General features: G+C 37.1%; 2 long non-coding RNA genes across 2 annotated transcripts; one reads left to right on the top strand and one right to left on the bottom strand.

Annotated features, from left to right (window-relative positions):
• Positions 1–14406: 14406 nt before the first annotated feature.
• On the bottom strand, positions 14407–26685 carry LOC119523788. The gene is made up of 2 exons (XR_005214666.1): positions 26610–26685; positions 14407–14768 (listed from the first exon to the last, which is right to left on the bottom strand). It is a non-coding gene; the product is annotated as an uncharacterized LOC119523788 (long non-coding RNA).
• Positions 26686–41549: 14864 nt separating this feature from the next.
• LOC119523378 lies at positions 41550–70973 on the top strand. Its single transcript, XR_005214610.1, has 3 exons — positions 41550–41599; positions 70476–70640; positions 70735–70973. It is a non-coding gene; the product is annotated as an uncharacterized LOC119523378 (long non-coding RNA).
• Positions 70974–72089: the final 1116 nt, after the last annotated feature.

Genomic DNA, 72089 nt, shown 5'->3' with positions numbered 1-72089 from the left:
AGCACCTGTTGTGCATATGTTAGCCCACTCAAGTTCTCCTGCATGATTTCCATTCTCTAGCTCATATTTGCTGTCCTCTTGACACTCTTTTATTACATTTTAGATAATGGCATGTGATCTAACTTTCCATTGACTGACATCTTTAATTTCTTTAAACCTACTAACATTGCTACTTTGTATGCAGACCCTGATCTCAGGGTCTGAAATCCTAAAATCCTTGATGACACTTTGTATACTGTTAAGCTTTTGTTTCTGGGGAGTTGGTCCCATTTTGTGTGCATTTTGTGATTTGTGAGAATGAGCTGCTGTTCCTTGCAGCTTGCTCTGTACAAATACTTGGAGGCCTGGAATGAACTTAGGATGTTCCAGGGAATATATATATATGACTTTGCTTCTGTCATTTGCCTGCAGGCACTTGGAATTGCTGTGACTTAAACTCTCATACTCGAGGTAGTTCAGAAAACAGAAGGAGGGTGGATTTGGTCCACAAGTTCTGGTGAGGACAGTGTTCACTTTTGATTCCTTAGGAGAAAATTATTTTCCTCTCCACAGCACCGGAATTGAAAGGAGGCACATTTACTTGTTCCCATTTGCAACTCAAGCTTATCTCTCAGTCTTCCCTTTACTGAGTGAGTAACACTTTGGGCTTATAGATTTTGTGGCAGGCTGCTGTTAGATGCTTTGTCTTGAGAAGACTCTAAATTTAATATTCTGTTTCCATCCCCACATATTTCCATTTAAATAAAAGCACACCCCTGTTATTTGGTAGACATTCTCTCAGCAAAGCTGGATTAATTGTTGGCTTACCTCTTGGGATTTCTGCTTTATTTATTTTTTTTCTTTTCTTCCCTTAGAATTTTTTACTTTCTTGTTTAGCTTGGCTATGCATTCAATAACGTTTTCTCTCTAAATCCAGTGCATTTCATTTGTTTATTTTTAGTGGGGTGGTGGTTCAAAGTACCACATCCAACATATGTAATTTAGCAAAGGAAATTTACTGACTATTTAATCTTGCATCAAAAAACCAACATATTGATGCCACATATTTCACTGGATTGATTCTTTATTACTAATAAAAACAGGAATTAGACTAAATGTTTATGATAAACAAATGGAACCAGTATTTTTCATTTGAGCACAAAAGTCAGAAACTTCCACAAAGATCATGGAGATTTTTTTCACCATCAAATGCATGTTATGTATGATATTATGATTTCCATATATCAGATGCTAAAATACATATCAGACTGGATAGTTCTTCCACATATTAAGTTACAGATTTTGAATTTCATAGATCTTCCAATCTCCATCAGTGTGGTTTCTGCTTTACAGAAGATCCTGAGGGTTCTCTTGAGACAGCCCTGGTGCCTGGAATCAGAGGGACATTTGGCACCAAATATCTCTCCCAAGCTCTCACAGAAAATTCAGCCAAAGTTCCTCTGTGTCTTTCTGTTTTATATGTGTGCTGTCAACTAACAATTCCTTTAAATGAAGGGTTTTGCAGTCTAGAATAAAGCTTTGCAAAATAGTACAAGGTCAATTTTTCTCTTGCCTAAGGTGTATATAAAATTGTCACTTTGTTTGTAAGCAGCCAACCACTGAGATTTACAAAAACAACCTCCTAGCAGAAGTTGATCTTATTCTAAATGCAGTCATTTTTTTCTCCATGGAAAAACACAAAACAAGAGAATCATTTGACATTGCTATAAGATAGCTAGAGATTTAGATAGATAGATAGATAGATAGATAGATAGATAATAGATAGATAATAGATAGACGTGCAGTTAGATGGATAGAGATATCTGTCTATATCTACATCTATATACTTAATGTGGGGATAGAGTTACTGGATCAACTACTGCATTAATTGATTAGTTGGAATGATTTTATTTATACAGGCTTAATATGATGAAAAACTCTATGTAGGAAATAGAATTGTGGCACTCAATAAATATGAATTGATGATGGTGTTCTCACGTCCTCTTAACACGTGCAATTGTATTTGCATAATTAATCACATCACTAGACAGAATGGGAAATGCATTAACCACTGATGGCTGCAATTTTTTCATATATCAATACTGATGGAGCTATCATCTTAACAGCCAAATGTAATTCCCTCATTTGAGAGTATATAACATTACTCTATAACAGTAATTTGTACATTTAATTAGGTGCTAATAAGTTAAGATTAGCTCCTTGTAGATCCCTAACAATTTTTATACTCAAATTATAATACTTTTTAATAATATGCTAAGTATATAGAAATGAAAATTAATACATCATGCATTTATCTTAGAAATGTTAAGATGTTGGAATTCTTATATAAAAACATATAATACATCACAAAGAAATTGAAATATATTGTAGCTTGTCACATAACAGGATTCAAAAATATTTATAGTGATCAACTACTATCAGTCTAGTTAAAATATTGCATTTTCATTAACTTTGTTATTCATGATGTAATATATAATTTTGTTTATATTATTGTTGCTTTGTCACAATATTTAATGTAGTTTTTAATCTTAACTTATGCCTTAGGTAAGTTTGGGGAGAGTGCTGACTTTTCCTTAATACATGAGATTTTGATAGCATTATTTTCTCTGTTTGAATCATAGTTTAACTCCAAAAGCAGATGATGCAATATAATGGGGTAAATTTTGGAGTTAGAACTTGGAAATGTCTCTTTATTAAGTTTAATTTTAAAGAGAATTATGACTATATCTGTCAATTAAAACCAAGGACAGATTTGAATTTTGTAAAATGTTCTCTCTTTGCAATATAATGATTGCCCTAGGAGGTTATTTGTCAGATGGTCCATGGTAATTTTTATTTTAATCAGAGTAGAACATTAGCCCAATTAAAAATTGAAATAATGACATAAAAAGCTTTAAAACATAGGAATTCTGTTTCTTTCAAGGTGGAGTAACAGGGACCAAATTTACCCTCTACTTGGAAAAACTAAAAAAAAAAAAGGCAGGCAAAGTACATAAAACAAGGGTTTTCATGACAGTAGACATTAGGTAACAAAGGACAGTGATCCCTGATGGATGGAAAACAAATGAAGTGAGGCTTAAAATGGTTGCATCTCAGTTATCTTGAGGATTTTCAGGTCAGAGTACAGGAATTGGAAGTATCTGGCAATTTTCCTGAGTTAAGGAGGTGGAATTGGGGGTTCTGGGGAGACTAAGGTGGCTAGAATTAGGGCAGAGTACCAGAGAGAAGAGAGCAGCACACAGAAAGAAACCTGACTATCTGAAGAGGTTCTTCCTTGGGTATTCAGCAGGATATTGATGATTTGATGTGTGTGAGGAAGTTAAACAAGGCTGGAGAAAGAACAATCTGAAAGGACTGGAGAGGGTGTAAGAGTCTCTCACACAGGGCTGGGAAAAGTGGCACTTTTCTACCTACACTGGGAAACCTCATCATTCAGAGTCCATTGGGTAGAGCACTAAAAGGTTCTTGTCACAGTAGTAATGCCTTGTATGAAGTGGACCAATTCCTGTAAAGACACAAACTACTAAAACTCATACAAGGAGAAAGAGATAACCTGAATGTCCCAATATGTATTCAATAAGTGGAATCAATAATCAGCAAAAGCTCCAGGTACAGAGAGTTTTACTGGTGAATTCTATCAGTCATTTAAAGAAGAAAATACACCAGTCAGCACAATTTATTTCAAGATATAAAAGCTAAGATAATACTTGGTAACTTATTCTACGAGGTCAGGAGTATTATAATCTTAAAATCTGATAAATACATCACAAGAAAGAAAAGCTAGAGACCAATATTTTTCGGGACATAGATGCAAAATTCCTCAAGAATGTATTAGCAAATAGAATTCAACAATGTATAAAATGACTTTTTTTTTTTTTTACCCCATGACCAAGTGGGATTTATTCCAGATATATAAGGCTGCTTCAACATTCAAAAATCAATCAGTGTAATCCAACACATCAACAGGGTCAAAGAGAAAAGTCATATGCTCATATCAATTGATGCAGAAAAATCATGTGACAGAATCCAATAATATTCATGATAAATCCCACTTTGTTGGGGAACTTCTTCAACTTGATAACAAACATATTAAAAAATCTGTATATACAAATACTAAAAGTTGAGAGAATGAACCCTTTCCAATTGAGATAGAAAACAGGGCAATGATATCCTCTGTACCACTCCTATTCAACATTACACAGGAAGTCCTAACCAATGCAAGGAAGCAAGAAAAATAATAAAAGTTAAACAGTTTGGGAAAGAAGACACAAAGCTGTGTTTCTTTATTCACAGATGACATGGTTGCCCATGTAGAAAGACTCAAACCCTAATAAGCAAATAACGCAAGGGCTCAGAATACAGGATTAATTCACTAAAGTCAATTTTTCCTACATATGATCAGTCAGTGAGAAATTGGAATCTGTACCATGTGTACCATTTACAATCGTGTACACCAAAAGAAATGTGTAGGCAGTAATATAACAAAATATATATTGAGCTTATATGTTGAAAACTGTAAAACACTGAGGCATGAAATCAAAGATCTAAATAAATGGGGAGATATTCCTTCTTCATGGATTGGAAGATTCAATATTGTTAAAGACATCAGTTCAAAACATCTTGAGCTATAGATTCAATGCAATACAAAGTCCCACTAAGATGTTGTGTAGCTATTAACAAATTAATCTCAAATTTACATGAAAGGCTAATGATCTAAAATGAAAACCGAAGAAGAAGAACTCACACTGCCAGGTATTGCAACTTGCAGTAAATTTATGGCACGCCAGTAAATATGGTATTGGTGAAAAAGCAGACACTTAGATCAATGAAACAGAATGGAGATCTCATATAGCCTCAGAAATAGTCAATGGTCTGTGTGCCAGTTTGGATATGCTATGTCCCCCACAAAATCCATGTTCTTAAATGTAATCTTGTCAGGGCAGCCTTATTAGTCTTTTAATTAGGGTGGGACTTTTGATTAGGTTGTTTCCATGGAGATGTGACCCACCCAACTATAGGTGAGATCTTTGATTATATTATTTCCATGGAGGTGTGACCTTGCCCATTCAGGGTGGGTCTTAATTAGATCACTGGCGTCCTTAAAAGAGAAGCTGAGAGTGACATTTTGAGAGAGAGAGGCTGAGAGAGATATTCTAGAGAGAAGCTAAGAGCCGACACAGATTCAGATGGTTGGAGACACTGGGAGATGCAGACAGAAGGATGCTTGGGGATGCTAAGCTAAGAGATGAAGCGCAGAGTTTGCCCTGGAGAAGCTAAGAGAGGACCCCTAGATACTTAGAGAGAAATGCCCTAGGAGAACAATCAGAGGGCTGAGATAAGCTAAGAGAGACAGAAGCCCAGAGACATTTTGGAGAAAGCCATTTTGACACACAACCTGGGAAAAAAAGGACCAACAGACATGAGCCACGTGCCTTCCCAGCTACAGAGGTGTTCTGGATGCCATCAGCCTTTCTTCAGTAAGGGTATCCTCTTGTTAATGCCTTTATTTGGACACTTATGGCCGTGGAACTGTAAATTTTTAACCTAATAAATCCCCTTTATAAAAGCCAATCCATTTCTGGTATTTTGCATAATGGTGGTTTTAACAAACCAGAACTGTCTGTTTAAAAATACACAAAGACAAATCAATTGAGAAGAGACAGACAATTTAACAAATGGTGTGGGAAAATTTGGACATTCATATGCAAAAAACCTAAAATAAATAAATAAATCTTGAAACAGTCCTTTCACTTTACTACAAAAAATTAACTTAGAATTGATACTAGACCTGAAGAATAACACCCAGGAGAGAATGTACATGGCATTGAGTTTGATGATGAGTTTTTAGATACAATGCCAAAAACATGATCCTTGAAAGGAGAAAAAATATAACTTGAGTTTTAGGATAATTAAAATCCGCTCTGTGGAAGACATTTTTGTTAAGAAAATGAAAAGATAAGCAAAGATTGCAAGAAAATATTATAGCCGGCTTGGAAGACATTGGAAGTTACTTACAAAGCTAAATTGGTCTTGCCAACAATTATGCTCCTAGGTATTCACCCAACTGATTTGAATACTTATGTCCTCACAAAATCCTGCACATGAATTCAGGTTATGAATAACTGCCAACAACTGAAAGCATCCAAGATATTCAATTGCTGAGTGGATAAATTGTGGTAATTCATAAAATGGAAGACTATTCAGAGATAAAAAGAAATGAGCTATCAAGTCATGCAAAGATGTGTAGTAATCCTAAATATATACAATTAAGTGAAAGATGCCAGTTTGAAAAGGCTACATAATCTATGGTTCTATTTATATGACATACTGGAAAAATTATAGAAATGGAAAAAAATCAATGGTTGCCAGAGGTTTGGAGTTGGGGTTTAGGTTGGTAATAGGTGAAGCCCATGTTCCATACAATATTGTAATGGTGAATATTAATATATGAACTAGACATGTGTCAAGACTCATAGAACTTTACAGAAAATGGAATATACTTTGATGTGGACAAGTTTTCAAAACTCATTTAGGAAATCATGGGATGTCAATGTGCAATGCCATTTATTACCAAAGGATCTTTGTGAATTACAAATGTTTGAAACAATCCAACGGAATTGGTGGGGAAAATGGTGGTGACATAAGTATCTTTGAAAGTAACAGGACTCTAGAGTAAGGGTGAAGGAACTTGTAAAAAAGCACTGTTGTTTGGGTTAGCGATAGGGTATGGGTTGACAATTATGGAACTGCTATACATGTATAATGGAATTAAACAATTGTGGAAGACAGTGGGAGCCAGGTGTATCAGTGTTGGAGAGAATAGTTAGAAAAAAGTAAGGGGAAAAGGATAAAATAATCCATATAGTAATGGATTAGATTTGACAACATCAGTCTGAACTCATGTGGGTTTTTTGTTTGTTTGTTTTGCTTTTGGCATGTTTCATATCTCATTTACTTTTTTTTTTTATTAGAGAAGTTGTAGGTTTACAGAAAAATGATGAATAAAATACAGGGTTCCCATATACTACCCTATTATTAACACCTTGCATTAGTGTTTACCTTTGTTAAAATTTATGAAAGAACATTTTTATAATTGTACCATTAACTATAGTCCATCATTTACAATAGGGTTCACATTTGTGTTTTTAAAATTTTTATTCTAGTAACATATTTACAACCTAAAATTTCCCCTGAACTCATATTTAACTTAATATAAGTACACATGGATATGTGTGTGTATTCTAACTTATATGTATATGTATATACATGTGTGTATATATACATATATGCATATGTATATATATGTAGATATGAGGTCTGTTCATTTTTTTCCAGTCTATTTTCTCTCTGTTGTACAGATTGGCTAATTTCTATTTTTCTATTTTCAAATTCACTGATTCCTTATCCTGTCCTCTCCTTTCTGGTCCTGAACCTGTCCAGTGAGGTTTTTGTTGTTGTTGTTTGTTTAAAATATTTTTCAGTTCTAAAATTTTTATTTTTTCTTTATATCTTCTATTTCTTTACAGAAACATTCTATTTTTCATTAGTTTCTAGTGTGTTTTTTATAGGTCACTGAAACATTTTTTATGATGGATGCTTTAAAATCCTTGACATATTTTTAACCTGTGTTTCTTCTCAGTGTTGGTGTCTGATGATTGTCCTTTGTCATTTGAAGTTTTCTTGGTTCTTTGTATGATGAGTAATTTTTTTTTGTTTCCTTGGCATTTGACATTTTATGTTTGGAGCCTCTGGATACTATTTCATTCTTCTGTTTTAGCAGACGTCTGCCACCATGCCAGTGGTGGGAAAGTCAAGATCCCCCTGTTGACACCTGTTTCCAACCCATCACAAGTTTAGAAGAGACATTCTAATAATAATATTCAGTTTAGTTACTCAGAATATTTTGAGTACTGTAAGTAAATACAGCAGAGGATTAAGAACATCTTCCTGGACTTTTTTGTTCCATTATGTATTTGTTATATATTATGAAAATTATCTGACTTACATCAATATTAAGCAGAATCTATTAGCATGTTCTACTTTGTGTGATCTTTGGTAAGATAAATATTTGATTGCTTGAGTAATTCTTTCATCCTTGATCTGAATCTACACTCTGAAAATATTGACTGAAGATAAAATAAGGTGTACGATAATTTTCTCAGTGTTGGTGATGACGAATGAGGAAAGTAATAGTAATACTCTGTTTTCCAGGTGTCTAACTTTCTACAAATGTTTCCTAACCTAACCAGCCAAGAACCAAAAAAATAATGAAAATGACCTCTGAGTAACAAATAACTGTCCTAAAGCTGCTTTGCGTTACCTTTAGTGTGTGGCTACTATGTGGACATCAGTCATACCAGAATATTGAATATGGAAGTGTTTAAAATGAAAAAAGACTGATAATGGGTATTGCCAATTTGCCCTAGACAGAAGACAAGACATTTTAAAAGCAATAGTCTGAGGTCATTTAATATACGTACATGGAGCTCTCTCTGTATTTTAATATCATCTGAGTTCATCCAGTGTTATATGCAGTACAATACAAATGTTAACTCCTTGTTTGGTACTGCACTGCTTAGAAATTATTATCACTACCCTTTTGATTTTCACTACATCTTACTCAGAAATTTTTGCTTCCATTTAGAAATATGTTGAAATTATTTCAAACTTATAGGTGAGTTGCAAAAATATACCCAGGTTTATGAACTTTTAACATTTTGCCAAATTTAATATATCATTCTGTCTGTCTATATTTATATTTTTATATCTATCTATATTTCTAACTTCTAAACATTTGAGAGTAGATTGCATATAGCATGGTCCTTCTCCACTTAATACTCTCATATATATTTCCTAAGAGAAAAGATATTTGCTTATGTAACCCAATTAATAGCAATTATCAATTTCAAAAACCTTAACATAGATATAAAGCATACAGTCTATATTCCAATTTGTTGCAATTTCCCTAATAATGTCTATTTGGGCATTTTCTCCTCCATTATTAGATCCAGTCCATTATAATGTCTCTTTTGTCACTTATATACGTGTAGAATGAAAAATGTTAAAGTCGATTTAGTTTCAGAAAGCCATTTGAAAAATCTAAGTTTTGATTCTTCCATGTGTAAAGGAAGGAAATAATTTATACTTTACCGAATTGTTGTCAAGAATAATGAGATAATGTCTATAAAGTGACTGGTATATTGATGGCGAGTTATTTTCACAATAGGTTTGTGCTCCCCTATTTCCTCCCCTTAGCAGGGTTATGGGATGGGAAGAGCCTTTTACCATCACAAAGTCTGAGGTGAAGCAGTGTCAAATTTGATGTCAGTCAAGAGAGAGAACAAAACAAGAATCAGCCATGTGCTTTGAAGGAAAGCAAGTTTTAAATCAAAATTAAAAAAAAAAAAAATGACTAATCTAAGCTATCCAACAAAAAAATAAATGGAGCCAAGATATAGATAGTAACTTGTTTGTATTCACTATGGTTATTTAAGTAATCAGGAGACAAGTCAAGTAAAATAAGCATAAGTGTTAAATAGAACACACTGGGTCACTAACAGAAAAGTCTGAAGTCAAGTTCAGACTTCAGGATGATCAAGGCTCCACCTCTATTTGCCTGAATTTTCCTAGGTTTCTGTCTTCCTCTCTGGGCCTCAGATCTGCACACTCTGTAACCTGCACATGATTCTGCAAGAATCAAACAAGAGAATTTTGGATTTGATCTGATGGGACCATTTAGGCAATGTCCCCTGACCCCAACAAATCAATCACAGTGGCAGAATGGTTGCCACATTTTGATTGGGTTAGTTGGCTGTAAAGGGGTGTGGAGTTGAGAAGATTATTTCACATCTCTAAGACTCTGTTTCCTTGTCTCATCTTTGATGTGGGCTTTTATAAATAATACCGAAGATTATATATGGAAAGTTTTAGCCGACTACCCAAGCCATATCAAGTTTTATTAAGGGGAAATAGAATTATCATGATCAGACAAGCCTATAGAAAAAAAGTGGCAGGTATGATCCATAGAAATGGAATAATCTGTGTTTTCAGGAGAATTAGTAGAGGGGCAAAGAAGTAGTAACAAAATCGAATCTGTCATGGCAGAAGGTTAGTAGAGAAAAACATATTTCTATCATGATTTTGAGGACCACAGAATGATGAGGAATAAGATATAATTTTGGACTAAAAGAGACAAACAAAAGTTTTATTGAAAATTGGTAGTCTCTGATATTATAAAAATGGCATATTTTCAAAAAAGCAATATTATAGCAAAATTGTTCATCGGCTCACAATTTCTCGGTCTAGCCTAAGTTTGAATCCTTGCTCCACTGCCTTGTAGTATTTGAATAGTGTATTTCTTCCCCTTCCTGTGGTTGTACTTCTTAAAAAATGATAATAGCACTTTCTGGGGTTTGTAATGATGAAATAAATTAATATTGGTAAAGAACTTAGATCAATTCCTGATGCACATTAAGCTCTCTATAAATTCTCTACTATGGCTTATTGAGTGCCTGTGTTTACTGTAAAAATATTGTCTAATTGGCACCCTCAGAAAAGTGTGAGACTAATAATATTATCTAACTTCAGAGCAGTTGTGTCCAAAGACATACAGTGAGTAAGGAATAAACCAGCATACACATGAAAGATTGACTAATTATTAAAACACAGAGTCCTTTCCAGGGTTGTAAATCTCTCTGGCAATGCAGGATATGACTCCTGGGGATGAATCTGGACCCAGCATTGTGGGATTGAGAATATCTTCTTGACCAAAAGGGGGATGCAAAATGAAACAAAATAAAGTTTCAGTAGCTGAGAGATTCCAGATGGAGTCGAGAGGTCACTCTGGTGGACGTTCTTATGCACTATATAGAAAACCCTTTTTAGGTTTTAATGTATTGGAATAGCTAGAAGTAAATACCTGAAACTATCAAACTCCAACCTAGTAGCCTTGACTCTTGAAGACAATTATATAATAATGTAGATTACAAGGGGTGACAGTGTGATTGTGAAAGCCTTAAGGATCACACTCCCTTTATCCAGTGATGGATGAAGATGGATGAGTAGAAAAATGGGGACAAAAACTAAAAGAAAAATAGGGTGGGATAGGGAGATGATTTGGGTGTTCTTTTTTACATTTCTTTTTTATTATTTTTCTTTCTGATGTAAGGAAAATGTTGAAAAATAGATTAGTGTGATGAAAGCACAACTACATGATGGTGCTGTGAACAGTTGATTGTACACCATGGATGACTGTATGGTATGTGAATATCTCTCAGTAAAACAGAATTTAAAAAAAAACAAAAACAAAAAAGAGAGTCTTTACACCATCCATGTGGGCAATAGTCAGACGCAGACGGGAATTAGGAGGTAGAAGCTACAAAATACTGTATAAAGGAAGAGATAGCATTCCATGGCATCTGCATTGTGGGTTGATGGACTATCATAGAGCAATTTAATTGAATTTTTTCATTGATAAGGGAAAAGCTGGCATGATTGGGGATGTGAGTCCACATCACTCCTTGACTCGATTCCTAATTCGCAGTCCCATGCTTTGCTTGCCTGAACCCATTGCTGGGGAAGTCACAGACACAGACTCATGTCCATCCCCTCTTCTGTGCATGGCTGTTTCCATCTGTTTGCATTCCACAGCCCCAGGGGAATGTTAGGTCTAATGAGAAAGCCCCGCCAGACCTTAAGCTCAGAAACCAGGAAGCAGCAGCTCCAGATGCTTATCAGGGCAGGAAACTTTCATTGGCAGGGCAAGTGCCCTCAGGGTGGATAAAAACAATACTCAAGCAGTATAGATTTCTCTCTTCTCCATTGCAAATTGGGGCATGCAGAGCTGCCATCTAAAACCTAACCTGAGCAGTTTTGCTCCCCAGGGGAATGGGTGTGATGGGGCGGGCATCTTCCCCTGCTCTTCTGGACCCTTTGTGCTGTGTAGGTAATAAAGTGGTCATTTGCTGGGTGTTTCTGTGATGCCGGAGGCTGTGCTCCCACCACGCATTGTAGAGCAACTTGTTACACACCCATGACAGATCCAATAAAGCAACACATTATTATTGATCAGGCTTGTGACAGAGACCCTGATGTCACGCACACACAGCAGCCCATGCTAGAGCAGATGCTAGCATGACGTTTGCTAACACACTCTTACTCTCACCAGCAGCTGGCCATTGAGCCTAAATAAATGAAGTCTATGAATGACGGTGTGCATTCTTTTATGACACGGGAGGAGGGAGAGAGAAAAGCAGTGAGTGATTCTGAGGCCCCCAAAAGCTCTGACTCATTATCCCAACCCCAGAAATAGAAGACAGGGTTGCTGGCGGGTATAGTGCCCTGTAATGTCTAGTGCTTTCCCATCCATAACCTGAAATCTGGTTATTCATCTCAGTTTCACTTTGTCTTCAAATGTCAGGAGCAGACACTTTCTTTCCTTACACATTATAAGATTAGTTCATAAATAACTACAAAGTGTACAGTTATTATAAGAATCTGTTACAGTATCCCAGAGTGTTCTTTATATAAATCCCATACTTTATAAGGCTATTAACTTTTATTTTCTTATAATGGTATGCTTTACAATGTCCTTTCACTTGCATTATTGCCTCATTTGGAACTTGTTCTTTTTATTAATAAAAAAGCAAATGAGGGAGATAAAGCAGGTTTTATGAGGTTAGGAGGTTAACTGGTTTTCATGCACACAACAGAACTGGGAGTTTTACCACAGATTCCTCATTAAAAATTCAAATGGATGGATATTCATTTAGGTTGGTCCTGGGTGTTTCTGCAAAATTGCACTATGAGGAAAAAGCCAACAATACTACATATAGTATACATAACAGACATATTCCGAAGAAAAGCTTCATTAGCTAAATGACTAGATGGAAATTTTTTCCAAGAATAGAACAAGAAAGCAACATGAGTCCTCTTCATGACAGCTCTTCTTTCCATTATTTCTGGAAATTAGGATTGTGTTTACATGAATAAAAAGATGAAATTCAAAGAGAGTAGTTTAAAATCATTCTCAATGACATCCACAAAACGATGTATTCTATGATGTTGAAGTATTATGATAAATAAAAGTAATTTTCTTTGCAAACTTTACTTCAAAGCAATTTAAAGAAGAGATATTGAACATTAAGACATGAAAGCATAATTATGCTGCAAACATATGAGTGCAAATGCATACATATATATATGTGTATATAATAAAATTTAAATCTAAGTGAAACCAATTCTCTGTTTCTAGATCTTAAAAAGTTAAGTAGTTTAGGCTAGTGAGTAATTGAAGAAGCCAAAGAAATATTGTCTGACTGTTCTTATAAAATAACCAAAAAGTCTCGTTTAGATCTATTTTAAGGTTGTATGACCTTAACTTTCTAAGATGCATGATGTTAGTGAAAATAAATAACTGTCAAAACCTCTATCAAATAACTAGAATATACTTTAATGTAAAAACTGAAAACAATGTTTCAGTCTTATTTACTATTATTAAACACAATGGAAATGTTTGCTTTCTTGGTTACATTTTTCTGCTTACAATAACTTTTAAAAATTAAGGAGTTTTTAAGGAAGAGATTAAAAATGGAAAGTAATTTTCAACCTTCAAAAACAAATCCCTGAAGTTATCTGTTTTAAAATAAGGGAAAAATGTACCTATTGCAACTATGGACTATAGTTAAAAGTAATATTTTAATACTCTTTCCTCAATAGTAACAAAAGTACCACATCAATACCATAGGTCAATAATAAGGAGGGGTTAAGGAGTATGGGAGGATTTGGGTTTTCTTTTATATTTTTATTTCTTTTCTGGAGTAATTAAAATGATTTAATTTTATCTTGGGAAAGTACGCACAACTATGTGATACACTGTGAGCCAGTGACTGTAGACTTCAGATAGTTTGTATGATGTGTGAATATATCTCAGTAAAATTGCATTAAAAAAACCAAATCTCCAAAGTTCTCTGTTGTATAATGTAGTCTTTCACCAATCCATGTGCATATGTGGTGTACAAAACAGCCAACACTCAAGATTTATTTCGATTACATGCTGGCTCTCTCACCTTGATCTTGTTACTTTTTATGTTGAACAGGTAAGGATCCTAAGTATGAAACTTGACATTCAGTTCAATTCAATTCTTTGGAGTTAAACTGTCCCTGACCTGATTATGTCCTTCAGCTTTTCGGGTCCTTCCTAGAAAATAAAACGAACGTACCCATATCCCCTAAACCCTGGAAATCATAAAACACAACCCTATTTTAAAATCTCAGATGCACATACTACTAGAAACTCCTGTTTCATTGACACAGACTTTTTTTCCTTCTGCTGGGGGATGTTCAGTGCTGAGAAGGTTCATTGAGAAAGGAGGGAAAAGGCTTCTTCCCTTTTGCCTGCCTCTTCTCTTTTTTTTTTTTTTTTTTTTTTTTTTTGCCAATTTTGAACTCTGATCCCTCTGGCTGGAAGGGAGGGGAGGAAAAAGCCAACAGAGCAGGAACTTTCCAACAGGGTTTGTCTATGAGATGCCCTCACATCAGCTGTTCCTGGGCTGGGCAGGTGTCTGGAGCTGGGGTCTGCTCTCGGGCGGCACTTTTGTGGTTCTTTAGGGATGATAACATCACTCCACGCCTCTGGTCTTTCCATAGAAGCCTGGAATGCATCCATTGCAGCCTCTTCCTCCAGAGAGACTTTTCTTGCTGGGATCATTCTGTCCTTTCAGTCACGTGCAGGTTCTGAGCTGTCTGACTACATTTCTTTCCTGCAGGATCTGCAAGAAAAATTGGATTCAGTGCCCTCTTGGAACACAAGACAATCGATACATCCTTTTCCTTCCCATCTGAGAAGCTGGTCAGCTGCCCTTTAGGTGTCTTAAGAATGAGTCAAATTCTAGTCCACTTGAGTTCTCCAAACTCCAGGGACTGTAGATGATGCCCTCTGAGCTACGCCAAGGCATTTTCTGCCCCTAAACTACAGGTGAGGGGTGACACCACTTCTTATTAAGACTCAACTTGATGCCTTTTCAGTCTGGGAGTCAGCGATCCATCGGGATATTTTGGCTGGGATAAAAGAGAGTCTCAGATTGATGTGAAGACATTGAGTGCAGAGTTTTTGTAGGGTCTATCAAAATGATGCATCAGAGAAAATTTTGCTCAAAAAATAGGCAAGGATAAACAGGATTAGAGACCCTACTGTTGTGGTAAAGAGCTGTTTCAAACTTTATTTCACAGATGGCATCGGACAACAACAGCTTCCTCGGACTCAAGCAGGAAGGTTTCAGAATGAAATTTCTCTTAACTCGCTACTCCTCTCTTATTCCCTCACGGTCTATGAACTGCCGGAGCTTTCGTTAAAGTCGGTGAGTTCCAAAAGACGTGTTTCTCTTTTATAGTAATAATTCTGTTGGTTCAAATAACATCAGTCTTTGGTATAGCTTCTTAATAGCAGTGCATTCATTAGAATTTGGCTTATTCCATTTTCATTTTGCAGTTTCCATTTAGAAATACCCCCAACTAAACTCTCTGCATTAGATTGTGAATTCCTGGAACTCACTGAGCATATTTTCCCTTAAAAATACTCCTAGCCTTGTGATTTCCTATAGAATGCTTACTACTGGGGATGATGATTCTACTTCTGTACATTTTTTTTTAGTTAAAGTAAACCAAACCAAACCAAAAGATAATCTCAGCTTTCTGTGCTTTACCATTTGAAGCTCACAGATATGACTCTGATAAGATGATATGGACATATTAATTATTTCATTTTTTTCCCATTGAGTTAGCAAATTGGATGCATTTGCTCATTAACAATTGTGTCTATGCCACTTGTCTGTATTTTAATATAAAGTCTTACAAAGTAATTGTCACAGTTTTCTGCAAATGGAAAGGAATCTGGGTCTCTAAAAAAAATTCTCAGAAGAAAAATCCACTGGATAAACATTATATTCTATTGCATTGATACAACCGTAATAATATCCATAGCACAGTTTGCAACAGAAGTCAATATAATTCTATTATAGTCATAAACATTTCAAAGATGTCCTTCTTGTGGTAAAGATGCAATATTGTAATAGCAATGCTTTTTATAACTGGAATAGATGGAAAGTAGTGTGTTGGCATAGAATAGTTTTTTTTTGGTGGGAATTGTCACAGAAACATTCCTTAAGGCTATTTGTCTGGATTAAGTACCCAGTTATCTCTTTCAAACTGACACTTCTATTTATATAAAATTATCTTTTACATCCAAGGATACCACTCATGTGTTTGTTCTTTTGATGTAAATGATCGCTACGTATCACAAAGCTGTTGTTGCTGTCCAATGCCATCTGTGAAATAAAGTTTGAAACTTAGCTCTTTACCACAATAGGGTCACTAATCCTGTTTACCTTTGCCTGTTTTTTGAGACAAATTTTCTCTGATGAATCATTTTGATAGACCCTACAAAAACTCTGCACTTGATGTCTTAACATCAATCTTAGACCCTCTTTATCCTGCTGAAATATCCCCATGGATCACTGGCTCCCAGTCTGAAGTGGGGCTAAGCTGGGACTTTTGAGATTTAGTCTCTCATTTTTTTTTCTAACTTGTGTCTCCCTATTCTAACTTCCACAAACTTCCAGGGAACATCCCTTACTTCTTACTTCCAGTCCAAATTGACTAAGAGTTTCCCACCCATCAGTGCCAGGTGGGGTTATAGCAACTGTCTCTGGGAGACAATTCTGATACCAGTGATGCCCTTTCTTCCACTGCATTTTCTGAGCCAGGGTATCTGAGTTTTGGCAACAGCATCCAACTTAATACTCTGTTTCCCTCACTGAATTTAGAGAATAGTCCTCATTTCCCAGCTTACTTGGCTGGAATCCTGAAGTCCTAATTCCGGCAAGAAGTGTGGATTTCCTCGCAAATCTTCACCCAACAACTCAAGATTTATGTCTCTCCATTCGTGGTTTGCATATGAGCCACCGGGGTGTTTGGTAAACACGTAGATACATGATCAGTATTTGAGATCCTGGTCCATCAAGTCTGGACTGGGGCCAAGGAATTGTATTTTTACAATTTTTCTGGGTGATTCCAATGGAGCAAGTTGATCAACGAAACCTTGAGAATGACTGCTAGGCTTGTATGCCGCCATGTTCCACTGACTCCATAACTTTAAATGTCAACACTGACAAAAATATAGTCAAAATGCATTCACTATATTTTACTGACCTGTTGGATGACTCATACCTTGGGCAGTAGCAATACAGTTCTCATAAGCATCTCCAGTTTGTGGACCTTTTCTCACTTAAATATTGATGAAATGAAACATTTTGATTTGTCCACGCACTACACTTTTTGCATCTTTATGTTTCCATCAGTTAGGCTGACAGTGATCCCTGCTACCTAATCCGTGGATTGAGGGCGGATAGCACCAAGGATGTGCTTCCCAGGAAACACTAATATGTTTCATGAAGATCTGCAACCCACCAGCTCAACTGTACCCCAGGGGTGCCTTACCACTCTAATCTGAGCATCGAGGGGATGCTGTCTTCACAACATCCTTTCAGATATTTTGCTTTCTGGGACAAGATGCTTTCAATGTGCATAAAATATAATGAAGTGATATGACAGCGGTGACTTCAGTGATCTCAAAAGACTATGCCCTTCTGGGGCAAATGCTAATGAGTGAAGCAGAATTAGAAAACATGTAATCCCTCACGTGTCTTACAGGTGAAATGAGCCAACTTCACTGATGAATCCAAAGTTGCATGCACTTTGAATGGTAGGGTGAGGGCAATGATTTCCAGGTCAGCAGGTATACTGTCAACTAGGTGGCCTCACACCTGCATCAAGGTGTGGCTAGACTGATATTGAACTCAAGGTCTGTAGGGTAGTGGAAGTGTCTAATCTTCCCCATGGCCAATGCCCTTGAGCTGCAACCTTCATGCAACTTATATTTTTGAAGAGCTTCTGCAGCAAGGTATATCAGTCATATTTTTCAACTGGTGGCAGAACAGAAGGACCAACCATTCACTTCCAAGAGCACAGCCAAGTGCTTCAGTACAGAAACAAATTTGTTGACCATGGATGAGGCAGTGTTTTGCATGCAAAGATACATATTATACTTGATTATATCCATAGAAATATTTATTCCAGCACACATATCCCCAAATCAAACACAAAGTAAATTAAAAATCTCAGGCCGAAACACTTCTGTCAGTTCTGATAGTCATATCTAAAACCCTAAGTGAAACCAGAATCAACCCTTTTTCCTCAACAGTTATAAATTGTTGGTTTTATATGTGCTACATTTGTGATATTTGCAATTTCACCAGAATACTAACAATGTCTTTTCCAGGGTAGCACAGATACATATATATATATATATATATATATATATACACACACTCTTGACTATGCATCTTATTAAATTCTGTATCATTGCAAAGTACAGAGAGAAAGAAGGTTATGAATTCTATGAATTTATTACATTAAGACTAATTAGGCCTGATGGATGTTGAAGTTCACATTTTCTTTTAAATAAAGGGACTGATTAGCCACAAACATTAGTAATTTCTTTATTACCCATCTGAAGAATAATTGGTGACAAAAATACAATATAAAGATGTGTTTGTTTTGATTGAAATTGGGGCTGTTCCATTTTAACAAAACACTTTGATATATCATACCTGGCATATCTCTTGAGAGTCTCAAAAGCCAAATAAAAGGACTTCAGTAAAATCAAATTGCCCCACAGCCCAAAATCCAAGCAGACAGCATCCTTAAATGACATCTAAACCTCTAAATTTCTGAAAACATATCTTTCAGATCTGTAATATAAAACAACTACATCCTTTAAGGAAACCCAATCGTATTTCTGCTAATAACTACTTCTCTGCTTTGGCTACCTTGAGGGAAAATCTCTTGAAAATCACGCAGTGAAAAAAAATCTTCTGAATGACTTTACTGAACCAAAATAGAGTTTTGAATAATTTATTTCCCTATAGTCTTTATTTTGCTTTGTATAGTTTTCCTACATCTACTTTTAATAGCAATGTGATTAGGTTAACTATTTCTAATGGTCACCTTACCTTCCATTCAATTATTGAATGGTTTGTAAGAACATAAGTCATATTATCCTAGCAAACCTGAAATTCTATTTCTTTCTGTTTTTGAGATTTATGTTAGTTCCCAACCATCTCTTAAATCCATAATATCATTTCATACAAAAGGTTTCTTTTTTGAAACATGGCAGATAAATAATCTCTATCCCACTTCTCTAATTTATATCTAAATAATTCTTCTATATTAGCAAATAATTTTGATTTAAACAGCTGTTTCATAATCTCCACATGATGATGGTTCACTTAATCAACAATATTAATGTGCTAAAGGAATGGTAATGAGAAGCATGACTGTGTAATTTTGTAGAATCATTTGGACTTTTCTCTCAAATTACCTCCCTTAATTTGAGTTTTATTTTCTTCACTCAGAAGTAGCAATAAGAATATATCATGTGTAGAGATCGTGTCAGAATTAGAAATAATAGAAATGCAGCATTTGGCCTATAATAGGCACTAAAAGGGAGTAATAAATATTTCATAAATTATAACAACAACATAGATTAAGGAGAATAAAATTACATTTGAGTTCCTAAAAGTGCATGTGTAAAGACAACTATCTGTAAAATCAAAGAACAATGGAATCAGTGGCCAAAACAATCATGATTTTACTCTAAAGGGGGAATTTTAAACTTTGGGGGAAACACTTTTCTAGATTATTTCAAATCAGAGAGACACATTGAATGGCTGTGAGACCTTCCATGCAAGGAGGAACTTTCACTAAATTATTATTATATGGATTGATATTCCAACTGTTCTAGTTTGCTAATGCTGCTGGAATGCAAAACACCAGAGATGGATTGGCTTTTCTAAAAGGGGTTTATTTGGTTACACAGTTACAGTCTTAAGGCCATAAAGTGTCCAAGGTAACACATCAGCAATCAGGTACCTTCTCTGGAGGATGCCCAATGGTGTCTGGAAAACCTCTGTTAGCTGGGAAGGCACATGGCTGGCATCTGCTACAAAGTTCTGGTTTCAAAATGGCTTTCTCCCAGGACATTCCTCTCTAGGCTGCAGTTCCTCAAAACTGTCACTCTTAGTTGCCCTTGGGGTATTTGTCCTCTCTTAGCTTCTCCAGAGCAAGAGTCTGCTTTCAAAGGCCATCTCCAAAATGTCTCTGTAAGCTGAAGCTCCTCTCTCAGTTCCAGTGCATTCTTCAAAGAGTCCCTCTTGGCTGTAGCAAGCTTGCTCCCTCTGTCTGCTCTTATATAGTACTCCAGTAATTTAACTCAGACCCATCCTGAATGGGCAGGCCAACACCTCCATGGAAATTATCCAATCAGAGTCATGACCCACAGCTGGGTGGGGCACATCTCCACAGAAACACTCAAAGAATTACAATTTAATCAACACTGATAACATCTGCCCACACAAGATTACATCAAAGATAATGGCATTTGGGGGGACATAATACATTCAAACTGGCACAGTAACTTAAATGAAAACATCCATCTCTGTTCTCTCAATGTGCATCTCTAGTGGATACAATACTCCATTTTAAATCACTGAGGACTTTCATAATATGGATTATATTAGTTTGCCTGAGCTGCTATAGCAAATACCAAACAATGGGTTGGTTTAAACAAGAAGAATTTATTGGTTCATGATTTCAGAAGTCAGAAATTCAACATCAACATACCTTCAAGGATTGCTTTTTCCCGCAGATAGTGGTGTTCTGGCACTGACTGGCTGGCAATCCTCGGGGTTCCTTGACTTTCCCATTCCTTGGTGATGCCTCTCCTTTCTTCTGTTCTTCTGTCTCTATTTGCTGACTCCCTGCTTCTGGCTCTTCAGAAATCCCCCAGTATTGTGGATTAACCCACCCTCTTTCAGTTGGGCCACATCTTAATTAAAAATAGATCTTCAAGAAGTCCAATGGGTTTACAACCACAGGAATGAGGATTAAGATTAAGAACATATCTAAATTGGCATACTTATTTCAGTCTACTACATGGATTGATTTTTGGTTTGCTTATTCCTCATTTTCCATCTTGCCAAAGGGATTCAGTTGCTTGAGGCACTGTCATCTGGCAGGTTTGAGGATTCAAAGGGGGTTCACAAAGACTCTGTTCATTATTGATACTGACTTTTACTGATATCAGGGGGATTTCCAGGGTTGCATGACTCAGCTGGTCATCAGGCCCCAGGGTTAGTGTCTTCTCTGACACCCAAGTCAGGTTTCCCACTTAGTACCTTATCCTCTGCTGTACAAATTTCACTTCTGCTCCCTCTCCAGGGGGACTCTTAGAAAACTGAATCTGGATGTCTTTGTTGTTGGGGTTACTGAGATGAGACATTACATTATGATATCCTCATCTTCACTTGGTCAGAACCTTGGAGAAATCCTGGTTTGCTCCACTCTTATGGTAGGAAAAAGGAAAAAAGGATTCCTTTGTTCTTTTCTGCTATGTTCAGTCTTTGGCTCCACAAATTCAGGCTAATCTTCCCAATTCTCCCTAAACTTACTTACTTTCCTCTTGATCTCATCAAGCCTGCCATCTTCCCATCCTCCCATGCACTGGATTTCCTCTTCAGACTGGCAATGTTCTCTGAATACAAATCCCCATTTAAGGTCAGTGTTCTCTTGAAAATTGCCCCTATAAGCCTGCAGTTATAATATATTTCAGATTCTTTACATGTTATTGCACTCCTCCTGCTAAAACAATTTTTAAAGATGAACATTGTAAATATTGGGAGATAATGCAGTATTATTTAACAAAAATAATTTAAAAAACTGTGCCTAAGGTTAAAATATAGGAGTTTGAAAGTTCTATCAGACTATTTGAATAGTTAATATTAATTATTTATTTTATCAAGCTTACTTAAAGCAAATAATCTTTAAAAGCATTAATTAGCATCAACCTTAAAAGTGTATAAGTAATTGGCATCAAAGTATGATAAATTAAGAATTTTAAAAGTGATCACAAAAAACATGTAAAGTAAGACTACTTGTCCTGAATTCCACCATAAAATCCACAGTTTTATGGGCCAGCTGCCCTCCACATAGACCACCCCAATGTGGAGGATCTGCTCCCCAATTTCTGTATCTGGGAGAGGGGCTTGGATTTGATTATTAGGGCTTTATAGGAAAAGATGCTAATATTCAAATTAGTTGCTTTCTACATTTTATAAAGTAAAAAATTTAGCTATTACTTTCCCATCTCCCCATTAAGTTGGCCAATTTTTAGACCAATGAACTCACTCAAACGTATATTGAAGTGGATTGATAAATGTTGTGACAGCTTAGATGGTGTTGGCAGGGTAAAATTGTAGAGGAATAGGTTTTCCAAGAGCCAGATGATGTCCACCTGTCATAAATTTGCAGAGAGCCCCTCACAGTGACATTTGACATTTGATGGCAATGTCTTTTAAATAATATGTTCTTGAACTTAAGATGGCACAAAGGATCCAAAGAGGACATTACAAGTCCATGCAATGGAGATGACTTCTTAACTCTCATTGTGTTTAAGGCTTGGAGAATTTCCAAAAACCTTAGGGCTCATGTGACAGAAATGCACCCCTGTAGGAAGCCTTGGGTTGGAGTGAATCTTAAAGCAAAAAGCATATCTCCTTTGATGGAACAATATATGGGTGCTTTACACGTATGCCCATATATATATGCCACAAAGTGTAAAATTATTGTAAGAGTCCCAAACATGCTGGGGAAAATTTAGTTTAGGATCCAAATTTGTCAAGTGTAAGTGACTGTCCTAGGATAAGGGATTGTTATAGGTTAGATGATTAGAATTACAGAGGCAAGATTCTCTACTTTTCCTCTATTTTTCCTACAGTAGAGGAGAGTAAAGAAACCAAAATTCAAAGAGGTTAAGAACCCCAAATGACCTCTGTGTGTGTGTGTGTGTATGTGTGTGTGCATGTGGTTTGGGAATTCTTTTGAAATATATGGCCCTTAACTCACTTTGATTTTAGAAGAGTTAATCCAAACAATATATGAGAATGCATTTTGACAATATTTGAATATTTTATACCCATATCATTTATCCAAAATAAAACTCAAATATTTGGAACTTATATATATATTTTTTTACTGTAACTCACATCTGCTCTTTCTGGTGGGGCATTATGGTAGGATTTTTATTTTCCACCCTGACTTGACTTGCAGGAATTGTGTGGAAATTCTTGTTATAATTTAGCAGAGGTTTTCCATTATTAATGATTTTGATAGTGCTATGTGTTTTACCCATTGTCTCCTGTGATGGTTAGTTTCATGTGTCATCTTGCCAGGGGATGGTGCCCAGGTGTCTGGTCAAGCAAGCACTGGCCTAACCATTACTGCAAGGACATTTGTGGCTGGTTAATAAGTCAGAAGGCTGGTTTATCAAATCATTAGTCAATTGATTGCATTTGTGGCTGATTACATCTACTGTCAACAAAGGGAGTATCTTCCACAATGAGAGAATCCAAACAGTTGGATTTAATCCAATCAGCTGAGGACTTTTAAGGGAGAAGAGAGAGAACTCTCACTTCTTCAGCCAGCCAGCCTCTCCCGGGGAGTTCATCAAGGACCTTTTATCAGAGTTGCCAGCTTCCTGCCTGCCTGTTCCGGTTTGCTAATACCGCCATTTCGCAAAATACCAGAAATGGATTGGCTTTTATAAAGGGGGTTTATTTGGTTACAAAGTTACAGTCTGAAGGCCATAAAGTGTCCAAGGTAAGGCATCAACAGTAGGGTACCTTCACTGGAGGCATCTGGAAAACCTCTGTTAGCTGGGAAGGCACGTGGCTGGCATCTGCTTGCTCCCAGGTTGCATTTCAAAATGGCGTTCTCCAAAATGTCAGTGTCAGCTTTCAATGGCCATCTTCAAAATGTCTCTCTAAGCTACAGCAATGAGCTCCTTCTGTCTGAGCACTTATAGGGCTCCAGTGATTCAATTTAGACCCACACTGAATGGACGGGGCCATGCCTCCATGGAAATAATCCAATAAGAGTTATCACCTACAGTTGGGAGGGTCACATCTCCATAGAAACAACCAATCAAAGGATTCCAACCTAATCAACACTAATACATCTGCCCCCACAAGAGTGCACTAAAGGACATGGTTTTTTCCGGGGGACATAATATAGCCAAACCAGCACACTGCCCTATGGAATTTGGACCCGTGCATCCCCACAGTTGCGTGAGACACTTTTATAAAATCTCATTTTTACAGATATCTCCTGTTAGTTCTGTTTCCCTAGAGAACCCTGACTAATATGCCCCCTGCCCCATGTTTTTCAGTGGAAAGGTTTAAATAGTGGTCCAGGTGAAAAAGCCCTGAAGACTTTAGAGAGGTTAAAATATATGCCAAATTAAGGATCATGTAAATGTCAGAGTTGGAACCTGAACCTAGTCCTATTTCCTCAACAGGGATACAAATTCCTACATCTTGGGAAACAACTCTTCCACTTAAGAATGAAAGCTAATATTTGGATGATATTAGAAATATTATTTTACAGTCAAAGTCCCAAGATATATTTGATACAGATAATTACTGTCCCTCTGGTACCCATTCACTGGGAAAACGCATGCAATGCTTGCATTATTATAAAAGAAAGAACAATAATATTTCAATGATTTTGGTAAATAGCAAACCAGTATTTGAATTTTGTATTTTTAAAAATTTAACCATTTCAATAATTAAGTTAATCATTTGCTGTTATTTTTTATTGTGACATATATACACATAAATATATGTATATATCACAAAATTTCCATTTTAACAATTTTAAAGTGTACATTTCAGTGCTGCCATCACCACTATTCATTACTGAGGTATTTTTAAGACCCCAAACAAAGACCCTGTACACATTAAACAATAATTTTCCATACATCCTCCCCCTGCCCCTGTTAATGTGTAATCTACTTTCTGTCTCTATGATAATTTGCCTATTCTAGCTTTTTCATATAAGTGGAATCATAATTATTCTCTGTATGTTACAGCCTACTAAAGCAAATACTTTCTTGTTAATAACATTCCTTTGGTGACAATGATGTATCTTTGATTTAAAGAGAGGCTGCCAGATCATTTTGGCCTTGGAGAGGAATTCCTAAAAGATCTGAGAGACGTGGTTATTTTTGGACCCAGCTTTCTCAGAGTGTGTTTTCTGTGTCAGTGCTGCATGAGTCTGGTTTACCAACCAGATGCAATTGTGCCTTATTCAGATGCAGCTATAATCAGACCCAGCACTCCTCAGGGAAACTATGTATCAATTGTATTTAGTTGTAAAGATGAATAAAGCTGAAAAACAAAAAATTCTCATGAAAACGTAGTCTTTTTATGGAAGGTCTTTAGGGCAAATCTCTGTAAAACAAGACTTCATTTATACTCCCCCATCAAACCTACACAAAGGGAATCTTAAATCACATCCCATTCCTCTGCATAATTGTACAAGGCTACAAACATTTAACAACAATAAAGAAACACATTGACAAAACATAGTTCCTCTTTCTTATGAAGATCAATTGATGCAGGACAGCTGAGTTTTTACAGTAAACCTCACATCAATATCTCACTTATTGTCTGTGTAATAGCCTCTTGTGGCTGGGAGGGTTGAGTTTGAATATCTTTTCCAGGCAGTAGAAAGAACGAGTCCATGTATAGAGCAGAGACAGGCACCCTGGCTGTTTTCCAATCTCTCTGCATTTTTCCATCAGGCCTTTCCCCATCATATTCACTCACTACATGCAACCAACAGCTCTGCATCTGGGTCTTGTCAAAGGACCCAGAACTCAAACTCAAGATCTGGGACCTTGAGTCCCAGCCCCGGTGAAGCCAAACAGCTCAGTTCCTAATTATTAAAGAGTGGCAGTGTAGCAAATCCCAAGATCTAAGATATACACAGTCTCCTTCAACTCTTGCACTCCAAGATGCAGCCCATAAATTATCTACACTTTCAATTCCCCTAAAATCCTAACAGATGCCCACCTCCGTGGTAGAGACCCCACTCTCATTCATAACTGAACTCTGATAACTTGACAACATCAGTTCTCTTGAGCAATCATTTCTAATGCTTCTGGCCCAGGGTTTGTCAACCTCAGCATTTGGTGACGTTCTGAGCTACATAATAAGTCTGTGCATTGTACGGTGTTGAGTAGCATCCCTCTCTTCTTCCTAATAGGGGCCAGTAAATCCCCTCCCAGTTGTGAAAACCGAAAAGATCTCTAGACATTGCAGAATGTTTCCTGGAGGCAAAACTGCCCCCAACGTATAACCACTGCTCTAACCCTGTGCCAACTTCCTTAGAGTCTGGTCACCAAACACTCAAAATGATCTGACCGTGGATCCTTGATTTATAAATCAAGTACCTTGAAAAATCCAGTTCCAGAAGCTTGGCTTCCCGTAAACACCAGCACACAGACTCTTAGAAAACTCAGATCTCACCAAGATTTTCTATCTATGGGAATTGCATTGCCACTGCGTCTCCCCATCACTGCTGCCAACAGCAGTTCAGCCAAGGCAGGGTCAAAAATCTAGGACATCAGAGCCCCAGACCAATGATCTGCTACTTACCCCACCCGAGATTCAAGACCAAGAGTCCCAGGGTACAGCTGATGAAATTGTGAGGGAATCTGAGCCTCGATTCCAGGACTCAAGGGGGGCTGACACTCTACTACAATGATCAGTAGGCTTAGGAATTAGGAGCTATAGGTTTTAGATGTATCTTATATTTCCCACAGATTGTGGAAGCCCTTGCTACTGCAGATACGTCATGGAAAATTTTGTTCACTCATATGCAAATGAGAATACGTAGGGTATTTGCTTTAAATGATAAAAAATTCTTATGGAGTTCTAAATGCCACTCCAATATTTTGGTGATTATAGACTGCTCCAACCCAGCGGAAATCTTTAAGCATTTCCTAAAACATTGCAGAATAAAGAATTCTCTCTTAACCTCTCCACATGTTTGTTAGAGATATTCCGTTGAAGAGTCTTGAGAAAGCACGTTCTGTTCTCTCAAGCACTCCTGAGTTCTTGGCAGGAAGTAAATCTCCTCATTCCTATTCTAGACGAGTAGCCCGGCCTTGATTTGAAACCTTGCCGTGTCTTTGGGAGCCACTGGGGAAATCAAGAACCCCTTCAGCTGCTGTGAAGCCAGCAGGCCTGATGAAAGCTAGAGACAGAATGTAGTTCAGCTCATGCAAATGTGACTTTAATGATCTTAAAGGATACTAGCTAGATTTTTAAAAATAGTTGATGATAACATTACCTTCCTCTGGATTTAATTTTGCTGTGCTTATTTGCTGAAAAAAGTTATTAGAAAATGTTGCTGTATAGGAAATTAGATTTCCATCTGTTTATCAGATAAACATTTATTTTATTTTTTGGCCCAATATATAATTAAGAAGATTTCATAATTAGATAGATAGGTAGGTAGATATACAGAAAGATAGATGAATAGAAAGATATACATACAATTTTGTATGTATATGTAATATAGAATACTGTATATAATATGTAATATATGTAGTGTGTATAGCATAATAATTATGAAATGTATATATAATTTAATGTTTAGAGGAGTTAATTTTTTGTCATTTATGGCACTCCATTTTTTGTCATGTTTAGCCTAAAGAACAGAAGAATCTTTATTTCTCTTAGATGCAAGAAATTTTGTCTTTCAAGGTTTTTCATCGATTTCATAGTGAATTGATTTTGAGTATCGTAACTGAAATCCTTAGCAATCAGACTGTATTTTCAATTTTCAATAGCAAACCCCGCAAAACAACTTGATACAAAGACACCTTTTTATTGCCATTAATACAGCTATGGTTGATATTCCATCAAAGTTATTGGTTCCCAAATTCCAAGCAGGCAGCCTCTAAAATATCTACAACAGTGTGTGGAACAGGAGGTACTCATAAATGTTTGTTAAAGGAAAGAATCAATTATAGGAATAAATGGCAGCATTATTGATATTATAGAAGACTAATGTTGAAGTTACTGCAGGGTCAAAATAAGTTTGGGTAAAACAACAAAGCCTCATCCTTATGGGTTTTCAGAAATCAGGTCTCAGAGTTTAGCATGAGGAAATGTAATATAAGTTGGCAGGGATGGGGGCAACATGCTGTGTAAACTTTTTCTTCATTTTTATTTGAGTGGGTCTGGGAAGGATGAGAATTGGGGGTGACAAAGTCTGGATGGAGTGATGGTTGAAGGAAGGGAAATATCTGGAAAGTCTTTTGATGATGAATTGACAGAAGTGGAAAGTCTAGTTAAGAAGCTGAGATTTCAAGGACCAAGTAGAAAATTGTCTGGTATGAGGAGAAGGAGGCATTTGTGTCAATTGGGAAGATCGGTGTTACTGGATACTCTGTCTTGGCCATCACAGACGTGACTTAACCCACTGTCTATGTCTACATTTCAAGATGGTGCCTAGCATGGAAAATCAGATTGGTTGTGTTTGCAATCCCAGCTTTGACACTTGTTGTCTGGATTGCATTGAGCAGATGAATGCACATTGTGTGTCTCAGTGTGTGTGCATGTTTTTATCTTGAAAGTAGAACCTGCTCGGAGGGTTCTAGAGATTGCATGAGTTAATACATGGATCACACAACTGTTGTCTGATTGATGGCAAGCATTTAATAATTGCTAATCATCGTTAAATTCTGTGCTGTTGGGGGTCAAGTCAGCTGATTCACCTGTATCTGTCCTCTGCTTAGAAACCTGCCTGCTAACACCAGCTCATTGAATAAACAAGTGAATGCACACATCCCAGTTATGTCTTTATTTTCAGGTTGCCATGAGAATTTTGAAATTTTAAACTTAGTAAAATCACAAGTAAGTTCAAGTAGAACAAGAGCCAGGCAAGTTTCAGTTCTAAACGGTTGGAATTTTCCATCATATTGGGAGAATCCAAACTTAAACAACATGCTCTGTGAGCAAAGCTGTCTGGGAATGAGCATTCTCATATGTCTCAGTGAGAGTAAAAGTGGTGTGGCCTGAGTAGGTGGTAATTTGGAATAACTATAAAAACTGCAGGTGCAGATGTACCAATTGAACCAGCCATCTTCCTTCCAACCCGTTATTCTTTGGGTACACCTGCACCTGTACAAAATGACACATATACACATTTATCACATAAACATTATCTGTTATGGATTGCTTTGTGTCCCCCCAAAGAGCTGGGTTTAGGCCTAATCCCTAGGGCCATGATTGTGACCTAATTTGGAAATAGGGTCCTTGGAGACGCAATCAGATTAAGATGAGGTCATAGTGGAGCAGGGTGGGCCTTTAATCCAATATGATCAGAGTCTTTATAAGACAGAAATGTGGACACAGATGTGCACAGAGAGAAGGTCAAGTGAAGATGGAGGAGGCTGAGAGTGATGCATCTACAAGCCAAGGAAAACCAAGGAGTGCCGGTAAACACCAGAAGCTCGGAGAGAGGAATGGAGCAAATTCTCTCAGGGCCTCCAGAAGGAACCAACCCTGCTGACACCTTTATTTCAGATTCTGGCCTCTGCAACTGGGAGAGAATAAACTTGTCGTAAGCTACCAAGTGTGTGGTACCTTGTGACAGCAGCCATAGGAAACTAAGGTGGCAAGAGATGGGAAACAACCCAAGTTCATGAACAATGAAGTACTATGGAGGAGTTCAAAATTAAAAATAAAAATTACCCTCTGGAGACATTTGGAAAGATAGAGAGGATACACTATTACCTGGCGGGCAAAAAATCAAGGTACAGAACTTCTACATTTTAATTTATAAAGAGCAGTAATACATGCACATATTCATTCACTCTCATTTAAATATATTTTTTGTTTATTTTATTTGCACATATGTTCATATTTGATTGTAAGTACATAAGGTAATGCTGGGTCACCATAGAAAAATGTCCAAAATTATCCAGTGCAGTCACTGGGACTAGGTGTATGGGGTTATCTATGGAAGTAAGCCTTCCTACATATCACCATTTATACATTTTAAAAAACAATTTTGAAACATATGATAGGATAGCCAACTAAAATAAATTTAAAATGCTTGAGAGTATTTTCATTAAGCCATGCGAATTTAGTGATTTTTTTAATTTTATAATTTTAAATTAAAAAAATACAACTTGAAAAGGTAATAATTACTAAAATTTAAATATTTAGATTTATATAATTATTCTAGCCATACAATATCCCTATAAAATACATTTACTAATTACAGGTGCTGTAAGAAATAATGAATGATTGCACATTGCTTATACTCCTCAAATTTATTTTCATGTAATGATGAGATTGAAACTTGGTAAATTATTTCAAAGAAAAAACTATGCAAGCAAAATCTACCAAGCAACTACTCCAATTTTTTGGCTCTCAGTTGATTACATGATCATGTAAGGGGATTCTTTAAAGTTGAATATTCACTTTCCAGTATGTAATTGAGTGAATATTTCCATATGCACTTCCTGCATAAGGTACAGAAAGAGAATAATTTAAAGCCTTCATGTCAGGAAGTTTGCATGATATTTTATAGAAAGGCAAATGTTCCAAACAACACCTCAGTTTGTAGTTCTTTGATAACTACATTAATATAGAAAAAGCATGGCCATTTATATGAAAGTTATATTCTTTCTACGATCAGCCAAAATATACATTATTCTAGCATAATATAGAAATGCATCTTCATTCTGTTTAGTCCGCTAGAGTTATTGGGTGTCTTGTTGCAATGTTGGCTAGTATCTTTGTGTGGAATTTCATTCAAGAAATGAAATTATTGTTGAATACCATTGAATTCTACCAGTGTCACTAAACAAAACACGTGCATCCAATATACAGGACTACTTACGCCAATGCTGGGAGCACTTGCTTCAAAATGAAATACATTTCCTGTACTAGTTTGAAAAAAATAAAGAACTAATGCAAGTGATTTTTGTTTAAAGAAATCATTGTATTGAAGTAAATCATACTTACGGGAAAGTGTTCAATTCATCAGCATAAAACACCATTGATTATTTTACAAAATGAAAATGTATGTCCATCCAGATGAAGGTGCAAAATATTATCAGAAACCCAGAAACAAACTAACTCCTCTTCCCATGACTCAACTTCCCAAAAGACTTGTGCCATTTTGACATATAACAAGGTAGATTAGTTTTGCTTTTTTGAAACTTTCTATAAATGGAATTCTAGAGTTCCAGAAGCATCACATCAACTGGGGAGTTGTTAGATGCACAGAACTTCAGGTCTTACCCCAGACCCACAGAATTAGAATCCACTGTTCAGCAAGTTGCCCAAGGGACTTGTTTGCATATTAATACTTCGTTAGTGCTACTTTCAAAGAAACATTCAGTCCCCTCCATCCTGCTCACTCCTACCCATGGCCACAAATCATTTGACCGTCTCTGAAAGGCTGAGCTGTTCCTTCTCTCATCTTATTGAAGGTGGTAGAACATGTCTTATACAGATTAACATAATGGAAAATTGCTCAAGCACTTTCCCTTCATAAATCCCGAAAGTCTTGATGTAGACAAAAAAGCATTATGTGAAGGACTGAAAAAAAAAAAAAAAAAAAAACTTAGGTTGAGATACATATTTCACCATCGTAACCCCAACCTGCTTTTGGTGTTAATATTCCACCTTTCCCAACCTACATTATATGGCTAGGAGAGTGTTTTCATTTTGATTTGACTTTACATGGTTTTCCCTCATTATTTTCTGCTTCTGTGTGGCATGCCAGTTCGTTCTTCTTCATTGCATTCATAGTCATCTGGTATCTGTGCTGATTCGCAAACTTCAGAGAGTTTTCACCTTGGAGGTCTGAAATGATTCCAATCATCTTCCTGCTACAACCATGCAAAAGTTGGGACCTATATTTCTAATTCTTTATTTTGTTCGTGATGACACCAGAGAAGTCTGCTTGATGGAAGAACTTCAGGAAATGCATGTCTTATTTCCAAACAGGAATGCTATAAACAACAGCTGTCTGTAGGAAAGAATGACGTTACAGCTTTGGATTTTACAAGGATCAAATACATAGATCTATAAGGGTTTTTCCAGGAGGAATGCTCTGCATTATGCAAAAGCCCTTTCCTCTATGATGACGTTTTGTCACTGAATTTTGTAATCTTGTCACACTTGCATTCTCTCACAGCAGCATGTGTTAATCATTTATGGCTACTCTTGCTTAATTCACTGCATGAAAAGAAGTCATCAATGATAATCAGAAATCCAAAAAGGTGTAAAGAATAATATCATTTTTCTTCAATGTCTTTTGATACAGTTTTATAATTTTTCTCCAAAAAGTTACCGAAAGTCATGTAAATATTTTACCAGATAAATTCCCATGTGCATTGGACACTGTTGCTATCGTGAATGGTTTTCTTAAAAAAAAAAAAACTGTATGACTTTCAGCTAATAGGTTAGAAGTAGTTAACGTTTTGTGTATGGTATTATATCAAATAACTGATGAACTATTAGATTAAAAATAGTATTTGCTGCTTTTTGTGATTTATGCATCATTCTATCTGGGAAAATGATCTGTATATTTCCTTCTTTATAATTTTTTATACCTAGTATTCTGTGCTGCCCAGGCCTGTACACGAAATATTGAACATGTGTAAGGATAATAGACACCTTTGCTTTGAGCCTGGTTTTGAAGGGAAAGCACCCCATGTTTTATCAACAAGTATGCAGCTGAGGTGAGTTTTTTTGAAGATTCCATTATCAGATCATGCAGTTTCCTTCTATCCTTAAATTCCATTGTGTGAGCAATAGTATTGAATTTTTATCAATAATTATGCTTAGATGGAGAGGGGTGTTCAGATTTTTTTTACCATGTTAATATTAGGAAAGAAACATTCTTGCATTATTTGGATAAATTCAAGTGAATAATCAAAAGGTAGGTAGAAGATAGGGAGGTAGATGCAATATATTAGCAAATGTGTGTGTATCAGTTTATTCAAAAAGTCATAACATTGAGCGAGAGAGGCAATCACAGGTTAATTGGCATTATTCACACAAATGCAAGCACATACATATATTTCATATCAACGTTCTCAGTGAAAATAAGTAGTAAAATAAAATATTCTAGTGAATACATACATGAGGATTATTTTTCACAAAATGTCTTGTCAGCGATATGAATATATAAAGAATCAAATATTGAAAACTTGAGTTTTTCTTTTGAATTTGTTCAACTTAGGCTCTATATTGAATTATGAAAGAAGAATATAATTATGGCAACTTGAATCACAAGAGAATTCTTGAGAGTTCATGAATATCCTTAACCCTGAACATAATGTAAAATATATAGTATTTCATTTTAGAATTTGAATAAAATTACATTATTAAGTTCAATGGCAAGTAAATTTATTTCTTCTTATAACAAAAATGGAAAAATAACAAAGAATTCATCTAAGTATTTTTTCCTAAAAATGAAGCTGAGTTTTCCAAGATAAATTTGCAGTGAATTCAGAGTTCAAAATGTGCATTGTTTAAAACTCAATAAAATTATTCAGATTACTAAAGCCACATGGAGAAGCAGAAGCTAGAAGTCTATGGAACCAGGAAAAAAAGGAGAGGATATCGCTATGAAATGGGAAAGCCAAGGAAGCCAAGAATTGTCTACCAGCCAGAAGGCTACTGACCCCAGAAAGGAGAAAGCCTTCTAGCTTTTGAAACCATGAGCCAATAAATTGCTGTTGTTAAGCCAACCCATCCAAATGTGGATCTGTATGGCAGCCTACAAACTAAGACACTTCCCAAAACTCAACAGTAAAGCTATACAAAATCCAATTAGTAATTGGATAAAAGCCATGAACAGATATTTCACAAAATAGTTTGCAGTTATGGCAAATAAACACATGAAAAAAATGTTCAGCATCATTAGCTATTAGGGAAATGCAATTTAAAACCACACAGAGATATCACTGCACACCTATTGGAATGGGTAAAGTAAAAAAAAGTGAAAACACCAAATGCTGGCAAGGATGTGGAGGAAGTTGATCATTCATATATTTGTAATGAGGATGCAAAATGTACAGCCACTTATAAACAGTTAAATCATTTCCTAGGAAATAAACAAGCAATGGCAATACAGCCCTGTGGCATGGCTATAAAAGAGGGATATGGAGAATCTTTGTAGGGTTGGGATGTTCTATATCTTGGCTGTTTCAATGACAATATCCTAGTTGGGCCATGACACTGTAGTTTTTCAGCTATTGGGAGAAACTGGGTAAAGGCTATATATTATGTCTTACAACTGCATGTGAATAAAACAATTAGTTAAAAATCAAACAAAATATAGCAACAGAAAAAGGAAATCCCTGCCCTTCCTCAGAGGAAGGAACAAACCTTCAAAGCAACTTCTTTGAGAGATAAATATCTGAGAAAGACAGGAGAAGGATTTCATAAATGGATGAGCAGTGTCCTCTGTTCCCTCTCCTTAACAACAGGAGAGGGAGAAGGAGCAGAGGGGACAAAACTCTCCAAACATCTCATGAAGGTTCTCCAGTGTCATGAAAGTAGATCAGTTGACCAGAGAAAATGAGATGGATTCTCCTTCAGAAAATATCTATCTGGTAGAAATTAGCATTTGTGTGTGCCTCTGAAATAACTTCCCCCTTAGACTATATTCATTCTTCCTCCTTTAATCAACAATAAACTGGATATCACTGGACATATTATTTATATTCAGGATGGAATGCTTCCCCCAATGTCCTATTGGATGATAATAGTTTTTAAATCCATTGGGGCAGGGGTGGTCTTAGACTTTGAAGGAATCAGCCACATAGTCTTTTCCAAAAGAAAGCATGAGAAAGACTAAAATAAAAATGTGTTAGTTTAAGAGGGGATATATTTATGATATGAATATATTTGAGAATTCAGAAGCTATCATATTTCAACAGAAATATGCATCATTATTTTATATTAGCTTTTTTTTTCCTCTTAATTACCAGTCAGCTACTAATTTATGTTATAAAAATGGGAAATTTGACAGAATATGAATTTACCTCACCTGGTTTCCTATCATCTATCTATCTGTCTATCCATCTATCTATCTACTATCTATCTACCATCTATCAATCATCTATATATATATCACCTATCTATCTATCTATCATCTATCAACTATCTACCATCTATCAATCTGTTAACCATCTATCTATCATCTATCTATCAATCATCTATCTTCTATCACCATCTATCAATGTATCTATCTATCAACCATCTGTCTATCTATCATGTATCTATCTATCTACCTATCCATCTGTCTAATTTACATATATATTGTGGGGGTTTATGGTGAATGGCACACATCCTGATGTTGACTATTTGTCCCTTTCTCAATAAATCAAATGTCGAGATGATATTCTGGACAGCTGGAGATTTTTGGTTTGATTAAGTTTTATATTATTTCCTTTGGATTTAGTTCCACTTAATGCTTCTCACCCAAATTGCTGCTTATGAGTAAAGAATGACTCAGCATATTAATGAGAATGTTATTTTTAAAGAAGAAAATACCTAGTTTAACTTGAAAAGTGTAAAAGAAAAAAACATTTCCTTCTGAATAAAAGGCCTGAACCATTAACTAGAAGAAATGGAGTTTTTAATTCCTTATCCTTAAGAATATCATAAAAATCATTCCTGAATTTTGACAAAATTATATGATAAAATCAAACATGATTATTTTATTTTCACTTTTACCTTACTGTGCCTCCAATATTGACTGAATATAATAATTGAATTTAGAGTTTTTTATTTTAAAATCAAAATAATTTAAAATTCATCATTTTCTACCATGGAAGATGCTAGTACCCTACTGACTTGGTCTACCCACCCCAAATCTTCAAGTTTTTCAACCATTATTTATCCCTCAGGCCTCATTTTAAACTCAGCCTCTCACCACCAGCAGTATATTTGGCACAATTTGAATATCAGTTGCAAACCATTACCTGCTAAGTTTGGGATAAATTAAGATTCAGATCAGAAGAGCCAATGAACACAGAATACCAGTGAGTGAGCTAGGTAGGTTAGCTTCTTATTAAGTGCTCCGAATCTTGGTAGTTCTCAGTATCAGGGCCTTTTATTTGACTTTTAAGACAGTTATAGTCTTAGCATCCTGAGGTGCAAATGAATCCAGAGATGATTTAGTTTTGCCGAATGTCAGTGATGCATTCATTCAAACCAGATGCTTGTCAGACTGCTAGCTGGATAGAAAGAGGAGCAAATAAGGTAGCTTCTAAAGAAAAGCATTCTGAAGGGTTTTCAGGAGTTCCCTTTGAGTGCCCCCAGTTGTTGTTAGATGGAAAATGGATAAGGAAAAAGGATTTCAAAGGAGAGGAAAAAGATGTAGGCAGAGGAGAGGGATAAGATCAGCAGGGCTATCCGAGATGAACCAGGATTATTGGAGCCAGCCTGAAAGCCCAAGCGTTGGGTGTGCAAACCCAGTATGCTCATGATATCCACAGCTTGCTAACTGAACAGATTCTTTAGATGCAGCTTTTTCACCGAGAGCAAGGACTGATGGCTCTGTGAGGATGGCGGGGGGGGGGGGGGGGGGGGGGGCATGAGAAACCAGCAGCCTGAGATTCCCTGCTCAGTTTGGTTCTGGGTAGGGTCAACAAATCTACCTGGTCTGATGCGAATGCCCCTGACTTGTAGCTTTCCCAAATATGTCCACAGAATGACAAAGCCTCCATAAGTGCACCTGTGATTCAGGACCTCTTTCTGCAAATGCCAAAGAAGGGGGGATTTTCCCCCAGTCCATGGTGAAATGACAAACATCCAGCTGGTATACCAGATTTTTCATAAAGCTAACTATGTTCCATTTAGGCAGCTTTGTTGGTTAATTTCACCTAAGAACTTGGATGGGTTATGGGCATCCAGTTGTTTGGTCAAGCAAGCAGTGACCTGATTGTTACTGTGAGGGTATTTCACAGATGGATTTGCATCTACAATCAGTTGACTGCATCTACAGCTGATTGCATCTACAATCAACAAAGGAGACTGGCTTCAGCAATGAGAGAAGTCTCAACCAATCAGTTGGAGGCCTTAAAGGAAGAGCTGATGATTTCAGCAGTCAGAAAGAAGAATTTCCTTCTCTACTTCAGCCAGCCAGCTTCTGCTGGAGAACTCATCACCTTCATCATCTTCATTGGAATTCCCAACTTGTGGTTTCTCCTGGGGAATTCAACATCACCATTGATTTCTCACCTTGTGTCCTGCCCTTTGGAATTTGGATTTGTCAATTCCCGTGGTCTGGTGAGCCAAATTCTACAATAGATCTCTTAATAGTTACATATAGATGTCCTGTAAATTTTTCTGGAGAACCCTGACTTTTTTCTGTGATTACTGCTTTCCTATTTTTGATATTAAAATGCTTCTCTTAAGAAATTAAGCTTAAAATACATAGTATTCTGTTTGTGGTTGCTGTGGGTGTATATTGTTTCAAAAGCTCCCCTCTTGGATTGGGTGGTGGAGGGGACAATGGCAGTAGATGTTGGCTCCAAGTATTTTTTTTTTTTTAAAGATTTTAAAAATCCTTAAGTCTAGAAACCACTGTAGCATTAGATGTAATGTCACAATTACAAACATGGTGGCTCCTTCAAGAAACAACTAAGCTGAGAACCCTGTTAAGGTGCACAGCTGTGCTCAATCATAAAATTAGCTGCCACTTAACCTGATCAGAGAAAACTTGAGAGAAGAGAAAGTGGATCAGGAAAGGAAATTCTTTACTTGAAGCCCTTTAAGGTGTGAATCAAAGGCTGGTAGGGTGTTGCAGAGGGTTTAGATCTCATGAAAATTCTGACTCTGAGATGGTGAGATAAATGGAAATGTGTGAAGGTGTCTGTGCAGAGTTCCTTTCCAAATGTTTCCCTAAGTCTGACTCCTTTATTAAAAATCTCTAGACCTTAACTCTGCTACTTGGGAAAATTAGTCCTCCCTCTATCAGATATTCCTCTTAAAGACTTGGGTTAGATATAGAACTTTCCCAAAAGCTTACCTTGTGTCATTACAATTTGAATTTAGAGCACCGCCACTATGATATTAGAATGTATACCTTTATTCACTTCATTGAAAATACATTGCAATAAATATTTAAAACTTCACCTATTCCCTAAAGTGAGCCAAACCACTTACTATCTTTCTCATGAATAAGTGACCTTTTTGATGGGTGTTTTGAAAATTTCAGTAAAAAGAATTTAGGAAAAGCTGTTAGGATTTGAATGTAAAAACCCTGGAGAAATTCACTCTGTGGTCAAAAGAGCCAGGAAAGAAGTTGAGCCTTTGCAAAAGAGGATCGGCAAATCAAGGGGAAACCTTAGTTTGCTCTTCCATATTTAACAGAGGGCATTTAAAAATTAAATTCTAAACATATCTCACATTATAGCCTTAATAATGTATTCTCTCAATGATTTTGTGTAACTTAAACCTTTAGTTTTTTTTCACTGTATTCATGTCTCTTTTATCCAAAATAGCGTTTGTCTACGAATTAGGGATCATGTAAATATGTCTAATTTTCATTCCAAATAAAATCACTAGAAGACTTTTAAAATATATTTCTGCTGGCAAAATAATATGCTTATTTGCATTATTAAAACTTTATTAATAGTAAGCAAACCTGTTATGATTAGAACAGTAATGAAAATTAAAGTTTAAATAAAATGTTATGATTGATATCAGAAAACCCTATACAACCACTGTGGGCTTAAAGAAAGGGTCAAAAGCTGTGCCAGTTTGAGTGTATTGTGTCCCCTAAATGCCATTATCTTTGTGGTTTTGTGTGGGGCAGGCGTTTTGGTGATGGTTGGATTTGCTTGGAATGTGCCCCACCCAGCTGTGGGCAATGATTCTGATGAGATGTTCTCATGGAGGCATGGCCCCACCCATTCGGGGTGGGCCTTGATCAGTGGAGCTACATAAATGAGCTGACTCGGGGGGAGGAAGGAAGTGCAGCTGGGAGTGATGTTTTGAAGAGGAGCAAGCTTGCTAGAGAGGAACATCCTGGGAGAAAGCCGTTTTGAGGCCGGAGCTTTGGAGCAGATGCCAGCTGCCTTCCAAGCTAGCAGAGGTTTTCCGGACGCCATTGGCCATCCTCCGGTGAAGGTACCCGATTGCTGAGGTGTTACCTTGGACGCTTTGTGGCCTTAAGACTGTAATTGTGTAGTGAAATAAACCCCCGTTTTATAAAAGCTTATCCATCTCTGGTGTTTTGCATTCTGCAGCATTAGCAAACTAGGACAGATTTTGGTACCAGAGAAGTGGGGTGCTTTTGCTGCTGAGTTTGCAAATACCAAACATGTTGGAACGGCTTTTTAAATGGATAAGGGGGAATTTCTGGAAGAGTTGTGAGGAGCTTGATAGAAAAGGCCAAAACTGCTTTAAAGAGACTGTGGAAATATGGACTCTAAAGATACTTCTGATGAGGACTTGAACAGAAATGATGAATGTGTTGTAAACTGGAAGAAAGGCGATCCTTGTTTTAAAGTGGCAAAGAATTTGGCAAAATTGAGTCCTGGTGTCAGATGGAAGGAAGAATCTGGAAGCAACAACTTGGAATACTTAGCTGAGGAGATCTCCAGACTACGTGTGGAGGACGTATCCTGGCTTCTCCTTGCAGCTTATAGTAAAATGCGAGCAGAGAGAGAGAAACTTAGAACTGAACTCTTGGGTTCAAAGAAACCAGAAGTTGATGGCTTGGAAAATTACGGGCTTCCAGTGGGTAGAATCCCAGAAGCTACAGCCCAACCTGAGGACAAGCCAAGATTGGATAAGGAGTTAAGCAGAAAGGATTTGTGGAAACTCCTATTGTCTGATGGCTTTGACCCCTGCATGCTTCATGCAAAGCCAACAGAATTTTTGCGAGATCTTTATAGACAGAGCCATTGCCGGTCTGGACTGGAGGAGACAGACAAGGAAAAAATTAAAGGAAAAATCTCTTCAAAGACAGAGCCATGGAGGTTGAGGTCTGGAGTCAAGAGGTCTCGGGCTGGGAGAGCGGAGCAGCCCACATGCATGGAAAGGGTGAGTTTGCCCTGGAGGTCGAGGGCGGGCTTTCCGCCTCGATGCTCTGGAAGAGTTTTGCCACCTCAGGTCCCAAAGAGGGTGGAGCACATTCCCAGGGAATTGAGGAGAGCCTGGTTGCCACCACACTGTTCTGAAGGGGTTGAGCGTGTGCCCCGGAGATGGAAGGGAATCCGGGAGCTGCCCCGATGTTTGAGGAGGATGGGGCCGAGAAGGTGGTCTCCCCAATGTGTGGAAATGTTGGAGCACTCACCTAAGCATTTGGAGAGGAAACAGCTGCCAAAAAGGCCCTTGGGAAGGGTTAGGCTCCTGCTCTCTCAAGCCCCAAGGATGCAACATTGTTCTGTAAATGACTCTCGGACTTTGAAATCTAATGGACTTTGTCCTGCAGGTGTTGGGAACTGTTTTGCTCCTGTTAACCCTGTTTTCCTTACTGTTTCTCCTTATGGCAATGGAAATGTTTATCCTATGAATGTCTCTCCTTTGTATATTGGAAGCACATAACTTGTTCTAGGTTCACAGATCCACAGCTAGAGGGGAATTATGCCTTAGAACTGACCAAGCCTAAACTGATTTTGATGGGATTTTGTACTTAACTTTTGTTACTGAAATGATTTAAGTTTTTGTGATATTGTGATGGAATGAATATATTTTGTATTTGGAAAGATAATGTCATTTTGGGGTTCAGGGGGTGGAATGTGCCAGTTTGAGTGTATTGTGTCCCCCAAATTCCATTATCTTTGTGGTTTTGTGTGGGGCAGGCGTTTTGGTGATGGTTGGATTTGCTTGGAATGCGCCCCACCCAGCTGTGGGCAATGATTCTGATGAGATGTTCTCATGGAGGCGTGGCCCCACCCATTCGGGGTGGGCCTTGATCAGTGGAGCTACATAAATGAGCTGACTCGGGGGGAGGAAGGGAGTGCAGCTGGGAGTGATGTTTTGAAGAGAAGCAAGCTTGCTAGAAAGGAACATCCTGGGAGAAAGCCGTTTTGAGGCCGGAGCTTTGGAGCAGATGCCAGCTGCCTTTCTAGCTAACAGAGGTTTTCCGGAGGCCATTGGCCATCCTCCGGTGAGGGTACCCGATTGCTGATGTGTTACCTTGGACACTTTGTGGCCTTAAGACTGTAATTGTGTAGTGAAATAAACCCCCGTTTTATAAAAGCTTATCCATCTCTGGTGTTTTGCATTCTGCAGCATTAGCAAACTAGGACAAAAGCCATTATGAAAATTGTGCTGGCTATTTTCAGGTCCACTACCAAAAAAAGCATTTTTATTTTAACTGAGTTCCATTTTATCAAATTTCCTTTTATAGGAAAATATAAATTCTAATAAATCTTAGCCAAGCCCTAAATCCCCAAAGTTTTCTCCTGTAATTCTTTTTCTAGAATAAATTTTACATCTGAGTCTATGATCAACTTTGAGTTAATCTTCATACAAAGTTTGTGGTTGAGGTTCATTTCTTTTCTGTCCATAGATGACCAATTATTCTTGCACCGTTTATGGAGATGCTATCCTGCCTTCATCGAATTTCATCGTCAAAAAATCAGGTTAGCATTTTATGTGGGTCTGTATCTGTGTTCTCTATTCTGTTCTTCTGATTTATATGTCTGTTTCTCTGTTAATACCACACAGTCTTGATTACTGTAGGTATGTGGTAAACCTTGATATCAGGTAGCCTGATCTCTCTGACTTTATTCTTCTTTATCATGATCAATTTTAGCTATTCCAGGGCCTGCACCTTTCCGTGTAATTTTATGGCTGCAGAAGTTCTTGCTGGGATTTTGATAAGAAATGAATTAAAACCTATAGATCTATTTGAGGAGAATTGGCATCTTTACTATATTGAATCTTGCAGTCCATCAACACAGTACCTATTTCCATTTATTTAGGTTTTCTTTAATTTTTCTCATTAGCATTTTGTAATTTTAAGCATTCAGGCCCTGTATATGTTCTGTTGGATTTATGGCTAAGTATTTTATGTTCTCTGGAATGATTATAAATTTTATGTTTTTAAATGTTGGTTTCCAAATGTTCATTGTTAGTGTAAATAGATATGAGATTGATTTTGTTAAAATTTCTTAATGCAGGTTTATTGAGATACAGTCATACACCATACCATCCATCCAAAGTAGATAATCAATGGCTCATAGTATCATCATATTGCAATTGATTTTTGTATATTGTTCTTGTAAACTCCAATGTTGAATTCACATGTTATTTTAGGAAGATTTTTATAGATTCCTTGGAATTGTCTACATAAACAATTAGGTCAACTGCAAATAGGGAGAGTTATATTTCTTCCTTCCCAATCTGTTGGTCTTTTATTTTCTTGCTTATTGCAATACCTAGAACTCCTAGTACTATGTTGAATAAAAGTAGTTAGAATGGACATCCTTTCCTTGTTCTCCATTTCAGGTGGAATTCATTCAGTCATTCACAACTGGGTGGGATGTTAGCTCTAGAGGTTTTCATTGGGAGATTCTCTTTATCAAGCTATGGAAGTTCTCCTCTATTCCTGGTTTGCCAAGAGTTTTTATCATAAATGGGTTTGGATTTTGTCCAATGATTTTTCTGCAGTGATTGATCTCACCATAGGATTTTTCCAATCAATGTTATTGATTACAGTGATTTTCAACTTTTGAACCAGACTTTCTTTCCTGAAATAAATACTACTTGGTCATTATGTGTGAATCTTTTTATGTATTATTGGGCTTGATTTCCTTTAATCCTTTAATTTCAGTATGACAAGTCAAAGCATCCTTGTTCTTGGTATGACAAGTCATTTTCAAATGTTTTCTGGTTACTATGGCTATTGTTTATTGGATATTCCTTGTTTATTTATGTACAGGATGTTTGTAATTTATTTTTGTTGAGTCAGGATTTTCCTTGCTGGTGTCCCTTGGCACCTCGTATCTTTGGGTGGGGAGGGGGCTCTCTGGCCTGGCAGGGAAGGGGCACTTCCACCTGGTGGCTTATGGCTGGAAGTCCAGATGATTCCTCCTTGTGAGGGTTTAGAGCTGGCCTGGTGGGGTCAAACGGAATCTGCTTAGGAAGAATGGGCCACCTGAGGGGCCCACTGCTGCTGTGTTGGGGGATGGGAAACCCAAACCTGAGCCCCCTTCAGCTGGGGTAGTGGGATTTGTCACAAGACACCCAGTTGTTGTGTTTCACCTACAGTTCTGTAGCACAAAGCAAACTTGCCTCCCTCTTTCCACTCTTCAGACTTCCTTGACGTCTCTTGCATTATTTCCAGGGATTATAGCTGCCCTTAGTGAAAAGGAGCAGGAAGAAATAAATCTATGCATCTTGTGTGTACCAGAAGCAGATACCCTTCTTTACTCTGAATTACGCTATTGGACCAATTAAAGAAACCAAAGTTCTATCCACTACACCAAGGCTAGGAACTTATTGCAGATATAATAAAATTAGTTATAGCATGTGATGATTTACTCTGGCTTTTTAATATCCAGGTAATAAATCAAATAGGTTTGCTCTATGCTAGTCTAGGTTGATAAAGGCTTAGCAACTTGCTCAGGAAAAACAAACAACAACAACAACAAAAACTGATTTCTAGCATTTTCCAAGTTCCTTGATATAAATTCCCCAGTTCTTGTCAATTTTCAGCTACTCATGTGACACAAAGCAGCTCACAAAATTCCTGAAAATTTAATAATCAGCTCCCCAAGCCAGAATTCAGCAGCTATAAGCTCCTCTAACCATCTCTATGCTAAAAATACCTGTTGGTTTGTGTACACAGGTGAGTCTAAAAGCTTTTAAATATTGCACAGCATTTAGGACTTTGCAGAATCGTGGATTCATTTGAAGAGTTTAATCATATAATGTCTTGCAGATATATAGTGAGCATCTTTCAAATAATCAAATGGGAAATTCTGTCGTTAGTAGGAAAATCTCAATCTCTGCCTCCTTCTTGCCTACAAATGGTGTCATTTGCTATGACAATACTTTATACAGACAGACCCTCTGGCTTGAGGAAAAAAAAATATTTTTTTGCTCTCAAATTAATTAATGTATTTTAAAAAACTAATTTTAATATCTCCATGCCTGCAAAAATATCTAAACTATATATTTACAAATCTGAAATTTTTAATTTATTTATTTATCAGCAGAAAGTCCTTTGGCTTAAAGTTACCCATTAAATAAATAAATATATATATATATATATTTATGCCAGCTGATCGAAGTTTGGCTCACTCTTAATTTACAGTTTCATCGGTTCAGGCTAAAGTCCCTTTGGCATCATGACTCTGATTTTTACTTAACTTCAGAGTAGAACATTCTTGTAACCAAAAGTTGCCAGCACATGTTGTGAATTTGCAAGATAAAGAATAAACAAGAATTGACACAATACCAGGAATTAACACTGTCTTTCTGCCTTGAATACTCTCAGCAGATTTTGACAAAAAAAACAAAGAAACAAAAAACTCATCAAATACCACCAAATTCTTAAGCTTCCCTGACTTCCCCAGGTCTTAGCATTCATGACTTCTATATTCTATTGCCTGTTGTGCACACTTTCTTAGAGGATATATAAAATATTGTCAGTATGTGGCACTGATTTATTTATTTAGCTTCTGGAATATGAGGGCAGGGATCACATTTTCAATTATATTTCCCTAGTATCTAGCAGAAACCTTACACATAATAGAATGCCTATAATATTTGTTGAATAAATGATTGAATGAATAAAATGTAAGCATAGAATAAAGGGGTGTCAGCTTTGTTATAATGATGGAGAAAAATATGTCAATAAAAAACGGCTGTTAACACTTTTTAAAATTATTAAGAAACAGTGGGGAACACAAAAGCAAATGTAAGGGACGATGTGAAGGGATCTGGATAAAAACACTTTCTATTTTGCTCATTTTACATCCCATCAACCCCCTCTCATTTAAAAGATGGTGACATAAGATTGCCCAATTCCCCTTGAAATGCTGGCATTTATTTTACCCCAGAAAGCAGACATAAATTCTCATAGAAAAACCAGTGTGTGAGACAAATTATATTAGATTGCTTATCGACTTAATTTACTTTCAAAATTCATCTTCACCTTTCAAGTTCTAATTAGGTTAATTTTCCAACACTGCAGACATTATGTAAATAAAATGTTTTCAATAGGATTTGCCATCAGGATTAATTCTGACTGGGTACTTTTCTCATTTCATGGGAAAGGACAGGAAGAAGAACAGCCATTGACAGGTTGAATCAATATCTAATTTCCAACAGAGTATTGGACACATTTTCTGGCTGAGGCAAACGCAAAGTGCAGCTTTCTGAGGAAATCCCGGGGGTGAGTTCATATCATCTCGAGCATTAATTCTGTCAGTCATTTGCATGTTACCATTTACAAAGTTTCTCTCCCTCCCCTCCTAGTTCCATTACTAGTTTTCCTGCAGATCAGCAATTTGAAAATGAGTACCTAGCAGGTTTAGCAATAGGATTTCATTCCAGTGGCAGTCCCTGAGAGCTTGCTAATATGTGAAAACAACGGGCAGGGGTTCAGCAAAATTTTACTACAAAATAATCAAAACACTGTTTGCGGAAGAATGAAGGTTTCTAAGGTAATGCTCAGACGAAAAATGCTCAAAAGTTGTCAACATCTTTTTTCTACAAGAGTGGATTTAATTTGTATTTTTAGCCTCCACTAAGTGGCTGAACATTTATTTTAGTCAATGCATTTGCACACTCTAACCGTCTTCCCTAAGATTTTACTGGTTGGTTACGTTGGAAGAAGAAGGGCCATTTGGCGTTTGTCTTTTGCCAAGGAGGTACGTCCTGAGATGTGGTCATTCCAGGGTAGTCTTCGGAGGTGGAATTGCAGCTGCCATGATGGTGTGTTTTTCTGGTACCTGCAGCTTAGATGCAGCTCCTGCCATGTTTTATGAGCTCTAAGTGCATGGGGCCGATTGAAATCTCTTGCTCCATGCTGGGTCATGGGCCATTGAGGAGATGCCGTGGATTTCTCTGCCTAGACGTTATCACGTGGCTGTTGATTTGCTTCCAAGACATGCTGTCAGGGAATGCTAGCATCTTGGGATTTCCTAGGAACTGTGTCTAGGAATAGGGGAAGAGAGAATTGATCTTGGATCCGTGGTCCCAAGGCCAGATCCCTTCCAGGTACTTGAGCATTTCTGTTTCCCTGACTCACTTCTCTTCCTGCAGCCTTTGGAATTTTTATCTACCAAAGTGAAGAAGCATTCGTTATTTGATCTGTAGTCTTCCAATTCATTCAGCTATGTGGGGAATTTGAAACTCAAGAGCCAGGAATTCACATCTTTTGCATGTTGTGTTCCATGAATGACCTCTTCATCAATTTAGGGAATGTGCATGGCTTTTTCTAACAGGTGGGGGAAGGGCTGATTACATCAGGAAATGTGCTGGGAAAGTGAGAGAGGAAATGAACATGGTTGTCACTTCAAAACAAATTCTATGCAACCATACTTTCTCTGAACGTTACCTTGATGAATCCCAACTTCACTGGTTGGTTTGCACAAAAGCAAAGGTCTTCTTCTGTATCTCTCCTCATATCTTCTTGGAAGTCAATTTCAAGGCCATTCATCTCCAAAGAGTCTATCTGAGTCATTCCACTGTTTAGTGTATACTTAGTGTTCTGAGTTAACCTGACTTTAATTGTCTACACTCTGGGGTGGGTGTCTACTGTTGTGTCAGAAACTAGCCTTTGTAGACCCTACCCACGTATTATTGGAGTATTCACCATGTTCTACCATGTTCTCACAACCTTACTGCTCCTCTTTCCACAGCCTGTGATGCCAAGATGGGCGTCTGTTCAAGCAGGACTAATCTGTCCCTTTAAACTGGCCCATGTTTCTTATTTATGGGAAACCGGAAGAAATTCTGGTCATGATTTCTGCTGTGTTCCCTGCAGTTTCAGCAATGTAAGAGTGAGAATAATGAAATGTCTCTTCTTGGGCGCTCTTTCCTGGGTCAAATGTTTCAAAGAGAGACCAGAAATAAAGAAGAAATATTCTGCTAATTCCAACGTTCTCCTCAGTCTTCTGAATGACTTTATTAAGCAATATATCTGGGGAATTATGAATTCTTCTAATATACAGCAAAAAATAACTGCACGTCTCTGTACACTTAGATACCAATGGCATTTTATAAGTAGCATGTATAGGCCCTCTAGTTAGAGTTGTTTCAGGATTTTAAACTAGGAAATTAGAAGTCATTCAAATCTCAGTTTGCAGTAATTGCTTTGTTTGGACATTTCTAGAAAATATAAATGTGAGCAAATGGATGTGTCATTGCAACAGAAAAGGGATGATTTTTCCCTAATTGCAGAAATTACTCTTTAAAGTAAAATGAATGTCCTAGGTAATATATCCTGCTGAAAATGCATGCATATATAATTTAAGGATGTATTTTTACATGAATTATCAGTAATGTTGAGAATATTCAATAATGAATGATTTTAATCATACCCTTCATCAATTACTGAGTTAATTCCCATTCTGACATTAAAAGATCCCATTTGAGAAGCTCATCTTATAAATGTCAATACCCTAATATATATACATATACGTATATATGCTAAGTGCTCTGTAAAAGTACAATGAATCATTAGCATTTAAAATATAATCTCAGTATCTGTGATACAGAGGTGAAATAATATCATAGACATGGAGATTTATTTTTTTCCATTCATTGCTCTGAAACTTGTAGGGGAGACTCCTTCCTTGTTTCTTCCAGCTTCTCTTGTTTCTTCCGGCCATCCTTGGTGTTCCTTGTCTGGTAGACGCATCTCTCCCAGCTCTACCTCTGTTTGCTCATGGCCATCTTCTCCCCTGGGTCTGTGTCTCCTTTCCATCTCTTATGAGGATTCCAGTCTTATTAGATTAGGGCCAACCCTACTCCAGGATGACCTCATCTTAAGTCAACTACTTCCACCTGCAATGACCCTATTTTCAAATAAGGTCACATTCTCTATTACTAAGGGTTGGGACTTCAACCTATTTTTTAGGGGGTGCGATTTAATCTATAACAAAACTTCATTTCCTATTGTCAAGTCATGATGTTAGAGTTTAAATTTTATTGGTAAAAGTGGTGGATTCAGAAAATTACCATTGGGAGGTCATGTAAAAAGGCAATGGAACTAAGACATTGGTGAGAACTAGATATCTAAAATCCTGACCCAAAATGGGGCATTAGGACATGGCGATTGCTTTCCATATTATGCCCCAGCCAGCAGCATTGAGCAGAAGTGGAGGGATAGCATCAGAAGTCACTTCCCCATGTGTGGTTGCATCACTTAGCATCCCTTACCAATCCTGGACCTTTCTCTCTGAATATCTGAATGAGCGTGTTGAAATTAAAAATGCCCATGCATGTGAAATCTATTGATTTTAAAAATTTCTTTCAGTAACCCAGGTACACAGAACAGAAATAATCATAATTCATTGGCATCATTCTCTATGCTTGCTTCTCTTGTATTGAGTTATTCATCCACCTGTCCATCCATCCATCCATCCACCCATTCACCCATCCATCCCTCCCTCCCTCCATCCATCCATCCACCCATCCATCCATCCACCCATTCACCCATCCATGCATCCACCCATCCACCCACCCACCCATCCATCCACCCACCCATCTATCCACCCACCCACCCATCCATCCACCCACCCATCTATCCACCCATTCACCCAACCATCCACCCATCCATCCACCCATCCATCCACCCACCCACCCATCCATCCACCCATCCATCCACCCATTCACCCAACCATCCACCCATCCATCCACCCATCCACCCACCCATTCACCCATCCATCCATCATCCATCCGTCCATCCATCCATCCACCCACCCATCCATCCACCCATTCAACCATCCATCCATCCACCCACCCATTCATCCACCCATGCATCCACCCATCCACCCATCCACCCACCCATCCATCCATCTATCCATCCACCCACCCATCCACCCATTCACCCATCCATCCATCCACCCACCCATTCACCCATCCATCCACCTACCCATTCACCCATCCATCCATTCACCCACCCACCCATCCATCTGCCCATTCACCCATCCATCCATCCACTCACTCATCCACTCACCCATTCACCCACCCATGCATCCACCCATCCACCCACCCACCCATCCACCCATTCACCATCCATCTTTTAACAATGTAGTGAACACCCATGTCCTCAAAAAACCAACTCAAGAATGAGAATATTACCAATAACTTGTATAAGCGTGTGTATTGTTTCTCTTAGCCATCTGTACAGCTTTGCAATGGAGGTAACTGATAACTTGAATTTTTATTTAATCTTTATTTTTTTTTAATTTAATTTTAAAACACTACATATTGCTGTCTATACTATTATTGATATTGGTTTTTGCTGCATGTTTAGGAAGTTTTAAAACATGGTATATGGGCTAGAGAGATTACTGAGTCTTCTTTCTTTTAACTAGATGTTAAGTTATTAAGATTAATCCATGTCACTGTGTATAGTCATTGTTCATCCACTTTTCTGCTGTATAACATATAACATTTCATTAACATTTTTATAATTGCCATAATGAAGAATATAACTGGCACTGAGTTCTATCATATCACATGGCAAAGTACAGCACAACCCTAGTCTACTATATGTGTAGCACTGTTTTTATTAAATTTTGAATCTCCACATTCTGAGAAATCAGCTTTTCTTTCTCACCGTAATGAAGATTCCGTCTGCCTAATACTATTAAGCTACTTGCAGTAATTCATAGCCTAAATCTAAAGGAGGAGCCAGTGAGTCAGCAAAATAAAATTACTTTAACATGTTATAAAATCCCTAAAGTTTTGAAATACCCTGGTAATTCAAGGTAATATTACATTAGCATGAATCAAACAAGGTCTTAACGATGATTACCCATGATTGATAGTTCTTCAGTTCACATTTGGTTAATGGGAAGAAAATATAGGTAGAGTACAGGGTGAAATCGGTACATCTAAAGTTACAATATTCCCCCAAACATGTTTTACTGGAACTTAACAAAATTACTGTTTATGGGCTTTCATTGTGAATTTTAACATAAGTCATCACAATATGAGCAATTGAATTTTCTGGGAAAAGAAAAACTTTTCTCATTAATTCTCTGGTTAAAAAAAAATTGCAAAATTTTAAGCTTAAAACACCAAGAACCAAATAAATTAATATTCTTCTAAAGGAAAACAGTCTAAAATATGTTTTCCTTGATATGGAGATATAAATAGTTTGCAATATATCAATTCCTTTTCAATACTTCACTTCTTTTCCTTCCTCCCATCTATAATGATGGCTCTAGGGAAGGCTGAGAGTGAAAAAACAGCTTCAAAAAGAATATGATTTTGAGAAGCTGCTAAATGATAGAAAAGTTAAGCAGAAAGCTTGCCAAGAGCAAGCATGGAGAATCAGCCACAGCCTTTTGAGCAGAGGGAACAGAGAACCCATTCGTAGATATTTGACCTGCCATCGTTTACTGGAGAGGGGCATGTGGTGAAATCAGGAAAGATTAGTGACTTACCCAAAAGAGAGTTGGTCACATGAAAGAGGCTGGGTCATTTTCATTGGCAATTCAGCTGCCACAGGTCTCTGCTTTTCTGTGTCCAGTGGGAAATGGCCCCTTGGAAAGTTTATGTTAATTGGAGGGAAATGGAGATTCATTGAAGACTGAGATGAGATGGACATCCTGTGGGTTTTGTCACCTTGTGATATTTGCTGACTAAGCTGTGGGGAAATTGACGGCAAACAGGCTGGGGAGGTAAGCAGAGATGTGGGAAGCTGTGGGTTTAGGAAGACCCAAATTGGAGCTCAATACCACCAAAGTTAACAAACTCCCAAAACAGATTTCCAGTTAGGACCCAGGAGGCGCTGCCTTATATGAGTAAAGGACACCAAAAGAAAAAATAACTCCTGATAACTCCTGAACTTCAGCAATGACATAGATACATTATATGTATATATAATATATGTAATATGTAATATATAAAATAAGTATATAATATAGATATGACTTTCATACATAATCTCCAGCATTTATTCAAAAACCACCAAATATAATGGACATTACTATATGATTAAAAACTTCAAGTAATAACTTTCAGCTAATGTTCTTAACTCTTTCAGGGAAGCAAATGACAAAATTGAGGCTGTCTACAGACAACTGAACTCTATAAAATGGTGTTGGGTTCAAATTTAAATTATAGAAATGAGACTAATACAATCACTGCATTTAAGAAGTTGAAAGATATGTTTGAAAGCAGATTGATTGCATAAAGTGAGGATTAGTGAATGGAAACAGAGGTAAATATAAAATATTGAGAAAGGAAGATGGAGAGACTATAGAGCTATAAGTGAAAGTAATATATAGGGTATGGTTAACATAGCTGATATATGTACAATTCGAGTTCAAGAAAGAGAAAAGAGAATGTTGCTAAATGAATATTTCAGGAGATATTGCCCAGAATTATCTAGGCAGTTAAAAGACATCCAGTAATAGATTCAAAAGATTTTACAAACCCAAAGAATAGATAAATACAAAGACAACACCATCCATTCACATTGTGGTAGGTTTCCCCTCCCTAATATGTCTGAGTCTTAATCCCTGGAGCCTGAGGCTGTATTACTTTACCTGCTAGAGGATAGTTTGCAGATGTGATTGAGTTGAGCATCTTGAGATTGGGAAATTGTCCTGGATTTTCTGGGTTGTCCCAATGTCATCACAAGGTTACAAAGAAGGGAAAGAAGGAGGCAGGAGTATCACGGAAGGACATTTGGCCAGGAAAGCAGAGTGCGGGGTGGTGGGAAGAAGCAGCTATAGCCAAGGAATGTGGGTGGACTTGAGGAGCTGCAAAAGGCAGGAAGGCAGATTCTCCCTTAAAGCTTCCAGAAGGAAGGCACCCCTGCCGACACTTGAACTTGACCTTAGCAAGACTGATTCTGGACTTCTGACCTCCAGAACTATGAGATAATATACTTGTATCATTTTAAGCCACTAAATTTGTGGCGATTTGTTACTGTAGCAATGGGAAACTAATATGCACATCATGTAAAATCAATTTTTTTAAAAATACAAAAAAAATCTTAAAAGCTTCTCTGGGTAAGAAAATGCATGGAAAATGTGCTAATTGATAAATCCATGTGGAATTAAATATTTGAGAAATTCAATAAAGAAAAAGTTAACATTTTGAAAAATTAATTACTTGATGAATCGAGGCAGGAAAAGTACACAAGAGAAAAGATGCAAATTACCAATCTCAGGAACAAAAGAAGGGCATCACGATAAATTCCACAGATATTAAAATTTCAAAACAATGATGCTGGTGCATATGTATTGAGAGAATGAATTTCAACATTTATTATTAAATGAGAGTCAAAGTGAGATGTAGATTAGACAGAGAGGTTGCGGATATAGATGGTAGATATGTGGATGTATAGATAGAGTAGATGATGGATGATGGAGAGAGAGAGATGACGATTGATAGAAAGAAGGAAAGAGAGAGAAGGAGAGGAGAAAAGACAAAGAGAATAGAGTAGATAGAGATCGACGATGGTAGATAGGTAGGTAGGTAGAGATAAATAGAAATACAGTTATGTGTTTGTGTGTGTGTAAACATATACACACCTTGTACATTATGTTTGTGTATCTGTAAATATCTCTGAAAAACATGTCCAAGAAGTAAATCATATTATTTGCAGCTGAGGGTAGATTTGTTTGTCATTGGTACTTTTGATTTTTTATTTTTATACGTTGCATTGCCATTTAAAAATACTAAAAATAAAATGAATGCAATAGACAGCAAGAACAATCATGTAATTCAAATGGACCTACTTGCTAGGGACTGATTGGGAAAGTCACCATTTTAAACCCTCTGCTTGTTGGTAAAATGGTAATAGCAAATTAGACTGTTTCATGGGGCTGTTTGAGTAATAATAAAAGAGAATGTCTGCATGTGGCAAGCACAGCACAAGATTCACAGTCAACACTCAGTGATTGCTATCTGTCCAAAGACAAATCAAAGTCAAGTTTGCAGACTACAGCATTTTTTTCAGGGCTAAAGTATTGCCTCAGCGAAGGAATCCAGATCACTTGCAAGAGCAGAGGGAGATCCTGGGCTCTTGGGGTGGCCAGTGATTTTTATAGACATAAAAAGGAATTTAGCTTGATTCCTATGTATTGAGGCAGGGTCCTCCATCTTCTAGGGGTGGAGTTAGGACAGGTGGGTTCTATTTGAATATTCTATACAGAATATATGAACAAGGGGCTTGATTGTCTCTCCAGGACAGCTGCCTTGGTGGGAACTCAAATTTCTAAAAGATATCAAGAGAAAACTCAAGAAGGAATTCAAAGAGCAAGTGGGGCATAAGTTTTTATTGTTGTTGGCTGAGGAGTCCCAGGGCTTTCTCCACACAATTTTGTTGTATCAATTTTGTCTAGTAGCATCATGCCATTGCTTATTTATAGAAATAGAATGATTAATTTATATACGAATAAAATATAAAAAGACAAGGCCCTGTATTTCCTTCTTATTTTAGAGAAGTTATGGGTTTACAGAACAATCCTGCATAAAATATAGGACTCCCATATATTGCCCTATTATTGACACCTTAAATTGGTGGGGAACATTTGTTGCAATTGAGGAAAGCAAGTTTCCTTCATTGTACTATCAACTATAGTCCATGGTTTAACTTAGGTTTCACTGTTTGTGTAGTGCAATTCCATGTTTTTCTTAATTTTTTACTCCAGTAACATGCATACAACCTCAAATTTCCCTGTAACCACATTTAGATATATAATTCAGTGCTGTTAATTATTAACTTTTCTATTCCATTTAGTACTGCATTAGCATATCCTTCTGTACTATTTTCTGCCAAGTCCCATACAATCTGGCTATGACTAACCACTGAAACTCTGAGGGCTGGCCGGTTTAGAGACAGACACTATAATCCCTCCATTTACCTAAAATGGATTAGAAATGACAAAGGCTTTGGAAAACAACTAGATTCTTGCCATGTCTGCTTTACTAATTAGCTGCTTTCCGTTGAATACATCTCCTAAAGCCCCGTATCAAATTAGTGTTTTTGTTGCAGATCATTTCTGAATTGCATTTTTAGTTCTAACATTCTATTATTTTTTAAAAGCAATGTTGAGAATACTAAAAATGGCGGTTGGAAAATATTATCAGTACATTAACATGGATATTCTAAATGCATCATTCAGTTTAATACAGACAAATGCATATTGATTGTTTGAACCTGTGAATGTTCTATCAGTTTATGCCTTCAGAAGTCTGCTTTCCTGAGTTAATTTTTTTACTAGCATAGTGTTAGTGCAGAATTCCCTCCTCATAGTAGACCCCCATTTCTCTTTATTCTAATGTAGTTTCTTTTCCTTTTGACTATTTATAAAACTTCTATATCACAACAATTTATAGGGAGTTGAAAAAGCACTTTTATTGGATTAGCGAGCTATTCTTGTTGGTTTTCAGTTGCCAATTTCTTCGCTGCGCATGTTGGCTCAGTCAGATAAAATATCGGCTTTGAAGATGCTTGATTAACCGCCCAGCTTACATTCAGCCAACTACTTGGCAGGTAAACCATCTCTCTCTTCCGCATCCTTCTCATCTTTCTGACAACTAAGCAGAAAGGAAGTAAATACCCTCCTTAAGTTAGAAAAATCCCACCCAAACTCATCGGGAAAAATGGGCTTTGCTAGTGCAATAAATAATTTTTCCTTATGAGCTTCTGATATATTGATTCAATTTAACTCATGGAAATAATGATGTACCAAAGAAGGAAAAAGGTAGAAGAAATAAGGGAATTAAGTAAGGTATAATGGATCTATGTTTCTACTATGATAACAACAGGGAAAAAAAAGAGGATATTTGAGTGAACTAGGATTTAGAATTAGTTCTTTCACTGGGGCATGGTGGCATCAGTTTTGGGGGTAAGATGGAGATGCGCACTTATCTTCATGAAAGACTGATCTAAGTAAAACATCATTTCTAATCTTTTTGAAAGGCAAAAACAAGGGGCAAGGCTTTAATACAGGATTATGGCAGGAGAGATGAGTCTGATAAATATCTTGGTCTCTGCAAGGATTGGCTACAAAATATGGTGCAACTTCTATTACGTTAATTATGATGCCATTATCTCTCAACACCCAGGTGCTGAGATTAGACCAGTTATATCTGGGAGCATCACAAATATCCAAATCTGTGGATGCCACCTACACCAGAGGGTTTCTGTCCCAATTCCCACCAGGTCTTCTCAGGAGCCTGGGGAAGCCCCCTGGCTGTTAAAGAGAGAAGCTCAAAGTCGCTCGTCAGTGTTATCAGTGTCCAGCTTTCCATGTGCAGAGTGAGTGCTAGAGCACAAGACCCCAACATCTCAGAATCAACACAATAAAGGATCATTTCTTACTTAGCTCCCACTGAGACAGTGAGGGGTCAGTGCTCAGTTTCACTGGTACATTAGGTCATAACTTGGGCTCCTTCTGGTTCACAGCTCTCCCATCCTGGATGCTGGGTGGTCTGGATGGACTCTTGGAATCTAAACCATGGAACTGACAAAGTAGTGCAGGAAAAAGTGAACCTGCTGATCGTGAAGTAAAAGCCATGAATGTGATGAGTGCTATGAATTGAATTATTTCCTCCCAAAATATATGTTCAAGTTCTAGTCCTCAGTAGATCAGAATGTGACTTATCTGGAAAAATGGTCTTTACAGGTGGAAGAAGGCAAGTTAAGATGACGTCATACTGCAGTAGTGTTGGCATTTCATTTGATATGACTGGCGTCCTTATAATAAGGGGGAAGTTGGATGTGGAGGAGATAAAAGAGCTTAGCGTGCAGACAAAATAGGAATATGGTTGAAGCCACAAAATCCAACACAGCCCCGTCTCCTTGCTAGTGCGTGTGCCTGTAGCTGCTTTACCAGTTACAGCTTCAGCCTCATTAAAAGGCCTCCAGGTATATGGCTTAAGGCCCACCGTGGCTCAATATGGTCCTGTCTAAACAAACAATAACTTCTTCAGAGATCTTACAGATGGGCTCACACTCACGGGCACACAGATTGAGATTTGGACATGTCTTTTGTGGGAAACACGATTCAATCCCCAATAGTGACCCTCGAAGGACATTAACATTTTTTTATATATACTTCAAATGCAATATAATGTATAAAATGACATAATGATAGTTACAAAGTCATAGTATCTTCAGGATGATTATGACTGTGCATATCTTTTCATCAAATCTCACTAACTAAGTAAAAAGGGCTAATCTCATAGGGGTAGCTGGTTTGAGGTGACGTGTGTAACATCAGGCTGAAACCTGGGACTCGGCAAATGTCTTCTGATGCTGCAACTGTTCTCTCCCACGCTGTGCTCTTATGTGAATAAAGTTTGTGTTTACAATATATTTATTACAAGCAAAATGTTTATGCAATAATAGGAGATTCTGCTTTTGTAATCTCAAAGTGGAAATAGCCTTTTAGACTGAGCTAAAAATGCAAAAGGCATAAAAAATTTTAAAAAAATCAATTATGTAAAAATCTATTTTGATGTTTAAATTAAAATCAAGGGGTAAAAAGCTTCAACTCGTATTTGGATAAAGTGCTAACTGCATTCATTTATAAAGGATTTTTGCAATTTAAGAAAAGAGTAACAACCCAATGTAAAAATAATCAAAATTTTACAGACTTAAAAAAATAGAAAAGGAACTATAAGAGATGCTTAAGCATTTGAAATGTGCTTATCATAGGAATGCAGATTAAATCTACTCTAAGTTACAGTTCTTCATATATCATGGAGCCAAACCTTAAAAATAATAGCAATGATTTCAGACTGAGTTTACCATGAATATGTCTGTTGACATTCACAAGTACAATATGATCCATTGATCCAAACTGTGAGAATATTCCTCACACATGAATTTGCACATGTTTTGCAAGATCGAGTGGGAAAGTCTAATCATTGCAGTGTTGTTTCCAAAAAGTCAAATTTGGAAACCAGCTCAATATCTTTATGTTGAAAATTGGCTAAATAACTGCCAATACATAAAACAATGTGATAACTTGCACTTGTAAAACAGAATGAGAAAGCTTATCATTTACTTATATGAAAATAATTTCCAAGATACATTGATATGTGAAAAAATGTCAAGGAAGATAACAGTATATATTAGATGCTACTATTTGTGTAAAAATTGGGATGAACATGGATATATATGTGGTGAGGAATATGTGTATGTTATCAATAAATGGGTACAATTAAAATAGCTTTGAAAATGCACTAGAAAATAACATTGATGTTACAATATTGTTAAGTCCCCATGGAGGGAAACGTGATGAGCTGAAGGATAGAAAGGGTAAGAAATTTTCATTGCCTATGCTTGTGTAATTTTGGAAATCTATCTCTATATTTAATATAGATTCATAGGAATGCAATTTTAATCCCCAGCACAATCAGTTTTGGAATAGATTTCTTCTACTGTTGAAGAAATCCTACCATTTTAAGACACATGTTATAGAATGCTACCTCACTCCTTTATTCATGCTCATTTTTCTTGCTAAGAATAATAAAATGATAAAGTAATAAAATCCCAAGATATGAATCTTAGGTACAACAGCAGTAACAGTGGAAGAGGCAAGACTATTAGTAGATGGATATTATGATGAAGATTATACAGCTGAATAAGGTCAACTTAAAGATGACATTATATGTCATTTATTACCTAATCCTGGATTACTCATTCACCCATTCTCGGTGTGGTCGTGTCTTACCTGCCCTCCATGTGCAGGGTTCAAGCCCCTTTTCTGGAGTCTGTGCCTGACCATCAGTTTCCCACCCCCTAAAGGGAGTATCACAGCTTCCTGGAGTATCTGAGATCTTATGCTTGCCTCGCTTGTTGCAAATGCCACTAAGCTCAAAATTGAGTGTGTGCATTTCTGTCACCATTATATTACGAGGTGTCCAAGGCAGGGAGGTTATGTAATTTACTTTCCAAATTTAGATACTTTGAGAGCAAAAGGAGGGTTATTACTAATTATAAGGGGCAATGGACATATAGAAGGATGGTTCCAGGAGAATGGTCACTGCCTCTCGGCAATTGAGCCTAGAATGGAGCAGGTGTACAATAAATGCTGAAAGCTTCAGAGGGTGGATGATTAAATAAGTATGCCCTTATTTACCTGTTCTGAACCATTAAGCTCAATTTCCATTTTTCCCCAGCATGAAAAATAATTTCTTATTTGGTTGTCCTTCCTACCATCATAAATTTTTGATTCTCTAAATATCATCACCTCCAATTTCAGTGTTTTTTTTATTTAAAATAGTTTTAAAGGACACTTAAGAAGTTTTGTTATGTGAATTTAACTCATATCCAAGAAAGGATTTAATAAATTAGTTTATAAATTGATAAGCCAAGCAACTAATTAGTCATGTAACCTTAACAGAGATGAAGAAACAAAACCAAACAAAGCAGAACCAAAACTCACTTCCAAGACTCCAGTTTGGGTAATCATCTTGAATTATTCTGCTTCATATAATCAACTTCATTCTTAAATACAGTCGACGACCCAAAGATGTCCTTGCGATCAGGGAGTACATTTTATATTGGGTGACAATTAACTAGAGTAAATAAAGCAGTAACTTGCCTAATTTCCATCGTGAAGGATTTTGTCTGAGAACATATAAAAATATATAATTAAAATTTCCATTTATTATTATCGAGTTATTTCTCTTTGGGGGAGTGGTGGTAGAAAGCTAAAAGATGTGTAGATTTAATGAAAAATTGTATAATTTTAATATGGAAGTTGACAACATTCAGTTGCATTATAATACTAATGGACGCTTATATCCATAAAAGTACATTATGGAATTATAATCCATGCACTTTATTTAGGTGGAGTGCAAAAAATTAAGTGCAGTCATCCAAAAGAGCTTTATTTCAGTCAAATTAAATTGGAAAATGACTGTCCATGATTTACTCCTTAATCATTCAAAAGTGTGTACTGTCAGCTGAATGAGTTATTAATATGAGTAAATATTTATTGTAAGGTTTGCTTTAGAATATTCAAACTTTTAACTTCATAATTACATTTTTTATAAATTTCATAATTCTAGTGTACACATCTGAGGAAACACTGGGACATGACTCTATTATTACCAGCCAAATAAAATTTTATAAACAGTATTTTGGTGATAAAATAAAATACCTTAACATGTCACCCTTTCCCCATAATCTTAAATCTTAAAATTTGCTTTGCCTGATTTCCTTAGAAAGGAAACCCCATTATCTTTCCTAGTCCTCTTACCCAAGAGACATAGTTTCATTGGATTTCATTGGATGCTTGGCTTGGCTTTTTGCATATACTAGAAAAAGAAAGAGAATTAATAAAAGAAAGGCACCACGTGGGCCCAATGTTTTGAATAGAACATAATTCATTCATAGGTGTTTGTTGACTACCAACCTCATAATAATCTCCTTTATGGGCAATTCAAGTGGGTTTTTATCATGATTAAATTGTATGTTTATGCTACATAGACATTCATCAGCTGTTATCAACCAGGAAATAAAATCTCATAATTATTCCTCCCCTATTATATAGTTCAGTATAATTGGCCTACAGTTAACAATTTTCTTCTGCAGAAGCTTTAGAGAAACAAATACCTTTAGATTATATGTTCTTGTCATGAGAATGTGATGATCAAAATTTGGTCACAAAATATTTTCCTATTGCTGAACTATATTTTGTCTATAATAAGTTTATCCATGCCACCTGTTGGAAGAGTTTCAACAGAATGCTATGGGCTTTTTTCTCCTGCAATATACTATAATGATTTCTCCAAGATTGGTGGATCAGGAGACCCCTGCTAAAAAGGAAATAGTTTTGTAACAGCAGAAAACACCAGAGATGTAACTTTGTGAAATGATATTTATTTTATAGAAAGAATGAATATAACAACTGTCCCTTTGAAACTTATTTTGTAATGTCAGTTTTTAAAGTAAAGGCTCATTGCAGAAAACTCCATGGTGAATGCTTTTTCAGTTTGAAACAGTATTTTTTTTCAACGCTGAAGTAAACTAATTAGTTGGCAGAGCCCTTAAAAATTAAAAATAATTTTTGCTTTGGGCGCTGTGTTGTTCAGCTGTTCGCAATTGCTAACTCTATGCAGTTAAGTTATAAAGGGAAATTCTTCTAGAGGATGCAGGAAATTGTTTGGAAGTGAGGCATACAATTGAGACATAAAACTTGGATGAATGTATTGCAGTCACGCCATATTGTTGAACATAATATTCCCAAGGTGAGCCTTTTACATTTTTTTTAGGTGAGTGCGATACAAATCGTTTCTTCTGAAAATTTTACTGAAATGCCCTCAGATAGGAAAATATCATATATCCTTTAAACTACCTGTTGAAATATATGATTGTATTGTGTATGTGCATGTGTTGGAAGCTTCTAATACTAAACCTCAGTATCTTGGTTTTCTGCCTCGTGGTAGATCGATTCCAGAGTGGCTGAAGCAAGACTTTCCACCCCAAATGCTGCTTGGCCCTGAGAGTTTGGCTGGAATTTCTCCTGGTTTCTCTTGGATCCGGGCTAGCCTTGTGACTAGCTCAGTCAAATACCCTATAAGGTCGGTTGAGTGTATTGACACTGGCCATATGATACAGTTGAGTTTGCAAGTCATTGTGGAAAGAAGGATTTTTCACCCCATTGTATGTATGCTGTATTTCCTAATACCAAAGCTCTATAAGAAAAAAATAGCATTTTGTTATATGAATATGTAGTTCTTGCAGGCAGGATGCTCAGGTAGCTACCCAGACTTCAGATCCCTGGTGTACTCACCCTCAATGACCCATTCTATTTCAATCTGGGTGGGACTTTGAACATGATGGGATTTTATTTCCCATGTTTAGGATACAAAGCATTTGACTTTGTGTTAATCAAAAGAGGAATTATTCTGGGTGGGCCTGATGTAATCAGGTGGGCCCTTAAAAGAAAGAAGAAGCAAGCACACTCTTGCAGCTTCTGGGAAGAAAATAAACAGCTGCATTGTGAACTTCTTCTCTTCCCTCCGTTTCCTCCGTCTCCCCTCCCCTCTCCTCCACTTCCCTTCCCTCCCCTCTCCTCCCCTCCTCTTCCTTTCCACTCTCTCCCTCTCTCCCCTCCCCCTCTCTCCTTCCCTCACTTCCTCCCTCTACTTTTTTTTCTATTTTTTTTAACCCTTTTATAATAGCTGCTACTTCCAAGAGCAGACACCATTAACACCAGTTGATTGAGGGTTGATCAGTCTGGCTGCAGAATTTAAAGCCAGGATTCCCACTAGGTCAAAATCAAGACAGTGTTACTAAGCTTTAAGAGAATGTCCAGGCTTCCTAGGAGGAATTTGGGGTGAGGAATTGCCTAAGTCAGCCTCAAAGACAGGTGTGTGTTATAGGAGCTCAAGCTACTCTTTCGCAGCCCAGTCCTGAAGTCAGACTGAGAGCGGGAAGGTGAGAAGAATTCAGTTCTCTCTTGCATGAATCACTCTTGTCCAAAGATGATGGAGAGAAGGGACATTGGTGAATCAGTAGCAACCAGGAGTCCTTTAAACCACAGGTCAGTGTGCCAGTTGGAATATTCTGATAGGATTTGTTGCTGCCATTTGCCTCATCAGAACCCAATTTTTCATTACACTTACAGTTGCTTTTGTAATTTTCTCATTTGCAATACATTTGGGAAGCACTTGTCTAGTCATCTCTAGTTGAATGAGTTTGGGGTTCCAAACTTGCTCATAATATGACTTTGAATCGGCTACAAGCTGTCATATTATAATGTTTAAGAATGATCAAGCTTCTTGAACCAACTTGACTTTAACTTTAAACATGATTTTAACATCACTTTCCATAAGGAAAATGGCTGATATATCTTTAATATTTGCTGCTTGAGAGAAATCTCCATCCTTTGAATATTTCAATTCTCATGCCACCTTTAAACCCCATGTACAAATATTTCTTTCTTTCTTTTTTTTTTTTTCAAAATAAGAACTCTTTTCTTCTTATCTATATCATTGATGCTTAATATTTTGTAGACTTATATTTTCCACCACTGGTGACCTCCATACCCTCTTAAAACAAAGACATACACATGAAAAAAACATTTTTCCCCTATTTTACCCTCTACACAAGACTTCTGTGCTCCTCTATGGAAAAGTATGGACAATAATATAGAAGTTAATCACATACCACCTAACTAAATTTATTACATGCTAATCATCTGCCATTACACTTTGGATCCTTCTTTTTAAATAAACACACACATATGTATATACACACACAGATGGAGATAAATCCTCAGCCATCACCACTTTCCCTTCTATCATTCTACAGAAATAATCACCATCTGAGTTTGGTGTGTATCAGTCTCATGCTTAATTTCATCCAGAATAACTTTTTTTAAAATCAGCTTCAAAGATTTCTGAAAATTAAGAACTATCTGTAGTATTTCGTTGGTGATCCTTAAATAGGTACTGTAGTTTTGAATTTGGAAATAGGCTTTGCATTACTACTCAAAATCTACTTAAAGAATACAAATAAAAAGTAAATTGTGAGATTTTTTGTGAAGTAAAGGAAATTTGTTTGAAAAAAATATGGAAATCTTTGTTATAAAGTTAAAGGTTTGTATACATTTTGCTAAATTTCATAAATTTGAGAAGAGGGAAAATGAGCCTTTTTTCTTGATTTAGAAGTATTTGCCACTCCTTATTTAATGGCAATCCATTGCATTTAGTTAATGTCTAAGAATTTGACTATATTTATTGGAGGTTTCAAAGAAAATTTGTGAGCAACCAAATTTACATTTTTAGAGCAGTTTGCCTTCAGTTCTGCCTGTGCATATGCATACTGATTTCAGTATAATAATCAACTCTAGTCTATGATTATATGATTTAAATTTCTAAGTAAATTTAAAATTTATATCTACATATACATATCCATTAGAAACATAGTCAAAACCAATTTGGGGATGATGGTCACAAAATATAATGAGGCAGAAAGGATGGAATAAAAATGCCAAAGGGATTTTAAAATATTAATGGAAATGGTGTTCTTTTAGATGCAGTTACTTAACTATAAATGGAAAAAAGTGAAGGGAATCTGATTAACTGTTTCTTAATTAAATATTTACTTTGCTGGGGAATCTCATCTTATTTTTACACAGTTGCAGAGTGTGCTTGTCCGAAGAGAATTGATTAGCTGTTAAGATGCTTGCTAGTGACAAAGAGTATGCAGCTATGCACTCAAAAGAGACTAGGAAATTGAGAACTTATCTTCACACTAAAATCTCCCAATTCCAAAATTCTCAATTCCATTAACACATAAACATTGTCAGAGTCTCCTGTGAATCCTATGGACTGAGTTCCACTCGGCATGTGCTGAGATAAATCAGTTGTATTTGCTACCTTGGAAAAATTCAAATCTAGAAGGAGAGGCATACATGAAAATTAATATTTCCAAAGTATGTTATAAAATGGAATGATCCCAATATGTGAAAAGATTATTGGTAATATAAATTAGGAGCTTTCTTTATGGATGGTCAACAAAGATTTCCTCAAGCGTAATTTAGATATGTCTTATGATGAGTGGGGACTTGACAGCCAAAGGAAATGAAGCAATAATAAGTAATAGTGAGTTATCCAGAATATTTCCATTTTTCTCTTAAAATATGTGGAACTGGAATCATTATCATAATCATCATCATCATCGTCATCACCACCCTCATTCACTTATCAGTGTCTATAACAATTTCTTGAAATATCGCTTATTGATTGAGTTTTTCACCTATCAGGATATCTTCACAGGGTGCTGTCCTTGTTTGTCTTCTTGAGCTCTCTGTGCCTACCTTCAAAAGTCCTATAGATGGACAGGTGGATGGATTCTGTGTTGGTGGTGGTAGTGAAGGAATGGACGGCATGGAGCATTACGGAGACAGAAACCTTCCAATCCATTTGAAAATTGCATCAGTTAGACAGATGTACTTCTAGTTTTCATCCTTCTTGCCTCATGGCTGGCTCTTCCATCATGTGCTGATTTACTTACCCTTTTCAGTCATGTAGCATACTGTTTTATTCAATTTTCTGAATTTTATAGACATTTAATAAGCTCTTTAGACTTAGGATTCTAATATGTCACATGGAGTCTCAGAGGATCTGGGTGAACACAGCTTAAAGATGGGGAAGAGATCATCCCTTCATTCATTACAATTTATTGAACACTGGCTGATCGACATCAGAAGTCTTGTTATACTTCAATGAGAATACAAGAGAGTCCAGGTAAAAATGCAAGGTGATATCCATGTGTTTATTGATTTAATCATTCCAAAGCAATTATTTATTCCTCCTATCACCACTGAACTGGGAGCCGGATGCTCAAATGATAGTTTAATATAGACCCAATACTCAAGTAGCCTCTTTCTGGCTGAGAGGCAGATGAATAGGAAGATGTTCAAGAACCCAGAAAGATAAGAGGCCGTACGTGGAGTGAAAGTATGATGCTCTGAGGGAAACCGAGACCGCATGTCGTCTGGAAGGATTAGGAGATGCTTTCTGGAGGGTAATAGCTGGGTGAAGTGTGTCTTGACTCACTTATGAGATTTGTGGAGTGAGTTGCCACCACAGTGCATTGTGGAAACACAGGCTCAGGACTCAACGGAAACGTTCAACACACAATCTCTTTATTACTTGCACAGTATAGAGTCCAGAAAAGGCAAATAATTTCTTTGCCACTTTCACAGCACAAAGAGTCCAAAAGAGCAGGGGAAGAAGCCCCATCACAACTGCTCTTAACTGGCGGCCAAAACTGCCTTTGGTTGGGGTTTGTAGATGGCAGCTCTGCTGTCCTTGGTTCACACTGGAAAAGAGAAAAATCTATACTGTTTGAGAGTGGGCCACTGAGAATTCCTGTTCTGATAAGCATCTGGGGCTGCTTTTTCACAGTTTCCAGGTTTAAGGTCTGGCAGAGCCTTTTCCTTAGATCTAACACCTCCCTCAGTTTGTGGAGCAGCACACGATAGAGAAGGAGGCGGAGGTAGCTAAGGCTCCCCCAAGAAAAAGCCATGATCTTTTGCTCCAGTCTCGTGGGCTATTGGGATTGGGTTATTTGCATGGAGATGTGACCCACCCAACTGTGAGGGACACCTTTGTTTAGGGTATGACCTCTGACTGAATGTTTCCATGGAGGTGTGGCCCCGCCCATTCAGCATGGACCTTGATTAGTTCACTGGAGTCATATAAAAGCTCACAAATACAAGGACCTCAGAGCTGCAGCTGAGACAGACATTTTGGAGACGGCTGTTGAAAACTAATACTGACATTTTGGAGAACACCATTTTGAAATGCAACCTGGGAGCAAGCAGACGCCAGCCACGTGCCTTCCCAGCTAACAGAGGTTTTCCAGACGCCATCGGCCATCCTCCAGGGAAGGTACCCAATTGTTGATGCCTTACTTTGGACACTTAATGGCCTTAAGACTGTAACTTTGTAACCAAATAAAGTCCCTTTATAAAAGCCAATCTATTTCTGGTATTTTGCATTCTGGCAGCATTTAGCAAACTACAATAGCCACTTAGCATGTGTTTCTGACTTCCCCAGAGAAGTTAGTGGGGGCAGGTGAGGACTGGGCATGGCCTCTTAACAGATGTCCATGATTTCCCTAGCAAGTTTCTTACAGTTGGCGAGGGAAGAAAGGGTTTACAGCTTCATCTCTGAAATGCCACAGAGGAGGTGCGTAGACTCTCAAGTACAATCAGGTGCATCTGTGTGGGAAATGGAAGCGGGCATGGCGGGGAAGGTGCTTAGCAAATATAATCAAGCTACTTTGAGAGATAAGCAGAGCTTTAAATCATGCTGCTTCTTGCTCATGCTAAGAAGTTGGGCTTCTTCCTAGAGACTGTTAAGAGCTACTAATGACTTTTAAGAAAATAAAAAAAAATATGTGATTTAGATGTCTCTGAGATTTTGCACATACTATTGTTTCTGCTTACAACACTATTTTTAATGTGTTGATCTGGAAAAATGTCAAATCACTTTAAGGAAGCCTCATATCAAATGGAGCATATTCAGAAATGGCTGTTTTGTGGTCATTTATAAGATACCTGCTTTTCTTACTGAATAATCTGCATCACCACCTCTTTTGCCCTTATTTTATCCCCAAACTTCTGTGTCACCTATTCCCTGATGAATAAAATCATTTTAAACAATTGTAATCATACTGAAATTTTAATGGTGTACATTTTTAACATTGAGGTTAAATTCAAATAACATAATACTAACCATTTTTAAGTATAAAATTCAGTGAAATTTAGTACAGTCATAATATTATGTAACCACCACCACTATCTAATTCCAAAGATTTTCTTTACCTGAAAAGAGTATGCCACACCCAATAAGCACTCATTCTATAGTCCCCTTTCTCTGTCAACATGGTTGAACCTCAAAAATATGATGCTAAATTGAAGAAGCCAGACACAAAAGGCCACATATTTTATGACTCCATTTATATGAAATATCCAGAGCAGGGAAGTCCATAGACACAACACAGATTAATAGTGTAATTTGACATCTGTGCAAATTTTAAGTCACTTTCAGTAGCTGTGTTAAAATATTATTTAGCTAATCTTATCCCTGACTCGTCCTTGACTTTCTGTCAGATATTCCAGGGCTCTGATGTGCTCTTTTCCTGTCATTCCCACAATACTCTGAATTTATATCTGTAGCAGAGTGCAGAAAAGTACTAAAGACAACAGGCAGCCACAGAAAAATTGACTTTCTATGTGGAGCCACCAAAGAGACCCCCCAAACATCCTCTTATTATTTAACTGAGGAGAGAGAAAGAGACCAACTATCATCACTTTGCGAATATTATCCAAGGGCATATGAGAACAGAACTGAAAAAGAGAGCAAGTCCTTGGAGTCAGGTGGCTGCAGAGAATGGAGCAGGATATTCTCCTATTCCCCAAGCTAATAGCGGGCAACATCAAGATAATGAATTGTAAGGATCATGGATGAATGGAAAACTTCCATCTCATTTCTTGTGCTAGTTGAGCAGGAGAAAAAAAGAACTGAGAGTTGTGATGAAAGAAGCAGCTGTGTTTGTTTTAGCCAAGTTACCTGATTTTCCTGTGGAGGAAGTTAACTTTGGGGAGTGTGGATTGAGCCATCTTACTGGCACTCACAATTCTCAGAGGCCAGATCGTGGGTCACTAAGGCAGGGACAAAGAGGTTGGTCAGAAGAGTTTGAGTTGAATTGGGCTTTCCATGTCAGGGAGCCGGTTGGTCTAGAGAACCCTAGAGGGTCTCTGGAAGATTTGCACCTGCTGCTCATGAGAGTATTTGGGAACTAAATGTTCACTGTAGCCAAACACCATTAATTAGAGGAGAATGTTGACCCACCATATTTCAATGAAGACTGGAAGAGAAAGAATGGGGGGTACAAGTACACCCCAGGAGCAGAGTCTTCTCTGTCAAGAAATACTGCTGGCTAATTTCTGGGAGGTGTTAAGAGGTGAGAAGAAAATTACCCTACAATAGTGAGACCACTGAAATTTTTATATCTAAAGATGTCTTGAAAATGATGGCATCCTCCAGAAATGTCTTTAAGGAGCATAAGGAGGATAGTTTGATATAGAACCCCTGAAGCCATACAGGACATTAGAAGGATAGAAGAGTTTTATATTTTTACCCCAGCTAGTTCAATTAAGGCAATTCATCTCCCATGAAGGCAGTTGTCTTAATGCAATCTGATTATATGTTAACTCACCCTTTTCCCATAGAGTCTGAGCACCTGAACGTGGAGGCCCTGTTTTCTAAGCCTTACCTCCCAAGGGGATAGAGTAAATCCCACTTGCCACATAAAAACTTTTCACCAAAATTTGTTCAAATCTTCATTCAATTATGTTTAATCATGAAGAATGGATTTTGATCATTGCAAATGTTTCCTTTCATCTCCCATGAACCTTTGAAGTAGGTCCTAAACCCTGGGTGATTTGTTGATTGGTCTTGTGAATACTAAAGACAATATAAGATGAAAATCAAACAAACAAAAACCCTACCCTTGATCCAATAAAATAGTCCAATATAATAGACTAATATATAATAGTAAATATTCTCAACTTGACATAGTGTTAAATCTTCCCTCCCCATCTCAGGCCCGCGTCAGGTTGGAACATTGTAGAGGAAGGAATGGCAGAGCTGGATCCTTCTTTTCTTCCTCTGTGCACCTCCTTCTCCATGCCACTCTCTCCTTTCTGCCTGGGATGAGAAGATGAGATGGTGGAGAGGAATGGGGAAGGACGGTCCTCATGGGATTGGTTGCCTTGTGCTCTCTGGGTCTAGGAATGAACTCTTCTGAAGCACATTTTGTAGTCTTTTGTGTTCCTTGTGGGCATGATTCCATAGTTGATTTGGTCCCCTAAAGAGTCCTGGTTGTTACTTGGGTTCTTCATCCACTCCAGGTCTCTTCCTGCTGGGGATGCCTCCTTGGTTGTTGAATGGGGCACTCTTGCCATCTGTACCCCACAGGGCTGCAATCAGGCCAGTTCTGAGACTGCTGTCCTTTCCTGAGGCAGCCACCCCCAAACTGGGGCAGCATTTCTCCTGTTCTCCTGTCTCCTGAGCAGTGGACAGACCCTACCGTCCTTTACAAGTACCTTCAGGAAAGAATCATGCATCTGCATCTTTCAAGGGCACGGCGCACATTTCAGATCCTTCTGCTTCGTCCCTTGAATCCATTCCCACTAAAGCTGATGTCAGAAAGCAGTCCTGCCACCTCAAAAAAGGGAGGGTGATGGTCTCAGTAGGAGAAATATTCTCTCCTCAGAAATCTCCTTCCTCAGCCCCCTCCTTCACTCTTTGCAGCCTTGTATCCTTCATCACACTGGGGTCCAGCAGTCTTCGCACAGGGTCCTGGGGCCACTTCTTTAGTCTGTCCCATATGAGAATTCTGTGCAATCTAAGGGAATAAGACAATATAATGTGACTTTCAATTATGCTCAATGGCTAATTTCTTTTTCCTATAAGAAGCTGTCCTGTAGGAACCCAGCATGTTGGCTAACTAATGTCAAATGGATGTTCTTTCTACTAAATTATATGTGTAAGCATTTTCAAGTTAGAATTTTAAGTGCTTGCATGCAATAGAAACAATGTTTATTTTAATCCTTTACAAGAGAAATCCATATATTCATTAAACAATCAGAAAGTGCAAATGTACTAGATAGTCCACTTTGGCTGAAACACTATTTCTAGAAATTATTTGGTTTGTATAAGTAATACTTGGAAAAAAATGCTGTGGTCTTAAGTTAAAAACTCAAAAAGGCAAATGGCATACTTTTAGACATCTAAATCCTAGTTTCAATTCTATGGTGGGATAACAGATATAGGTCTCTAGTACATCACCAATACATTCAGAAACTCATTCATTTGTGGTCTTTTCCCATTGCCCATCTCAACCTTATTATGAAAGAATATAAATATGTATATTGTTATTAGGGTGGGGAAAGATTTTTTGAAGATACAAAAACTCAAAAATGATGAGTCTGACGATTTCAGCTATTATAGAAATCCAATAATCTCTATTCATCATGGGTGCTATTAAAAGTTCCAAAAATATCCTATTCTAGAAGTAGATTTCTGAAATATTTATAAATGACAAAATGTTAATGTTCAGAACATATAAAGCAGTCAAGCAAATTAATAAGGAAAAGAAAAGAAAGTACCCAACAGGAAAGAAATAAATGGTAAGGCATTAGTAGACATTTCACAGAAAAGAAAACACAATTGGAGAAGAATATATACTATATGTAATATATATCAATATACTTATTGCACAAAGTATATACACATATACATATGTATATATGCATATGTATATAAATACACACATACATGAAGTGATTATCCTCTTGATAAGTGAGGAATTGAAAATATGAACTATAGTAAGGTACCAGTTTCCACCAACAGACTGGAAAAAATTAATACTGTCCTTCAAAAATTGGTGTTTGAGTATCATTTTATGAAATTGCATTTACAGGCATATTGAGTGAAAATGCAAACAGCATAAATATCTATACATTTATATAAAAATACCATCACATAGCAAATTAATGATGTAGTGTTGAAGGATTCATTCATTGTGTTGGAGGATTTTAACAAAGGGCAAAGAAATGAGCCAAAATTCTGAATGGGGAACATTCTTAATGGTAAGGCAAAGGGTATTGCAAATGTTGTAAGAGCCTATTGCTTAATTGGGCTTTTAGGTATAATGGTGTTTCTTGTACTAGTCTTTTTGTATGTCATATGTACTATAAAAATTATGACTACTTCATATTATTTGGTCAGCTATTGCCTTCATTTATGCAGCATCTTGATTTCCAGGGACATGACTTGAACTTCCTTTGATACTCATTCCGTCTTCATCCCGTTCTCTGGGTATTGGATAGAGCTGACCCTACTTCCAAGCCTCCAGGATGCACGTATTCCAGGGATGGTCCAACTGAAGCACCACATCCCATCCAATCTGTATCAAGTTTGGGTACAAAGGTGATCCAAGTTGACTGAAGAGAGTAAACCCCAAGAATTTTGCTGCGCAGTTGAGTAAGGTATACTTTATTTACACTGTGTTTATTTCTCCTAGACCTCTTGGTGAGCAACTTGTTCCCCAAGTGAAGAATCTGGCTGATTATGAAGATGATGCAAATGAAAGCAGAGTCCAAATTTGAAAGATTGTTAAATATGTTATAACCAGCACCATTTTTGGAATTTCTAGCCTGAATCAATACCTTCTCCCAGTTTTTGTTTTCCCTGTACCAGTTTGAGTCTAGTTTCTCAAAACTGCAAGGGAAATAGAATTGATAGATACTGACTATTATCTTAGGCATGTTTTCTCCATACCAACTCAATGCTTAGGATGTTGACTCACGATCAATATCACTCATCTGAAGCACTGGGATAGCTTAGATACTTGACCTACTCAATATGGCTTATTCCATAATTGATGAAATATTTAAAAACCAGGAGAAAGAATTTTAGATCTGGCCTGATGTTAGCATATTTAATAATTAATGCCATTAATAAAGCAAAAGAAGATTTTTTTCCTTCTCTGGGATGCTCTATATACTCACAATTTTCCTATAGCGATGTCAGGAAATCATCCATAAGACTATTAATTTCAGGATCACTAAACTCACATTTTGGTGTAGGCACATGAAATAATAGCAGTGCAAGAACTTTGGTGAAGTCAAGTTTGCTAATGAGAAAACAATGTCAGAGTGTAAAGAGAAATAGGAAAATTTTCAGAATCAATAACTGATCAAGTTGAGAAAGTTCATGCAAGCAGATTAAAGGGAATTTAATAAAAAGTTTCATAAGACCATGTGCCAGTTTGAATGTATTATGTCCCTCAAAACACCATTATCTTTGATGCAGTCTTGTGGAGCAGACAGACGTATTAGCGTTGATTAGATTGTAATTCTTTGATTGAGTGTTTCCATGGAGATGCTGCCCAACCAACTGTAGGTGATAACTCTGATTGGATAATTTTCATGGAGGTGTGGTCCTGCCCATTCAGCATGGGCCTTGATTAGTTTACTGGAGAACTGTATAAGCCCAGACAGAAGGAGCAAGCTTGCTACAGCCAAGAGGGACACTTTGAAGAAAGCACAGGATCTGAGAGAGTAGCTACAGATGAGAGACAGTTTGAAGATGGCTGTTGAAAGCAGACTCTTGCTCTGGAGAAGCTAAAAGAGGACAAACACCCCAAGAGCAACTGAGAGTGACATTTTGGAGAGAAGCTGAAGCCTAGAGAGGAACGTCCTGGGACAAAGCCATTTTGAAACCAGAACTTGGAGCAGACACCAGCCACGTGCCTTCCCAGCTAACAGAGGGTTTCTGGACACCACTGGCCATCCTCCAGTGAAGGTACCTGATTGTTGATGCATTACCTTGGACACTTTATGGCCTGAAGACTGTAACTGTGTAACCAAATAGACC

The sequence above is a fragment of the Choloepus didactylus genome, chromosome X (genome assembly GCF_015220235.1).
Source record: "Choloepus didactylus isolate mChoDid1 chromosome X, mChoDid1.pri, whole genome shotgun sequence".
Lineage (NCBI taxonomy): Eukaryota > Metazoa > Chordata > Mammalia > Pilosa > Megalonychidae > Choloepus > Choloepus didactylus.
The sequence above is the reverse complement of the archived record's forward strand: the minus strand, read 5'-3'. Positions and strand labels throughout refer to the sequence as shown.